The sequence below is a fragment of the Passer domesticus genome, chromosome Z (genome assembly GCF_036417665.1).
Source record: "Passer domesticus isolate bPasDom1 chromosome Z, bPasDom1.hap1, whole genome shotgun sequence".
NCBI classification, from domain to species: domain Eukaryota; kingdom Metazoa; phylum Chordata; class Aves; order Passeriformes; family Passeridae; genus Passer; species Passer domesticus.
The window spans coordinates 32,071,806-32,143,894 of record NC_087512.1 but is presented as its reverse complement, the minus strand read 5'-3'; the positions used below and the strand labels follow the sequence as shown (position 1 = coordinate 32,143,894).

Genomic DNA, 72,089 nt, shown 5'->3' with positions numbered 1-72,089 from the left:
TTATATATGATATTCATTCCTTCACTTCCCACGGTATAATTAAAATTATCCATGGATTTATGATCAACACATTTTACCAGGAATTCAATGATTCTTGCATGTTTGAAAAATTTTACTGTCTTCTAATCCAAACTGCTAAAAAAGAAAAGGCATATAATATAAGAATAAAAGAAATGCATTAGGAACACAAAGTTTTATATAATAAACACTTTATAAAAGGAAAAGAGAAAATTATTTTTTTAATATAGGCTTTCCCTATGGAATATTGTCTTTTAGAATATTTCAATATCCTTTTTAATTGAGTAGTTTAGAAAGACCTGGAAACAGATTTTTTAAAAAAGTTCTATGTAAAACTGATTTATTGAGATTAGTTGCCCAAATGGTTTACACTTGTGCAAAATGTCCGCGGCAGCAGTAGCTAAAGAAAGCTATTAGAAAGTAGCATTTTAGTCTTCCTAATACTCAAGGGACATACTTTGTGATAGCTAGGCTCTCTACTGATAAACAGGAAACCTCTAACAGGTAATACAGCAGCTATTCTTGAAACAACAATGAAGGGTTGTTTAACATCAGAAATGTTTTAATTGTGAAGCAAGGACTGATCCTGGAAGCCTGGAAGCCTCCAGGAAGCCTGGAGGAAGCCACTCAGGACCCTCAAGCTGTTTAAAAGGTTAAAGCATAAAAAGAAATTACCCATTGCTGGGGAAATGAATAGCAGTTTGGGAACAGGAAAAACCCTGGGATACAATGCTGCTGCTCCTACAGAAATCATGCTTTCCCAAGCTGAGAACAGCTTTTCTACATTTCACCTACATGATCTTAGCTTTGTGGAATACAGGAATACAAGCTTGAATGACTAGAGAGCTAATTCTTAAATTTGTCTCAAGTTCAGGAAAGCAAAGCTCATGACATGTCTCAGAACCTATAGGAATTTCATATGGTTTGAGCAGTCTCTTCTTCTGGCATGACAATATGCCTAACAGGTAACATGCAGAAGGTGAAGCACCCGGTGTCTGAGTCATACTGCCAGTGTCAGCTTGCAGACCTCAGGAACTGCACTGTGCGTGGCAAAAATGTGTAGGACTCCCAGCCTCTGGCTTTCTGACACCTGAATTAGCTCACACCAAAAATAAAGAAATCTCAGCCATAAGCACTACAACAGGCTGAGTTCTGAAGCATGATCTGAAATTTTGCCAGTCAACAAAGGAGAAATTAAGTTCTGAGCAACAGCGCAACGCTGGTATTTTTGTACTAAACTCATAATTTCTTTTTGAGTTACAGAGCATCTTTTGAAAAGACATATTGTATTGATTTAGGAGTTTCAGATGGAACAGAAATAGTTCCACTGTTAATACAGTGCATTATTTTTAGTTGGCATTCACCTCCATCAGCTTCCTTCTCTTGATCTCTTTACACTTTCTTTTCTGCTAAAATCCATAAATCTTTCCTATGTAGATACTTTGAAAATGAGATCAAGTCACAGGCTAACCTCCTGTTAGACTATTTGATGGATTGATACCTTAAATCTTCCACAGGAGAAGGATCTTAAATCTTACCCTTCACAGTCCATTATTCAGATTTCAGACCATCTCACTAGACCTTTTCCAATTTTATATATTGCTTTTAAATATGTCTTTCAGACACAGTAATAGTCTCACTGATGCCATAAAGTGTAAGAGCATTTTCCTCCTTCTAATATTCTTCAGCTGCTCTGTTCTCAGACTGTATTTGAGAGGTGTTTCTCTAGCTTCTTCTTAAATCAAAGGTCGCCTTTTTTAAAAAAAAGGTGGAAATTTTAGGAAAGCATGCCATCCTTGGATGAAATTTTTCCATGCATCTTTTCAACTGAGTTTGTCTATTCAATAGAGGCTATACTAATTGTATGGTGTGTTTTTAAAATCAGAATATGTGAACTGAGCCAAAAATGTTCTTGGCCTGGTTCTCTGAACAGTGAAGATATCATCCTACTCTGCAGCGCTGTTTTAAGTATTAAAAAACCTGGTCCTCAGTCAATGGAGGACCAGAGTTTTACTCTGAAGCACTTTCCTCTCAAACAGGATATAAATATTTCTTCAAAGATTGCTGTTCAAACAAACGTGAAAAACAAAATACTGCATGTCAGTAAGCATACCTGGTGCAATCTTTCCCTCAAACAAATTTTCTAAGTGCTAAGAGAAACACAGGGCTTTAGAGTACAAAACACTGGGCCAGCAATTTTACACACTGCACTTTGTTGAAACAGTGTGGGAAACAGATTGCACTCCCTTTTCGTTTGAAAATGAAAGGAGATGAAAACCAATTCCATTTTGCCTGGGAAAGGTAGAGGTAAAAGGATGTGACAGTGGTTGTATCTGCCTATATCTGTTGGACAAAAGCTTCTTGCTGTATATATTGCATAGTGCAAGAGGCAGTGCCTCACTGTATACCTATAACTATGCTGAACCAAACACAAGTGGTTTTTTGAAGCCATGAGGGAAAAAAAAGCGAGGCCATCCATATGGAAACATAACAAAAAGTGCTTTTTGAATTTTACCTCATAGTGGTTTATAGATATGGACTCATATCACCAGACTGAAGCTCTGGAGATGGAACTACTTGTCCAAGGTCTGAAAAAAAGTTTAAGACAGAACTGGTTGCATAAGCATTCAAGCATCTGTACCTTCCTTTGAGAGCTATAAGTGAGAATGTAAATTACCCAGATTTAAACCCTTGAGATAAGACCATTGGTCTGGGATATCTGAAAAGCATCTAACACATTTTGACAAAATAATCATTATAGTTGGGTTTTCTAGTGAACACCTAAAAATATATGACAGTACAGCATGCAAAGCATTTCTCAAGAACAGTGAATAATTCAGTGAAATCACAGAAAAACAGGTCTGAATCTTTATTGCAAAATTTCTGAACCAATCTCTACATCTCTCAAGATTTTATGTATGGTGACTGAACTTCCCCTACTCCAGAATCAAACCCACCAAAGTATATTTCAATGCTATTTATCATTAGGTCTGCTCACACATTTTCTCTTGATTGGTTCTGTTGAAAAAGACTTTTTTTCCTTAAATGGAAATATTTTGTTCTGTGAAGTTTTGCGGCAGAATCAGCAGGGCTTCATTTACCTGTTTTGTAAAGTAGGATTCAAAGTCACCTTGTTCCCAGCTATGTGCCAGATTGCAGATCAAATCAGCCTGGCAAATGAGTCAGAAAGGATTCCAGACACCTGTCGTGATGTTTGTTCTTCTCCACAAGGTTTTGCAGGATTGGTGAATTTTGAAACAGTCTGCTTCCTGACTGTCTTGGAAATGGAATTCTCCATATAGATCTTGAAAAAAAGAGGACACGTGATGACTGGATAAAAATATACAGCAATTTGCTGCTGCAGAAGGAAGAACCCAGCATTTTCCGCTAAACACAAAGATGTGGAATGCCTTCAATAATACCTGTAGGTAGTGTGCATGTACCAAACATATACTGACATCTAACTGCCTAGCAGTATCATCTTTCCAGAAAAGACTTCACTTCCCCGAAGTCCTTTCTGACATAGGCTAGGTCTTTGTCAATATCCATGACACCTTGGATCAAACTCTGTGCTAGGAGGCTATGAAAGGTTTCAGAGCATCTGTTTTCAGATGTACCATTTTAACCTGCATTAACTGGCATTTTCTGTTTTGGGGCATTTTTTAGTGGGGTGGTTTTTTTTTTTTTTGGTTTTTTTTTTTTTTTTTTTTTTTTTTTGTTTTGTTTTGTTTGGTTTGATGTTTTTTTAAAAGGAAAAAACCCTTTTATCCACCAAATCTAAACTTCAAAACTTTAAAGCATCATCCTGTTTTCTCATTTTCTCATTTGGTATTTGGTTCTAAACATTGAAAACCTTTGTGGGAGTATTTCTACATTCTATTTGTAGTACAATGTCAAGTAAAATATTATTTCCTCTTCAGGCCATAAAGACCATGTCATCAGTGGTCCTTCATTAACAAGAAAGTGAAGTCCAGAGCTATGCTTGATAAAACTGATGCCTTCCTACTTTCCATACAAAGCTGTGTTAAATACTTTATCATTCCTTAAGAAGAAACAAGTCTTTTCAAGGTTATTAGTCATGTATGAATTTTTTCCAAGAACTGTAATTAAATTCATTTTGATACCTGCTCAGAACAATTCAGAGTGCGGCGATTTCACATTGTCCCAGCCTCCTTTTTCAACAATATTGTGATCAAATAGCAAATATTTTGAATCAGCCTTGGAATTAGTCTTCCTATGGGGAAAATTAAATCTTACAATGCTTTTCTTTCTACAACTGAACACAGATTTTACATCATTGGAACAATTCTCTATAATCAGATTGAAGCATCATTCTTGCATTTTGCAGGACATCTTTCTCAATTATTTCATTATTTAGTTTTTATGGAATAATATTTTCCTTTATTTCCAATACTTTAAATTTCTCCAAGGGTTAATTAGGATCAGGACTTAATATGATGTTGCGGTTAGGGTTGAGGCATAACAAACCTAAATTTTCTCTCAGTCATAACTTCAGACTTTTCTACTTTAGTCCTGAATTTACATTAAAACAGTAATAATGGCAAGTTAATTGCATTTGAAATTCTGAGGGTTTTCTATACAAAAATAATATGTACATATAAACTCCAAAAGAAAAGACATTGACACAGGTATGCCTCTAAGTTGCAAATTAGTTTTACTAATCTGAACTCCTGTTTTACCAACTACCCCCAGGAAGGAAATTGGAAAAAAAAAAGATATCAGATAGCACATATACAGATTACACTAGGAGTTACAGTGAAAATATAATAAAAAGTAGTGCTTTAAGTGGCAAAATAATTGATAACAGAGAACAGTGGATGTCAAAGACATCCACCTTAACTTTTATTTCATTTATTCTGTTAATTGATGAACTTAAAGCAATAAGTAGTGGAATGTGAGTGATATTTACAAATGTTAAGATTTAATCTTGTAAAAAAAGAACACCAAAACTAGACAAGAAATGAGAAAAGGTAAAAATTTTGTCAGAGAAAAAGAAAATTATGTCTAATTTGGAAAAGATGCAAGCTACTCTCGGGGAAGAAAAAACCTGAAACAAGTATCAGAAGAAGGATTCAGCTAAAATTCCTCATAGTGACTCCAGATAGCAAATTATAAGGAAACCTGCATAGAAACACAGCAACAAAAAAAAAATGGCAGTGTAAATTTAGGCTGTACATGTAGAGGCACAATGCTGTGGCCTAGGGAAAAGATTGCTCTAGTCTGTGCAGCATGAGAGAGACCACACCACACATACAGCTTATGGGAACAAGAACCTTGTGCCAAGGAATTTCAGCAAGCTGGAGGCAGTTCACAGAAAGCAACAGAAATAAACATGTGGTTGTAGGGATTATTTTATGAGGAAAGTTCAAATCACATAAATACCTTGATTTGACTTTGTAGTTACTAGGAAGGAATATGATTACATGCTTCAAACATTTCAGAACTGTTATCATCAAGGAAGAAGATAAATAGGATGCATAGAAGATCTGGCTCTACCACTACATTCAAAATGTACATATGCTTGAAAACAACTTCTGTATTGTCTTCCAGATGAACTCTTATATCAAATTTTTCTTAAAAATGGATGTATCACTACAGAGATCAAACCGACAAAAAAAAAAAAAAAAGTTTTTTATAAAACTAAAAAACTCTTTGAACTTAAAATGTTGTTTTAATTTTATGTCCCTTTTAGCTTGGTTTATAGAAGACATTAGGAGAAAAGCTAGCTCTTTCATAGAAGATGAGTATTTCAATTTTTCCTGATGATGTAGTCGTCTTTTGTGCAAAATACAAATAAAACCTCATTGACAGCAGGTCTGAAACTCAGATGTGCCAGCTCCTAGAGGAGAAGTTGAAATTATGAATTATATGACTGAAGGGGGAACTACCTAGAGGGAAAGAAATGGAAATTAGAGGTAGAATGGATCTGAATCCATTCAGGATTTTGAAATCTTAATGGTAGGCTGAATAATAGGCTTCAAGAATAAAAATAACTTCCTTTTTATTCATTTGGGAGACAGCGTTTGGTCCCCTTTCTAAGGCTGGAGAGAAAACTTGAAATAGTATATTCACAAAAAATTAAAATGAAATTTCTTGCTATCTCAAAATTAATTCTCCATTCTGTTCAACCTAAACCACTAACTGAATAAGGGCTGGATTTATAAACAGTTTTATTGTGGCAAAGTTTGCATTTTTCAAATAAGACAGCTATTAAAAGAAACATGAAACAAGAATAGTTTTCTGCCTTAGAATTCATTAGGCTGCAAATACTTCCTGTGCAGATCTGTTTATTCAACTGATATCCACAGCTTACTGATGCTCATAAAGTCCAAGTCAATTTTAAATTTGATAGTGTTAAATTATTAATGGAAGTGTTCACTCATGTGCACATTTAATTGATTCATATGAAGTTAATGGGCATTCTGAACTTAGCTTCACCACTGGGGACTTAGAGCTGGTAAAATTAGTCTTTCTTATAGTGGAAAGATGTTCGATCTGGGTATGAGTAAAGCAACAATCCACATTAAATCAATAGCCAGAGTCATCTTGGTAGGACTCCTAATAAACATAGTTGAGCCAAAATCTTCAAGTTTACTGGGAAGGGCAAGAATTTTGGCCTGCCTTCTTGATTTAAGGGACTTTGTGATGTGCATCTCATTTGTGCACTTACTACACATTTCCAGATGCAATTTAAGACACAAACACAGAATTTAAGATGTTAATACCTTTCTGCTAAGATGTTGTCAATACCTTCTGCCAAGTAGAAAGCATAAATGTGATGAATATGTAGTTCCATGGTGCTGTGGGATACTGGACTAATTCCATGTTTACCTAAATATAGATCTATTTGATGAGTTTCAGGCAATACATTTTTAAGCTGCTGACTTTTATTTCAGGACAACTTATTCAAGTCAAACTATCAAACTTTCATGGAATTCAAAAGTAGTTTTTGTTAAAAGTAGCTAAACTGTATTATAATACTGGCAATAAAATCAATATTAATCTATTTCTGTTGACAAAGGAAGTTGATTCACCATCTAAGAGAATCACATTGAAAAAGAATTGACTGTTGCCACACAAACTTTTGAAAGCATTGGGCTACATACTTCTGTAGGGGAAACATAAATAAGAGCCTCACATGCAGAAATATCTCCAAAGAGCAATAAGAAAAATTCAAGGATATTTCTATGCAAGGTTTTTTGACACAATTTGGTAGTTCTGTTTCCACTTTTCTGGGCAAGAAAATTGTGTTTTGTCTATGTACACTGATACTGTTCATGATTCAGTTTAATGCTTCTGTGAGGTGTTTGCCCAAAATATTTGTGTTCTTCCACAACAATCTGGAAGCTTTTCCCATGTAATAAGCATGGGAATCCCCTGCAGCTATTTTGCTACATAACTTGCAGAGTGAAGTGAGTATAAATTGATGGTTTACTCCTAATGCAATTACAGACATTCCAGCTCTTGTCAGACTAGATTTGGCCCTTCTAAACATTTAGACAATTGTGAAAGTATTTATTCCACCAGTTTTTTGTCACAAAGATATTGTCATATTTTGACAAGAAAAGCTTAAAAAAGTCACAATACTGCTTCTCCTTCTCAGAGAAGGTAGCAATTAGATTAGGTAATAGTTCCAAGGGCTTTTTCCTATGCCTAAAGAGAACAAAGCTTTGAAAGTTAAAACACTTGTGTGTATTTATATGCTTATACCCTGAGGATGCAATATACTGTAATCATTCTTTTTTCAACAGCCATTGATTCTTCTGCACTGGTCAATACTTACTTAATTCCACAGCCTATTATACAGATTTCTTGGTTCTTGCATTCTATTTGGTATAATCCATTAAATGTGATTCAGCCAACCATTTGTCTGAATGTCCTTGAACTTCAATGTGAATCAAATGATCATTTCCTAAACAATCATGCATTTCCAACAAAAACAAAATAAAACAAAAAACCCAAACCAAAAAAAAAAAAAGAGCAGATTTTGGTAAGCATGAAACACTTTTATTGTTAAATTATAATGATATTAAAAATGGGAAGTAAATAGCTGGAAATTTTCTTGCATGACAGGTTTGCATTTACAATAGCAAAAACCCTCATCAGAGGACAATAGAAATGGATTTGATTTGTAAAATGAGGGTTTGCCTCTCCTCTTTTGCAAGACTGTTTGTTCCAAGCCTATCAACCTTCTGGATTTATGCTGCTTGCGGTCTCTCACTAGAGTTTGATTCTTCTTACCAGGTCTATGTTATTTAGAAGTCACAGTAAACACATGTGAGAAGAAGACAGTACAGCAGATAGAAAAGAGTAAATAAGTCACACTATGTGGCACTAATATTTAGCATACTGTATGTCCTTTATTGTCATACAAGTCATTCTGGAAAAATTACTGGGACAATTTGGACAAATAAACCCCAGCAAGTGTGCAGATTTTGGCTGAAATAAGGTTAGTCTTCAAGCATTTTTAATGGATTCTGTTCATGCTAAGATCTTACTGCTATATTTTCATTTTAAATGTGAGCTATTTCTATACATTTCTGCTGTCTTATTCATAGAACCACAAAGTGTGTATTTTCTGCTTATGGGGTCTGTGAGAAAGCATGGAGACAGTTAGGCCACATTTAACTTTTTCTACTCATTTGAAGAGAAAAAAATGAATCTTTTAGTTAATCCATACCCAACTCCAGACACACGCTATGAAAAACTGAATAATGTGTCTGAACTTCTTGATCAGATGGCACAAATTGTGCTTCACAACGATACCGTGTACATTTATATAGCCCCAATTAGAAGGATACTTTCTGATGCATTTATCTCCCTGTTTCTGGGATAGTCTAATGGCTCCCTAGGAGAAAATAAAAAGAAGAGGCTTTTGTTTCTTGCTTTTTATTGACAGGCAACAGTGTAACTCCAGCAGAAGCAGAAAGAAAATCCAGCCTTTGCCTATAGTCTGAGTCATGACCAGTTGACAATTCATGGAATGAGGATATGACTAAAAATATTAACAGGACCTAGGAAGAGTATTCATACAGAACAGATAGAGTATTACAAGTGAATTTACCCTTTGGTTTCCTGATCTCAGTCTTCCATCTTTGAATTACACATTTATCATCTTCAGTGAGAACACTACAGTATGTTAGCACACAGCTCAGGGGAGCACATGCTAGCAATATTCAGGATTGATCTTCAGGGAAAGAACTAGGAAGTGCTATCTTTACTCAGTAAGATGAAACAGCTTCCCTAATCCTTAAAAATAGCAGGGGAAGAAAGGCCATTTGTAGGTTTTGGGGGTTTTTTGGTTTGTTTTGGGGGGTTTTTTGGTTTGTTTTTGTGGGCTTTTTTGGTTGGTTGGTTGGCTGGCTTGTTTTTTGTTTGTTTTTTTTGTTCTCCCCTACTCCAGCATAATTTGAAGACATCTGACAAGTTGACAAAGAAATCACAAATGTTAGACATCTTAAGCAGGTGCCATGATATACAGCAGAAGTGAATGAACCATGACTGAATGATTAATATTTTTCCCTACTCCTGTCACAATGCATATTTTTCCTTCTTTTTAAAGACTGACTGAAAAGTTGGCCTAGATTACAAAAAACCTTAAAAACAAGTACTGGCATGTAAAAAAGGAAACCTAACTGATATTCTGACTAATAAACCCACCATATTTTGACTGAACCCTGGTATGGCCACTATTTCAATTATACCTTCATCAGAGGATATTGCTACAAGATGATCTCTGTCAAGATTAAGAAGAAGACAACTGAAAGTTGAATTGTCTGTCAGGTGGTGTCATAACATGGTGATGACAGAGGAATTTTAGAGGCAGTGAAAACAATGAACTCTGGATACTCAGAAAAGACCATTTGGCAAACTTTCATTTGGAGAGATTCAGTGTCTGCAGAGAGTTGTCTCTGTGCAGGCTCAAAGGATAACCAGAAGGAATTAGTTCCTGATTCAGACAGGCATTTAAGGACATGAATAGTCCCATTGAAATCAATGAGATTACTCACTCACTTGAAGTTAACCACATACTTAGGTATCTTTCTGAAGTGAATGCCTAATGGATGCCTACACTTGCAGAACAGTTGTAGGAAACTGGTTTGCCAGAGACTGGCTACAAATCAGCTTTGTAATGTTTGCTTGGGAACTCTGTCAAGAACTTTCCCATGAATAGGCACCTTTTTCTATCCTGCTGAACTGCCAGGACAGCTAGGGGCAAGTAAGCAAAACAAATTAAATAGTCCTTTGCCCTATTCTTTAAGAAGATTATGCTGCGGCACAGAGTAAACTCTTCCCACTTTGCCTAGTGTGTCAAGAAAGCCAGTTGTTTTCCAGACTAGATTTTCTTGTATTTGTATCTTAATGAGTGAGCTTATTAGCGCAGCAAATGCTCCTCCTAAGAAGCACATCTAAAATGAAATTAAAGTGCTGATGGATTTGTAAGATTTGCAAAATATTATCCATTTTTTTGGTTTTTTTTTCCAGAAAGACAAAAATACTCCAATACCATTGTTCCAAAAGTTTGAAAGGAATTCTTCTATCAGTGTGAAGAATGGGCATTGTCAGTTGAAAATAAAATGAAGCTACAGGAGAAGATGATACTATTTGTCTTATCTAAATTCAATTGGTTCAATGAAAGGGAGAAACCAGTGTCCATGCTTTCAGGTTATGAAAATTAGAAACTCAAAAAAATAAATGAATCATTAATTTTAAATAACTTTAAACAATTTAAAAATGCAAACAGTAGCTGCTTAATATTACTACAACAATGAACTTGAATGTAGAACAAAAGTCCTCTAATTTCCAAGATGAGGTTAACTGTCCAAAAATTCTACACACAGAGCATAAATACATAGAAAAAAGCATGAACATATATACAGTATCATTTTTTCCCTTACAGGTTGAAAGCCATCAGCCATGTTTGAAGATGAGATACCTATAGCAGAGAACAGTATTTTGTCAGAATAAAAAGGCAGTCCTAGATAAAGTTATGTGACTTAGGTACTCTGGGCGTTATTCCAATCTGCACTTTGAATTTCCCTCACTATCAAGGAAAAGTGACAAACCTTTGTAACTTATATAAAAATCTTCATATAAAAAAACATAGAGAATTCTTTTTTTGTTTGTTTGTTTTAAAATTTAATTTTAATTTCTTTGTGGAAGAGGCTAGACTTTCTGATCTGCTATTTTAATGTTTTGACACAATAAAGACCCATTTTGTATACAAGCTGCTGATAAAATACAGAATACAGACTGGTGCTGAATTATGGAATTGTAAACCTTTAAACTTCATCTTTCACCAGTTTTTGGCTAGTAAAATTCTGTTTACTATACTGATTAACACAAATCAGCAGCTGGTAAAGGCTGAAGTACAGTTCTGAGACGGCAAGGTGGGTTGAGTAGTGGCCGGCTCTTTCTGTGCCAGGATTCCTTCCCTGAGTGTTAGAGGTAGAGAAGGTAGAGAAAAAGCTTTTTTCCCAGGCTCTTTCTGAGGTGAAAAAGGGAAGTAGCCTGGGACAAGAGGTAGAAGAGACAAGTAAGACCATTTTAAGTGGTTTGTCAAATTATCCCCATATGTCTAGAAAAAGCGTGTGAAAAAGTGTATTGTGAGTGTACAAATCCATGAGATCTGCAGTGGAGACAGATGAGACAAGATTGTTTTGCCAGTTCTTTCAGGACTGATCCTGCTTTGTGATTTGGGTTCCTAACAAGCATCTGGAACCTACATGATACCAGGATCTACTGATATTGGCTGTGTCATTAATCCTTTCTCTCCTCTCTCTCCAGCTCCTAATCTTTCTCACTAAACAGTCCCCTTCAATATCATACAAATGCCAACTTCACACATAAATAACCTGGTGCTGATGGAAATGTGTGTTCCTTTTCCAGGCCTGGTTGTGAGAAAACCCTGTAAAGCAAACTGTAGTTTTTATCTGAGAACATGGCTTCTGTTCAATAACACGTCAAGTTTGTCAAAATTGTCTGACTGAAGCCCTTTATTATCACACAGTGGTGAAATGATTTGCCTGAAGGGGCAACAGAGCATTAATAAATGTAATGAATTGTACATTGTTCATGACTGTCTTTAATGGTACAGTCTTCTGTGTACTGTACATTCCAGATACCACCTCAGGTCCTTCTAATTAACATTCAACAGTATAGAGGCATAAAACTCAGTTTGGGATTTGCAGCACAAATCAGCCATTCCCAGTATGCCTCACTGAAAGCATTTCCAAGGCTAGGTCATATGCCACCAAGTCTTAAAACATGTCAATATGTTCTGTTTACCTTGTCAGTGGTTCATCAGCCTGATGTCATGGCAAAACTAGCAATTCAGGCTTTAAATACTCATGTTATAATGTCAGGATTAGCATTCACTTAGAAATGTAGAGGGAACTAAACTTGTTTCTTTCACTGCCCTAATTGCCATGGTAAAGGATCTGAAATGTTGCCTTGTTAATTCCTATACTAATTTTTAGCTCTTTGAAAAAAAATATAGGAAATCTGTCTTTCTAAATAATTCCAATATCTTCAAGAAATAACAAGAAAGCTTTAAAAGCCTTGCTAGAATTTTGTTGGCCCAAATTAAAAAGGTAAGGGAGCCTCCCACCTGCCTTATAATTTACTGTATCCTGGATTAATTGCATTATGGAAAAGAGAACCACAAAAATCAATGAATTCATATTGTGCAGAAATGTGAGGAAACCTTGGACCAGGATTGATTTCCTTAGCAAACTGCTTCAAGTTGATTTCCTACCATGGAAATTCAAATGCATACTAAAATATTTCATGCATTCTTATCCAAAGGTACAGAAATACCAGCATCTTAACAGAAAGTCCAACTCCAGGCATGGTGTTAGCATTATTCAGTAAATGTCTTGGTGGTTCAAATTGCTAAACACTTAAAAGCACAGACAGAAAAAGGTAAGGTATTTGATTTCATAAACCATAGATTAGTGCAAACATAAGTTTTTTACCTTACCATTGCTCAGGGTAGAAAAGAGCCACCCAGACAACCAAACCCCACCCCCCAACTGAACCCCCAAAATGTGCAGCCACCAAATATTTGCCCATAAGGAAGTTTCCACAAATACAGTTTCAAATTCCCTGTTGTTTATAAGATTCACCTCTGGAAACCAATCTGATTGTAATTGTCTTCCAGGACCTTTGCTAGTGCATAGTTAACTGGGATCAATGGCATAGACTGTTTATTCAAATACTCTATCCATATTCAGTCACTCCCTTATCTGTGTGCTTCACTTCACACACAAGAAACTGCACTCCCTGGTTAGCTTATATTCCCTCTCTGACATAAAAGAATGGCAAAAAATTGTCCTTCAGCAAATCCAGGGGAACGTTCTAAATTTTAATCCATTTCAGAGCAAAAAAGTATCATGGTAATATTTTCATAATATTTTTGATAGTAACTTTCTCTTTTAGATGTAAAGGGTCATCAATAAATCAGTCTTCCTTTTAAAAACTGACTCACCCTACAGCTTTCATCAATGGCCAGAATAACTCAAGCTACTGTAAGACAAGAGGAATGGTAAGACTGAAAACCCCAGGCTTACATGATTAAAAAAAACTAAAAAAAAAACCAAACCAAACCAAACCAAAACAAAACAAAACAAAAAAACCCCAAAAAAACCAAAAAAACCCACCACTATCTGAACGTGTTTCTCAACTCCATCTTTCCTGATGATGGTGTGCTGAAGAGCAACCAGTTCTATGTGAAGATTAAACAAGTTGGTAGCTTCCCATGTAGCCTTGTGACTCATTCTGAAAATCTCTGTGCAGATATCAGCATGTGAATACCAGAAAGAAAGTGACCCAGCAATGACTCTGGGTAGCTTCATGTACTGAAGCAAATATTTACATTAATTCAGACAACGAGGAGGTGGGGTGGCACAATGAAAGCCATATTTGTCCTAAGAGTTATGTCACTGTTCCAAACACAGCCTCTCTGTGCAAAAAGCGAGGAGCATTTTAATTACCCTTCTCCTCCCCCTCATCAAAATATTTTTAGGATTACTTGACTGTGCAAACTGTGATAGCCAGTTGTCAGGAACAAAGGGCACTGTATTTCTGAAAGAAAGAAATGGTCTGAGCAATCGAAATTCTCAGAGATGCACAAAAGGTTAAGAAGTTCTCCCTATTTTGATCACTTGTGATATCAGCTGGGCGGTTAATAACTTTGCCCAAATAATTGGATCGTAAAGTATATACATATTGTGAAAGGCCTCTCACATTCACTGGAAAAGCCTGCCTTTAGAAAAAAGTGGGTCTCAGCAAACAAATAGGGGAAAAATAAATATGAACTATGCTTAAATAGCTTTTTAAATTCATGCACTACTTTAATATAACCGTAGCAGTTTTTCTTCAAACATTTGAACAGTTCCCAGGAAATCAGTATGTCTTAAGGACAGAATAAGCAATCTGAAAGCCAGACTCCCAAATGTCAGGTTCATATTTTTTTTTTCCCTTGGTATAACAAACACTTTTAGACAGAACTCAGTAAAATGAAAATGCGGAGAAAGTATTCAGATTTGTTCTCTATGTATAAAACATTTAGGCTGCCTCCTGCAAGCCTGGCCATAGGGTCAGATCTGTCTGTAACATTGAGATCCCCTATCACTTCGATGCACACAGCACTGGGTGTATTGATAATTATTTTTTTTATTGTCTCTCCTTTCCTTTCTTTTCTAGAAAAATGTTTTTGATTTGCCTTTTTTTCTTTTCCTTTTTTTTTTTGGTGGTTTGTTTTGTCTTTTTTCCCCTAAAAAGGCAGCACCATCACTTTATTCCAAGTTCTTCTTTATGCTGTATTACTTAATTCTGATTTGGCTGATAAGATATATGCTACTGTTTAGACATCCACTCAGTAAGATGATGGGAACACTTCAGACAGTAAACCTTGAACAAAGAATTAACCAAGTGATTTTCTACAACTTATCTCACAGGTAGCATTTATTGTTCTCTTTCTGTAGTACTGGCTCTTGGTAATTTATTTGGAATGCAAATAAAATAGTATTTTTAGAGCTGAAAAGAGATTTTCTTTCTTAAAATGAAATTAGTAGCAATGGCCCTATTACCAAAAATATATAGTTAAAGTTATAATTTCTAAATCTTAAAAATCTATTTGTAATTCAGTATTTAATGCATTGTTTTAATGCTTTTACAACTTTAAATAGTTCTGAAAAAGCATCACTACCTGAAAAAAGTAAACATTTTATTCTTTACGGATAAAGCATGCATTGAAGATAAACACTCTCCAACAACATTGAAGAAAAATACAGGGTACTACAATACAGATCTAACACAAAAATATCAGAACTGTAACACAAAAACATTTTTGCTTTTGTTGTGTACTTTGTTCTTTGAGTTCATAATTCATAACCCATAATTTACTGTATTCTCACAATAACACTTTCCTTCAAAAAAAATCAAAGCAGAATCCTTTTTATATCTGAAAGGTTTCCATGTTGTTACAGTTTTCCAGAAGATGAGAAATGGAATCATTGTATAAAAGGATTTACAAGTATTATAATGTTATATCTTAGCCATAAATTTTGGACCCAGCAATGCTGACAAATTTGCTGAGGATAAGTGTTCACAGCTAAAAGCATGATTTCAAATCTTTGGGCTCAAGCTTGCTGCTCTCTCTTTTCTCTTTGTATGCATGCCAAAAAATGGGGGAAAAAATTTCAAAACTGCTCATGAATACCACCTTGGTTTTTGCAGCCAGCTTTTGGAAAAAGAGAAGAGAAGAGAAGAGAAGAGAAGAGAAGAGAAGAGAAGGAGAAGAGAAGAGGAAGAGAAGAGAAGAGAAGAGAAGAGAAGAGAAGGAGAAGAGAAGAGAAGAGAAGAGAAGAGAAGAGAAGAGAAGAGAAGAGAAGAGAAGAGAAGAGAAGAGAAGAGAAGAGAAGAGAAGAGAAGAGAAGAGAAGAGAAGAGAAAGAGAAAGAGAAGAGAAGAGAAGAGAAGAGAAGAGAAGAGAAGAGAAGAGAAGAGAAGAGAAGAGAAGAAGTTCTGGAAGGAAGGAAGGGAAAGGAAAGGAAAGGAAAAGGAAAGGAAAGGAAAGGAAAGGGAAAGGAAAGGAAAGGAAAGGAAAGGAAAGGAAAGGAAAGGAAAGGAAAGGAAAGGAAAGGAAAGGAAAGGAAAGGAAAGGGAAAGGAAAAGGAAAGGAAAGGAAAGGAAAGGAAAGGAAAAGGAAAGGAAAGGAAAAGGAAAGGAAAGGAAAGGAAAGGAAAGGAAAGGAAAGGAAAGGAAAGGAAAGGAAAGGAAAGGAAAGGAAAGGAAAGGAAAGGAAAGGAAAGGAAAGGAAAGGAAAGGAAAGGAAAGGAAGAAGAAAAGAGCACAAGGAAAAAAAAAATCTACAAACCAAGAACAACTCTTCCCTCTCTGCCTTAAAGAAAAATTGTCTTAGTGGTATTTATTACTAGGTATTTGTATCACGTGGTTCCCTAACAATAACTAAAAAAACATATCAAACATCCTTCTCTTGAGATCCAGCTAACATAACCAAGCAAGATTGTAAGGGAATACCAGTTTGGAAGACCAGACATATTTGCTGGAAGAGTAGGCTTTTAAAAGGACTTCATAAAGATTGCTTACCCAATTGGTGGTATGCTACAGCACAGAAAATTCCATGGTGGGGGGAAAGAAATTGTTTTATCTTCACTCCATACATACTTAGTAGGGAAACTTAATCTCTGGCCAATGGGAAGGTCAAGTGCAGGCAGCATTAATCTCTTTTTAATTTATGTAAGGGAAAGGCTTCTGTTTGTTTCAGGGTAGAATGCTCTAAAACTGTTTCTATAGTAAATTCATAGGTATTCTGAGAAAGACAAACTTGCTGTAAGTGCATTTAAAGCAAAACAAAGCATCCTTTGCTGTAAGGTGATTGATGCTCACTACTGAACCCATGTTTGTTTGATATACGCTAATTTTTCATATCAAAGACACATCTTTTAGACTTCGTTCAGAAGTGTTGGCAAGATGAAAAATACTAGCACCAGCTTTTTCGACAGCTTAGTAACTGCGTAAGATTATTAAACAAAACCTCCACAGTTTCTCAGTTGATTACATAAGATTATATAAGATGCAGCTACCAGACTATTTCAGACTCCACTTCACTTCACCCATCTTGACTAACCAGATCTCTTTTTCAAAGAGAAATTCAGATAAAGATATTTAGACTTAAAATTATTCAACAGCACTTCCAGCATTTTACCACTCCCTTCAAAAGTCAGGGTTTACTTTAAGAAGAAACACCAGATTTCTGTGTTTTCTAAGAATCTTGTTTCTATTATAGAACAATGGTAGTTCACCTTCTTTAGGCAGAAATACTTTATTGTCATTGGTCTCCTAGTGCAATGTCTCTGGCCTCCTGATGGACGACTCAAGAGTTCCTGCTTGGTTCTTCATGAGCCAGTCCAACCTTGAGATCAATACTAGACTTGGCAGGAAAATTTCAAAGAATTTTGATTGTTCTTTTGAAAGTGCTTCAAAATGTCATAACAAGACTGGCTTGGCAGAATCTTTGAAGTCCCAGTTTTCAGATGTTTCAGATTTCCCCCCTCCCCCCACCTCTTTCAATAGCTTTTTGTGGACCACAGCACACCCATTTACTAGCTGGTTCCTGTTAGTAGAAAACAATCATCCTAAAACAGAAAGTGTAATAAATTTACCTTATTTTTGAGTGTCCCTTATTGTCTCTGAATTACACTTACAGCTTACACAGCAGCATGTCTTTCAAAGACAAAACTTCAGTCAGACGTATAGAAACAGGAATGGACTGGGTGTTGCTTGTCACCTGTGATTTTATGAAGTGTCTTGAAACTGTTTGTCATTCCTGAAAGCAAGCTAAGTCTCAAAGGAGCTAAGGTGATGAAAAATGACACAGAATAAATGAATAATATTTACTATTTATCCATGTTTGTTTTTTTTTTTAATTCTGTTGCTTTTGTCCATTTGAAACAGACATGGGTTTGTGCTTTCAGATACTCTTCCCCATTCCACTCAATAATTTTATTTTTTTAGTTCTGCAAATAGATCAAAAGTTAAAAGGAAGTCCATTCTGGAAGAGGGCACCTAGATTCCTTTATGCCATGCAAGGATTTTGCAAGACCAAGGTCAGTCAGGTATAGAGGAAGGTAGAAAAAAAATGCAAACGGTTTAAAAACAAAATTAACAAGCCAGTAGGAATAGTTGTTTAATGAGCATTGGATTTTCCATTGTCTAAACAGCCAAGTTGTAGTTCACTTCAAAGTTACTTGATTAATTTTAGATGTTCAAATTTCATGGTCTATCTTTATGTGGCAAGCCAAGAGTATATAATTATCTTTTGACTATGAAACCCTGTTAATTCCAATTAAAAAATACAAGTCTCTCTAAATATTTGATGCTTTTATGTTTCAGAAATCAAAACCAAGTTGTTCATGTTCTTGGATATCAGAAACACAACATCTTGAAACACTTGTTCCTTCTAGCAGTCTTCTGACATCTTTGTTTTGGCACTACTTTTCCCTACTTCCAGTCAAGAGATATAGAGGAATAAAAGCTTCTAATCACATGCAGCTCTTGCTTTCTGCTTCTAATAGTAAGGTTTTTGTTTCTCTATCTTGTATTCCCATTTAAATGGACTTTTAAATCATAATGTGATAAATCTATCGCTGATTAAGTTACTCTTTATCCAGTGTTACAGTTGGGAGTGAGTAGGTGACAGACACAGCCTGTATTTTCCTTCAAGCAATTTCAGCATAGTTTGATATTTGAGAAGCTATGTTAAGAATATTCTTTGATTTTCTTCATAGTGAAAAAATTTTATCTACTTGTTGGTCTACTGCCCAAAATCTCAGCTGGAAAAGGAAAGACTGTACATTGCACATTCACATTTCATTTAGAGTGTATACTTCCTGATGTTCAACTTCCACACCAAGCAATAAAGGTAGAAAAACTTTCAAGAGTCACAGCTTTATATCAGGGAATTCTGTTTAGTTCTATATCCTAGATTAAAATAACTAAAAATAACACAATCTATTTTGAATTCCCAATCAATATTCTACTTAAATTCATCCTGGGAAGAATTTTTGCCAAGTTCTTTATCATAATGACCAAAGCAAAGTATACATCTTGTTTTTGAATTCTGAGAGACATAGAGAAGTGTCTGTACTGTAGTGAGAAGTGATGAAATTAGTCACAAAGCACAAATTACCACTTTTAATTTCTTGACTTTTTACCTTTCCTTTACACTTCATGTTGCTCAAGACTGGACAAGATGGATCCCTGGAAATGTGTCTTGGATGAACAGAACCTTATTGGACTACCTCAGAATGAACCAAATCCACATACATCAACTGCTGCATGTACTTGTATTCCTTTAGAACGTGTACAATAGTTTTTAAATGCAAGCCTGCCGTACACTTAGTAAACATTACTTTAGTGAGGGAATTTTATGCCTTCACTGGCAACAGGAACACTGCCAAACTTGGTGAAACAGAACCCTTTAAAATGATGTATAAGTATCAATACCTCTTTTACTGTTTGTTTGCTAGAAATATAGATCCATCATCTGTTACAGTCTCTAGCTCAATTTTAGTTCTTTTACTCTAATTTTCTTCTTACTGAACAAGGATAAAATCTTGGGGGATTTCTTATGATTCTGAAGCACTTAAAAGAAAAATCTACCTCCTAATCTTTACAAAAGCAGGAACCAGGGCAGCCTCAAAAACAGAGACTCTACATGCAACAGTTACTGTTTTACTTCTCAGCTACTTCCAATATAACTGATTAGCTGCAACTCTCAATTGTACTAGTAGGCACAAAAAAGTTAAGGCAAACTCTTACTTGTAAAACAGGAAAGGAAAAGACAGCAGGGTAACCCTGCTAAATTAAAAAAAAAAAACAAAAAACCCACAAACAAAAAAACCAAAACCAAACCAACCAACCAACCAACCAAAAAATACAAAAAACCCCAACCCCCCCCCCCCCCAAAAAACCCACCAAACCCCCCCCCCCCCAAAACACAGAAGCAGAATTTGGCAAGAGACAAGAGAACATTGCAAAATGAAAGAAACCCTGCACAGAAAAGTTTAGAATACTTTATATTTCAAATGAAGACAGCTTAACAGAATCAAATTTCACAGCTTAGAAAATGAAAATTATTTTGTAGAGGTATTTTCAAGATTCAGATTTAAGGCTTAATAAAAACAGTGTCTTTGGAAAGGCCAGACATGGTAGTCAAGAAAATTTATAACAACATATATTTATCAGAAGATGTTTTATTAACAACAAATACAAAATTGTTACTCATTCTCTGATGTTTCATTTTAAAGATGAAGCTTTTCCTTGATCACTTTTATAGACTTGTAAATAAAGCAATGTAAAAAAATCAAAACAAAAAAAATTTGTGACAATAAATTAAGAAAATGTGAGGAAAAGGAGGATGAGACAAGCCCAATCCATCAAGGAGGAAATGCATTAGAAGCAATAGAAAAGTTATGCCATAGAATTGAAGTATCATATTATATTCTCCTTCCAAGAAGACTTTGGGGGTTTTGCACATGAAATAAAATAGCAGCAAAGAAAAAGGATAAGTACAAGTGCATTTGTGTTCCACTGGAACTTATTAACCAAAACAGTAGTACTCATCAGAATCAATTTTGGGATGCTTATGCAGAGACTGTGAGTCCTCCGTGACAGAAGAATCACTGAATTTGTCCATATCTGAAGGGGTTTGGTGACCAGGGACATCATCTACTAAGGTGTCCAAATAACTCCCCACTGATATTCCATCCAGTCCATCACTACAGTCTTGTAAACTGTTACAGCTGCCATGGAGGGATGTCTCCTGACTTTCGAGCAAGCTGCACAGGCTTCCACTCAAACTGCTGCCTCTGCTGGCAATGGCTTTCTCTTCAATCATCCACTTGATTGATTCAATACTTTCATTGATGAGTAGGAGCTGGCGCATAAGCTTCACATCAGTGGCTCGGAGATTAACCTACAAGGCAAAAGTGATTTTAAAAATTACTCTTTTCATAATCAAGCCAAAGAGCTTGAATGGGCTAAAATAAAACACACACACACACACACACACACACACACACACACACACACACAAAATCTCCAACTTTCCTATCTAGGACAAATCTATTTCAGTAACTAGTAAAAAACCCCACAAGCAAACAAACAAAAAGCCCCAAAAGTATACCTATACTAATACTTTCAGTTAAGGTCAAGTGGGAACCTAGTCAGCCCCCCTAAGCACTCCATTAACAGGACTGATAGTCAATGGTACACTGGTACAACGCTGTTTAGATGAGAAACACAGCTGCTATGACAGCTCCTGGGGATAGCATTTCACTTTCAGAGAAGCAAGACACAAAGCCATTCCTATTTACCATTACTCTATGCTACTTACAGCTACAGATATCTAGGCACTCACCCCAAGTTATCCTTACTATGGCTACTTGGGCAACATAAAATTTTCAGATGCACATAATTTGGAAAAAGACTTGTGGATATTTAACTTTTACTCACACTACTCCTGAGTGGACAGTAAAATCTGCTATATGAATGTCTGAGAGTTTAAATATTTAACTTACTGAAACTGTAACTTTCAGTTATTTAAACCTATATTAGAAGAAGGTGATGAAGTTCAGAGTCGACCACGTATTATAGTCATGGAGCAAGCATTTGCCACAGCTAACTAAATAAAAAGTGGACATTAAGAACAAACTCCTATTTTCTCACTTAGTTGTGGTGGTTGATGCAAACACATGGAAGTATTAATAGTAATGCACAGTGGAATATTACAGTGTTGCATTTCACAGACATATCCATCCTAATGGATGGTAAATGCCCTAAGAGGCAAACTATATAAACCATTTTTAAGTCACTTCAGCTGACAAATAAAGGTGAGATCTAAGGCTTATATTCATTGCTTTCTTCTCTTCATCTGAAACATCACAGACACTGGAAAAAATAATTTGTGACCCTGTTTTATGTGCCATATTGAAAATTTGAAAGTCTTCACTTAACTGAAAAATAAAGAAAAAAACCAAGTAAGATCTATCACACTTAACTGAAAAATAAAGAAAAAACCAAGTAAGATCTATCACATCAGACAATAGATATTTTATACAATTCTCCAAGTACACAACTGTACAGAAAAATAGCACCTGTATTGTTCATACACAATGGACTGGAACAGAATGACTATTCTCAGGAAGCAAAGACTGTATCTTGTTTTGCCAAGAGTATAATCTGAACATGATCCTTTCCATAGTCAAATGCCATCTTCTCAGTATCTCAAATTTCCCTGACCTGCTACAATTGTTCAAAAATTATTTTAATGTATTTTTATTCTCTTAGATACTGAAGAAGATTGTAGTGGATCCAGCTAGGACTCTTCCTAGCAGCTTGTTACGGTTTCGTTCTCTGTATCTGTGACTAAATCATGTCAGTAGCATTCCAGTGTTTCAGCTCTTGCTGAGCAGGGAGTGCAATCAAGATCTTTTCTATTTTTTCACTCTGCACCCTCAGCAGGTAGACTAGGACTGAGAAAGATGTGTGGAGTGGACAGAGATGGGACAGTTGACCAGAACTCATCAAACAGTTATTTCTTGCCATACAATGTTGTGCCCAGCAATAAAACCTGTGCATTTAATCTTTCTATAGAGCTGTTTCTTGGGGGCTGGCTTGGTCTACTGGTGGCAGATGTGTCACTGACTTTGCATCACTTGTTAATTTAATTTATTTCCTTAATTTTTAAACTGTCATTATTACAATCTAAGTTTTTTTTCACTTTTGTTTTTCCAATTCTCTCCCTGATCCCACTCGAAGAGGAGAGAAGAGTGAGTGAGCAGCTGGTTATTTACTGGTCAGGGACAACCCAATGCAAAGACATTTCAAGCTTTGCCAGTAACAGACGCCTATGTAAACATCATATGTATTCCAGCTTCCTTCCCCAGTCCCCAGAATGATTTCTGAATTATTCCCAATCTAGTATCACAAGATTTAATACAGCTAACCTGGTACTGTGCAAAACACCTCTACCTACCATTCATAGTTGTAACAATCCTGGCCATCTATCATTGTTTGAGAAGTGAGGTTATGAAAACAGATTGACCATTTTGTAGTCTCCTGCCCAAGCCAATTCCTCCACTCTAACCAATAAATCACTATAAACCATTTGCTCGGCAACTAGGCTGTCATGAAAGCAGTAAATTACCCAACTACTCAAATGCAAGACTTCAGCAACTTGCTGAATATAAACATGCTCAGAGGGTGATTAAGGAAATGTTTAATAGAACCAGCACCAACATGACTCAAATAAAACAGTCCCTTTTAGACATCTCATATACTTCAGATTCAGTTCACAGGAAATAATTTTTTTTCTCTAAACACACCAACATCTTCAGCATTTTTGTGGAATAGCCTTACTGGAAGCAATTCTTTGCATTCCTGAGTACTAGAATCGTCCTCCTCCTAGCTACCACATCGTTCCAAATCTCCCATACTAAGAGTGTGCTTTTCCTAAAACAAATAAAAAATAGTTTAACAAGTGTCATCTTTCTTTAATATGGTTTACCTCATCATCTGTTCAATAACATGAAATGTCAAAATGACATTTTTTGCCCCTCATGTGCTTTAGCACAGACATAATCATACGAGCTTTCACTCACTTTTACTCACTTAATGCAACCCATTTATCTTGGAAGTTGTTGGAGTATACAAGTTGGAGTGTTTTTGGAGTAAACAAGTCAGTCCAAGATCGTTCAGCTAACAGTACTAAACACAGTAAAATCTCACCATACTTGACAGCTGCATTTGTTATGCAGAGTAACAGGTGCATTTCAGGAACAATCTAAACAGCATATCATAGCTAATACAGGCTTTTCAGAACAATTTTTATAGCTGTCCCTTGAGTTAAAGCTGGAGCATAAGACCACCATAGGGAAGGTTTCTGTTATTATGGATCAGTCCTCAGCAAAAACTTATGGTGTATAAAAAAAACTACAAGAGAGTAAAAACTAATTTCCTGTTACAGGTCAACTTTTATATATTTTTGCTTAGTCTTGCTCTATATATTTGCAATAGTGCTGATCACAGGAAGGTTACTAAATGTTCAACATTAAGAGCTAGTCACAGCAAAAAAAAAAAAAAGAAATTAAAGTGACAGCATCTTTCAAGTAACACATTCTGGTAGCATAAGTGCACAGAATAGCATTCAGAAAGAACCAGAACTTTAATCTGGAAGGAACAGCTGGACTAAACAACTGTCTGCGTCTCCCTCTCATACTTGTTGTTCTAACAAAATATTTCTTCCTTTCTTTTGGTCTCCTGTAATAATAATAACGACACTCTCATAATTTGTTCAAGAGAATTTATATATGTACAAACATAAGGGCTTTTGTGTACATATATATGCAGAGAGACACACAAACATTCATGCTATTTTTTAATATAATTCAGCATTTTTGAGACAGATTGACTAGGTTATTGCTTTTAGAATAAAAATCTTAGTGACCAGGACTGCTAACAAAGACAATTATCACTTTCTGCCAGTCACCCAAAGTAGCACATTGATCACTTGGCTTTTGGATCAGTCATGTAGTCATGATTTAGGCAAAACAGCCTTGCATTTTGCTGCTGCATGTTCTGCAGACACCGCTTCCAGTCAGTTCCAAACACAGTGCGTTCCAAACCTTCCCCTCCAGAAAAGGCAAACCTAAAATGACTGTTAAATATACCCTTCCAAGCTGTGAAAGCTGTTTGAAACTCTACATTCCTTCTGCAGATTACTTTCTTTTAAATTCCTGGATTCACATGCTGCTTCTTCTAATTACGGGAACTCTGCAGGGATATTAACGGCAACCATAAAACATGGTTTGAGGAAAAGATATCCCTAAGTTTATTTAAATAATTTTAGTTTCATTTCTTCTCAAAACCTATGTTCTGTGCTGTAAAGAGTCTACTAGTAAAAGGAAATGAAGGAACCTAAATAATAAAGTGGTTTTTTCAGGATAAGTCTTTTAGCCAGAGCACAGTGAAGTAAATCCTCACAACAGACAAAACCTTATATTTACAACTTATGGATCCAGGGAGCTATTTAAGTCAGTCAGATCAGAAGCTCTGCTCTGCACAGAATTTCAAAATGAATCTAGGGTTAGCTGCTCTGGAATCTGTGTTCTAAAACATCTTGAGTTTAGACACAAATTCCATGATAACTGAAGTGGATGGAAACAGTAGAAGAGTACAGTACTCCTAGGAAAGCCCCTCAGAGGTTCAGGCCTGGGAAGTCTTGCAGAAGGTAACAAACTTGAGGAGAGGTTAGATGAAATTAACTGCAGCCAATTCCATCTGGTGCTAAGCACTACCACACACATCTCTATCATACATTTTACAAACAGAATTTCAAACCAGTAGAACTTTTCCACACTAAATAGGTGTGCATAACACTATGGTTCACTGTATTAATTAATGTTTCCATTTCCTAGGATGTGTCAGAGATAGGTTTCTGCTTTCCTGTTCAATTTCTTCTATTTCCCTTACCATTCAGGATGAAGAGCTTGTCAGCTATGTCTACCTCACCTTTAAGTTATGAAAGGGAGATTACTTCAGCTTTTCATAAAATAGTAAATTCTATCAATTAATTCCAGATGCAATTTTAAAAAAATCTAACAATCAATGTCCAAATAATAATTTGTTTTGCATTCTGAGATGTCTCTTCTGAAAAAAAACTAACCTTATTCCATTTTTTCCTGGTGTTACTTTTACTATTACAAACACTGAATAACAAGTGTTAAAGTAACTAAAGAAATTAATTTAAGAGGCAAAAGATGAGAGTGAGGAAAATAAAACAGTGGTTGGCAATTACTCAAGTCTTATCAAGATACAAATATAGTAAGAAGATATACAAGGATAAAAAACTGGTCAATAAAACCTCATTGACTAATTCTGTGAGACCATAACAAGCTCAAATACCATAAGAAACTTATTCAAAATCCAAAATTCAGAGTATGTCAATTCAAGTGTTACTTAACTGGAATCACCAAGTTAATATGTTTACAACAGGGGTAAGTCTGGAGACATGCACAGGATTTGCTTGTAAGACACCATCTCAAAGCATGAATCATGCCATTTGAAGGTGAGCAAGCTGAAAGTGATACTACAACAGCTTCTCAACATCAGTAAGCCAAACAGATCTTCTTTTTTTCCCATTTAACATGTCTAAAATAAAATCATAAATAATGTCTGCTCCTTTAACACACAGGATGATTAATAGGCTGTGCAGGAGCTACATCCTACTTAAATTAAAACATATGCATGTGCATGTCTTTTAAACTTCTTGCCTGCTTCTAAATGGTCCCACTGATTCAAAGTGTTTGCATTAGTTTCTTCATATAATTATGCTGCTTTAGGTAATGGTATTTCAGAATCAAGATGAAAAAAAATTAGAATATTTAGGCTAACTTCTGATTTTGAACTTCTCCTCAATCTTCAGTGCTTCCTGTTAAAAATGAAGGGAGTTTTACGTGACAGAGAGTAAGAAGACAAGTTTACTGTCATCAACTGGAGGAACTTCTATGGACTGGAGGAACAGTAACTAATTGTGGGAATGTGCCACATGCACTCCACAGCAAAGCCAACTAACTGTGGTAAATTCAGACACTACAATAATTCAAGATAACCCAACCAACCGGACTGAAACTTTATGTAAGTTCTCTCAAAACAATGGAGATGTGGACCAAATCCTGGAAAAGGAAGAGACTCTTGGAGTAAAGGTGCTGCAATGTTCATCATTATGCCTTCTGTCTCTGACTGTGATTTACCTCACACTGAGCTAGTTAAATTTCAGTCAACATGATAAATGTAGATCAACAGCTTTTTCTGCATCTTGTTTCTTTTAGCATGGACTTGTGGTATTGCTGTATCATTTTCCCATTTATTTTCTTCTGATTTTTAGGCTTGTGGTAAACTTCAGACAATGAGGGAGCACATAAAAAAGCTACATATATATAAAAAAGCTAAATTTTTGTGATCTATTGTTGATTTGCAGTTATGGTTCACTGATCTACCTTTCTGCAAAGTGAGTAAGTTACACTTTCTCAGCTGTACTTCCATAAATTAGTCACAATAAAAATATTGTGGCAGACCACAGAAGGTTTGATCACTTAATTTTTGACTTCTTTTGCAAGAGATTGTTTATAATCTTGCATCTCTTGAAGATTCCAAATTTGTTGAAACCCTCATATCAGATTTTTTCTGTAGCATTCATTACAATTGTTGAACTCCCAGCTGCTCATAAAATGAGTAGTCATTGAGTTTTCAGTTTCTGTCTGCACCCTTAGCAACTTTAAACTAGAGGCTCTACTACTAGGCTAGAGGCTGTAGCCTAGTCATTGTCCTGCTTCAAGTTCCTGCATTCCCACTGCAATCCTTCACCAAATCCTCGCAATAAATGTTTCCACAGGTCTGTCTGTAAAATTTGGCAGCCATAACACAGCTCTGAGGATGGCCAGTTTTAATTAGGAAGGAGAAAGAGAAACCTTGTGATTCCACATCAGCCACAAAAATATTTTACTGTAAGGAGAGCTTACCAATCCATTAGCTAAAGCAAGGAAGTGGGCAGGTCAGGTCTGAGCTGCCACTAGAATAATGTAAGAGAATACACCAGAATAATTAGGAAGCAGAGCAACTTCATGAGAGAGCAAGTTGGTTCAGTAGGCAATGAGAGCAAATAACTCAATGAGCAGGTTTCAAGGATATGTCTTGCAAATATATGAACAAAATATTATGCTAATATGGCCATCATCTGATACAAGAAATTACAGTATTGGCAATTTACATTTCTCTATTTTAATACTTTAATTTTATGCATACTAATTGTTTCCCTTATACTCAACAGGAAAATGCATACCACCAAGCTGTGCAATTGTTTAGTCATATTATCTCTGAAAAAATAGAAAAGGTGAATCTCAAGGCCTTTTTTCACTGCCTTGAAATATGCATGGTCCTTGTCTGGGGAGTATGTGTGGGCAGCCTGCCAAGAGCATTAATACCTTTGATAATAACATACCAAAGATTAGGATGAATCATGTATTCAGTAGGATATATTTTTTCTTTTAACATTAGAGTGTTTGAGGTATCTTGCATCCTTAAGTGTAATAAAAAAAAATTCCCAGGGAGGAAAGTATATTTTTATTTGTTTGCTTTAGTTTTTTGGCCATGTCTTAATTTTTCTGTGAAAAAGATGAAGCTATTTAAGTATCTCCTAAGTAGATATGACAATGACTGTCAAAAGAAAACACGACATAAAACTGAGAGCAAGCAGACAAAAAAAAAAGTTAATTAGTTAGGTTCTTATTTCATTACCTCTTGTCCAAACAAAACAAATGTTAAATAAGCTATTTAAATAAATGGAAGTAGCACAGAATTCAAAGAGAGAAACATCCTGTCACAGAAGGATAAAAAATATAAAAGGAAAATCCTGACTCTTTTAAAGTTTAATTGAACTAAAATGAATGAAAGCAGTGAGAAAATGTAGGGTTTTGTGAAGAGGAAAAACTTCTAATGCGGCTGGAAGGTTTTACTGAATGTTTCCAAATATCTCAAATAACTGTCAAAAAAGCATCATCTGACCTTAGAAATGTATCTACTGTGACAAAGGTGAACATGTCCACAACAATCCATAATATGGACCCACATTTGTTGACAGACAAGATAACTCCATCGGAAACATTCAGGTCAATATGAAGCTGTAACATTTGGCTGTGGGTGTCAGAAAGTGTTACAACAGATGGACGATCACAGCATCATTACGAAGTGTTCTGGACACCAGCCACAATGCAGGACTGCATGTGTGTTCTGTCCAACATGAGATAGCACTAAGGCTCAAGAACATATGTAATTATTTTTTTTGTTCACTGGATTTCACTCTCTGCCTTATTTATGTCTGTCCTGACCAAAACACAGTCTTAGAAACACTAAGCAAAAAAATGAAAAAATATAATAACCACTCAATACCTGTTCATCCATTCAAAATGAATAACTTTTAATACTGGCACTGTGGAAATATACTCAAAAGCATATAACTGAAATAAAAGAAGATAATAGGGTTTGCTTACAGGTATATGCAAAGTTTGAAAATATTGCCTTTATAGAGATAACAGCAAAGTTTGAAAACATTTTAAAACATAAAAAAAAAAAAAGAAAGAAAACAACAACCAAACCTATAAAAAACAACTGAGACCAACAATAGTAATAATGGGAGAAATCTGAAATCTCTTGGAATTCAAGTCTGCTTTCACAATACCACTGGAGAGACACATACAATTAAATAAAAAAAATCTTTGCCTGAATCTCTCGGGAATTCAAAATGGAATTCTGTTTGAAACAATTCTGTGCTCCTGGAGATGGAGTATAGCCTTTTGAAAGCATATTTTTAATCTAACAATCAAATCTGTAGTAAAGGCAACCTGTAGTCCTATTTACTGAATGTTTATCTGGATAATAAATACTGAAGGTTTTTCTGGAGAATAAAAAAGAAGTTCAAGACAGCCTTGGTATTATAAATTATCATATGTGCTCCTAAAAATGCTTTAGTAGTCCTAGAAACTGATTTGCTGATAACTGAGATTTTTCCCCTATTAAAACATTATGAGCGTTAAGTTTCTATGCTAAATTTTTGAATAAAAATTGGTTAGTATCATAAAAAGGTGTTTTGTTTTCTTTTGTTTATGTTCACTTTGTGACCTATTTGAAATTCCATGTCTTTCAAATTCAGCTTAATTTTTCCTCATCCAAATCTCCTCAGTGCTGTAACCACCCTTCTCCTAAAACATGGTCCCCACACAGTCTTTACATCTCTCTGAAAGTATTAGCAAGTTTGAGGTCTTTAGATAACATTAAATTGCCTACATTGAGTCTTTTGAACAAATACACCCTTTTAAACCTCCAGGTATCTACAAAAAAATTAAGTAATTTAGTTCTTTCTCATCCACTAAGAAGGTATCAAACAGCTAGCAGCTAACCTGCATCTGGGATCTGTACAATAAAAATCAAGGAGCAAACAGGCTACAACCATTTCTAGCAAGCTGAAATACTGAAATTGGCCAGCACAATGAGCTGAGCAGGCTGTTGAAAACTACACCAGCTGCAACTTTTGAGCCCTGTTGGCTCAAAAACCCGCAGATCCCTTTGTTTCCTACAGAACAGACCACAGCAATTCATTCCAGAGGTCACAAGGTGTGATTATCAATGAATATCAACAATTAAACAAACATACATCTTATGCTTCCAGACAAGGATGTAAGAGTAGTAAGAGTAACCAGTCATGAACTATAAACTACAAGGTAAGACCAGGCACCCTAGGTAACATTTTCTTTCTACATTATTTGATCCCTTCTCTGATCAATAACTATTATGACATCACATAGTGCAGTCCTCAGCTTCTCCTAAACAACTCTAGCTCACGCCATATACTTTTATATACTCTTTTTATACTTAAACCTGTTCTTAGCAAAGATTTCTACATAGAAGAGCACTGGGGCATTGTGGTGTGATTCTAGTTCAGCAAAGAATATTAATCGTAGCTGTCAATGATGTATGAGTAGCTTTAGAAAGAATCAAGGTCATTGCTTACATTTCTCATTTCTTCTTCTACAAGGAAGTACCAGCTATTAAGCTAGTTAGGAAGGAAAAATAAGGTGAAAGACTGTAAACCATGGCTAGGAAAAGACAAATATGGCCTTTCTGAATAATTAAAGGTAACCTGGGAAAAGAGAGAACTAGTCAAGGAAAACACAGCAGATTTGGACTAGAGAAGTTTGGTTGTGTTTGAAAAGAGATAGTAACAGCTCTTCTGAAGTAATTTTGTTATTAAACTTCACCAGAGTATAAATTAATAAAAATGAAGGAAAGAAATTACAAAATATTAAAGACCATAGAGTTGCTTTGGTTGCATTTTCCTTCTTGTCTGAAATGGGTGGACTGCTCTGCACTGGTGAATGTCTAAGTAGCTCTATGAAGTTATCATCACATATGGCTACCTCATCTGGCTACCGGGAAAACAGCAACCTGCCTCAGTCACAGCAACCAGTGTCAAGTGGTAACAAAGGCAGATGTAAATTCCACAGGCCTTTGAACAACATCACTATTACTTTGGTATGCTAATAGTAATTCTCTTTTGCAAAGAGACTTTCTCCTCTCTCTGCTGTAGCAGGATTTACAGTTTTCTCCTACAAACCCTGTAACACTAGAACCCTGCCACACCACTTGAAATAAAAGTATTTCAGCACACTGCACAGTTCTGCCAAGACATGTGGACAAGCCATTAACAGTCACAGTAGTTGAAATAGCCCTGTGAAGGCAAAATGTAGTTGAAGTCACAGAACAGGAAAAGTCCTGTAAAAATTATTCTGCCTTCATATTTGCTCCTCTCATAGCTGTATAGTTGCAAGAAGACTAGAAAAATAGCCTAAAGTTTACAACGACTCCTTGAATGACCTCTCCAAGTTGTCATGTTTTTATGCAAGCCCATCAAAATCTCATTAGTCAGAAAACCTTCCTGCCCATGAAAACGATTTTTCAACACTAAAAACCAACCAAAACCCCCTACATTGTCATTGGGTTTTTTTTAAGCACTTTGTTCTAAACATGCATTTGCCTTCACCTACCAAAGAAAATGGTCTGTATTAGGTACCAAACTCTGTTCCAGCCTTTCCGTATGGCTGGAACAGGTCTTCTCCAGGCACACTTATAAAGGTACGTATTAGTTTCACTACAGGAAGAACACTAGATATTCACAATCAGAGAATCATGGGAGAGTTAGAGATGGAAAGAACCCCTAATCTAATGCCACATCACTGCTAAGGCAAGTTCAACAGGATCCAGTCCAGGCAGGTTTTAAAAATTTCAAGAGAGGCAGACTCTACAACCTCTCTGTGCAGCCTGTTCCAATGCTCAGTAACCCTCAAAGTAAAAAAGCTTTTCCCTGTGTTTGGATAGAACCTCCTGTGTTTCAGTTTGTGCTCATTGTCTCTTGTCCTGACACTGGGCTCCAGTGAAGAGTCTGGTCCCATCTTCTTCACAGCCACGCTTGAGATATTTGTACACATTGGTAAGATCCCTGTTCATTTGTCTCTTCTCCAGACTAAACAGACCCAGTTTCTACAGGCTTTCCTCCCTAAGAGAGATGATGCCCCACATCCTACTCATCGTTATAGCCCTCTGCTGGACAAGCTCTCCAGTAGTTCCTTGTCTTAAACTGGAAAGCCCAAAATGGATCCCCACACAGCACACCAGATATGGCCTTACCAGGGCTAAGTAGAGGCCTGTCTACATAATTTTCACTAGTTTTCTAAAGAAGTGGCTAAACAATACAGATCCTATTCCTCCTTCCACAGAAATGCTTCATACCTTCCTCCCTGGTGTCAGGACTGTTTTTTCCTAGTCATTTATAATTACTGGAAGAATCAAGGTCTGAGTCTGAAGTTTTTAAATTAAAAAGTCTTTTAAACTGATGTTAAAAAAGTAATGACCAATGCAGTGCAACTATCTCAAATACAACACTTTAATCCAATGGAAATCCTGTAGGAAAAAAAAAAAGCAAAATACAAAGCAACCAAGCTGTTCTATTTTTTTCTACCTTGGGTAAAAATGTGTGAGCTTGGAAACACTTGTTGCATTATAGTTCTTAGTTGCGTTTCCTTCTGTACCTATAAAGAGACACGGTTCATAGCTAAACCGCAATGCTTCTTCTGGAAGCATTTGAGTCACGAATACAGCTGATATCTAACAGCAAACAACAAATGTAACAAAATCACAAATTATGCCAGTGAAGTGTTTATAGAATCTGAAAACCCCAGTAGTTAAATAGCAATTTACTACTGCTTTCACTTTACTTTTACTAATGCTTTCATTTCATCTGGCACTGTACCCACCAGGACCATACAACATTGAGAGGAGTTTATTGTACAGCATGGCAAATGAAACATTCAGATAACTGCTCTGGCAGTTTACTTAGTTTGTGTTCACAGTTAACTAAGAAATGTGCCATACCATTCTCTTGACAAACTGTAAGTGTTAAGAACGGCTAGGTTGGTGGGGATAGACAAGGACTGGATTGCTGAGAGCAGGATTGCATTGGTATGCCAGTATGCTTTTTTCCATGTTTATGGAAGCTGTAGGTGAGTTGCATATCCTAACAAAATGGAGTAGCTGACTTTATATACTTACATACCTGATATATATATACTCTCTAGTATCCTTCCTTATTTTCTTCCACAGAAGAAGAGAAACCTCCTTGAGAGCTACTTCAAACAGGGGGATCCTTATTTTATTCCACACACTCACCTAAAGGCAGGTACCACAGGGACTCAGCACTGAAACACAGAACAAGTGACCTATGAAATAAATGACCATCCCAAAATTCTTCTAGACTTGAAAACTATTTTGAATTATGTTGTTTATGTCTTTCAAAGATGTAATACAAGATGGCTTATGGGCCCTCTGGATGTGTTTTGGTCACTGATTTTTGTCACCCTCCAGGTTAGAGCTGCTTCCAGTTACTTACCACAAACATTTCCATCATGGGAAAAAACCTTATAATTAGTTGCCACATTTATGGCAGTAAGGCTGGATAGCAAAGGCTATGAGTCTGTCTTCACAACAAAAAAGTTTCCCTTTTATTTTGAGACTGTCTGGTAATTTTATGATTAGAGCTCTTCATCTTTACAAACAGTAAACTGAGAACCATCTTTTAGAACTGCTAATATATAGTAAGCATAACTTCCATGTTTATAATGCAAGTTAAATCCATCAGATAAATTGCACTTAATTTAACTGAATTTCAATTGCTTTTCAACAGCTCAGATCCTCTGTCATTTCACTCCTGTAACTTCATCTTCATTTGCTTCAGATTCCAGTAACCAGCCTCCCTTCCAAGACATGGACAGAAATGAAACACATTTCTGTGGAAAATAAACACATCCACTGTGGAAAGTTTTCTAGGTTTTGACCTTGAGGGTAGAGAACAAATAATCTAGTAACCTTTAAAACCTGAATTTAAAATCCATTCTTTTACTATTTACTGATAGCAAAAAGAAAGTATTGAAGAGTAAAAACGCACTTGTTGGTGATCACCTCTGCTTAATATATATATTTGGTATTGTGTATTTCAAGTTTTTCCTGCTCATACACAAAAGATCATTTTAATTTGTTGTTGCCATAAGTAACCACATAAATGAAAGCATGCACACAAAATTACAATGATCAAAGGGCTGGAAAATCTGCCATAGGAGGAAAGACTTAAGGAGGTCTTTTCTCCCTAGAGAAGTCTTGGGGATAGGAGTATATCTTCACAGCATTCCAGTATGTGGGCTGATACAAGCAGGACCAGGAGAAGTTTCATCTTAATATGAGCTCAACTTTTTTCAGAGAAGGCAATCAATCATGAGAATGATTGAAGGCAATCAACCTCCCCAGTTACATGGCTGAGGTTTTCAAGATGGACAGGGTTGCCGGGGGTCGGCTGTTACTTGTCTCTGCCCCAGCACGGGAAAAAGTGGTTCTGGGTAGGCCGCGCTCTCGAAGAAGGAGTCTGGACTCTTGCTTTAGGTCTTCCGTTGAGTTTATTATTTCTTATCTACAAAGATTTTCTGTCTGTCCAGCCGAGGTCTGATCAGCAAGACAGCCAAAGGCACTCTCCCCCGCCCACGAGGCGGTTGCCTCTTTTATAGTGAAAACTACGTATTAGATATTTACCTTTAATTCCCAATACTTTCTGCCCTTGTACTCTCTCTATGAACCAATCCACACATGCCAACATCATCCTGAACATGGATGCCAAGGAGAAGAAAGAAGAAGGACAGGGCACGCCCAAATTCCTCCATCTTGGGACTCCTGATCCATGCACAGAATTCTAGACCCCCCTGTACAACACATAAAACCCCCCTGTAGAGTGCATTCTAACTTAAGTTCTAACAAGTGAATAACATCCCCTCACCATTCAGACCTGAAATTCTCTCATCTCCTCACCTTCAGGTGTCATTTCTTTAAAAGGATCAAAGTCAAGCCACCAGGTACTTTTGGCAACATTCCAGGGCCTCCGAGCCCCCCAAGGGTTGTCTCGGTAGCTCTGGACATCCGGAGTGATGTACTGAGCTCCCACATCGGGTGACTGACAATGCCACGCAGACTCCCTTTTCTTCTAAAGGTGAAACCAGATGGTCTTCTGAAGTCCCATTATGAAAAAGCCCTTCCACCCCAGGCTACTCTAGGAAAGCCATGCTGTTATAATGATTTCATCAAAAAAGGTTATAATCTATTTGCTAAAAGTTATCATAAACTGCACAACTCTGTGCAGAAGTGGTTTAGTATTCATGTAGTTTCATTACAAATTGTCAGGAATCAGATTTCAAAAACCAACTTCAATGGTTCTTCTACTCTTGAAAAAGTAATCAGGAAGGAATAATGAAATTATAATACATATTCCCTGAAAGAAAGCTGGCAAAAGTCCCACAGTACATGGGCAGTCTAACTGGAAGTCTTGACTTCGGTGTCCCTGATGCTGCTGTGATGACTCGCACCAGACAGATGCATGTATACTGAAGTGTCTCACATTGATGCTGCTTGCCTAGCTATCAGCAAGGTTTTGTGGACTCTTGGCCATGCAGCAGCTAAAGCTGAGTAAGAATAGACATAAACTCTTAGTACAACATGAAGATGTTCTACAATTCAAATCCTTCTGCCAGGCACTCAGTGAGATTTGCCAGTCTAAACATATGTTTAAATATGCATTAATTTAAATAACCTTGGTCAACTCATCCTACCAGAGATGATCTGAAAAGATGGAACACATGGCAAAGTACTGGCACTATAATTAAGCTGCACTTTTTCCCTAAGGATTTAATCCCTAAGGACTAATCTACAACACCATTTTAACATGAGTCACTGTTATGATCACTGCCCAATCTGCATTATATGCCAAAAATTACAAACTCCTCTACTACATCATGCAAATTGGAGGATATGGAGAGAACTTGCTAGCAAGATACAGGATTTATCCCTTTTTCAGTGAACTTCAGGAGGACCTGGGGAAACAGTTAATTTCTATTTCTGTATGCCTTCTTTTTGTCTAAGAGCCTCACTTCAGGGATTCACTGAGTAACAGCTCATTAAGAAACAAAGGTTAATCAAACTCACCTGCACAGTAATATTATATTTAAGATTTTATCTTCAGTCAAGTTTTTAAGCAAAAATTACAATTAATCTAATTGAAAACCAGCATCTGATACACAGCTTTGCACTGCTGACGAGACACACTGAAGCCAGTTCTTGGCTTCAGTTAAGACAACTGAAGTTATCATGCAAAATAGTAAATGTGGCAGCCTGCACCTACAGTATATGTTAAAGAGATATTTCAAGTCACAGTTGTAGACTTTTTACAATCAGTCCTTCAAAGAAACTAATAAATGCAGATCCTTCACACCTGTGGATCTAATAAATCTGAGCAAATACTAAGTTTGTCTGACTCTTTAGAGCTGGTAGAATAGGGTTACAACAGCTCTGTTCTCCAACCTGAACCTTCATTAATGTGCTAGGGATGGTTAAAAAAACCCAACAGCCCAAAACCAATAAAAAAAGCATAAAGAAAAGAAGACAAACCAAACCATCGAAAACACCAATAAGGATTGCCATTGTAATGATCACATTTGCCTTAAATCTAGTTTCATTTTGTCAGGGATCAATGTGAATTGCCTTAAAAAAATAGCTATACTAAAATTGAACTAGGAGAACAAAGCAGAAGAAAACTAATGAGTTAGCATGAGGAATATTTCTCTAATATTTCTCTATCTTAAATGGTTTTAGCATGCTCAGCTCCTTGAAAATAGGATTATTTATCCTTCAGTCTAAAAACTGCTACACTCAGTATACCCACCTGGATGATCAGACGCACTAACAAAATTTGATTCTTAACAGTGTTCACTGGAAGGAATCTTATTAGAAGTCCCAGCATTGCCATCCACCCCTCACTTCCAAGACACAGCTTATCTTTTCTGCCTTAAATAGTTTTATGTAAAACATTTTTAAAATTTTTGTATGTAATGCAGGCTATACTGTGTTTAAATTTCTAGCTTGCAAATAGGATCTGAAGAGTTGATTTCAGAAACTTTTGAATTAAAAGGGAAAGAAACCCACCCAATCTCTTTCTTTGAGCGTTAAAGAAAATCTCCCTTTGAGTAACCCCAGAACTTGTGAAGGAGAAATGAGGTTTTACAAGCAGTATCATTTCAGGCTGCAGAATGAGACTCACAGATTATTTACTGCAGTGAAGGTGCATGTGTTGAATGGTGTCCTCAGGAGCATGGTATACTACAAAAAAGGCTGCAGCTATAAAGGTTTATGTTCAACTCCCCAGCGGAGCATTTCACCTAAAATACCATAGGAAGAAAGATTTTAACAGTGACAAATTTCATACTGAATCAAAGGTCAGCTAGTAGGAGGTATTCATTCCATCCAAGTTTGACCAGAGCACAGTGTTTTGACTCACGCTGGCAATTACATCTTGCTTGTTCTCTAAGTTATGGCCTTATAACTCAAAGGTTTTCAGGATCCAGTGTAGTCTCCCATCATGGCCTTCATGGGAAAATGGAGGACAAGAAAAGGTAAGTAAACCTGGCCAAGCAGATTCGTATTTCAAGGAATACAAGTAAAAAGAACCATTTTGAACTGCAAAAGAATCTGAAGGACCAAGGGAAAGCCTCAAGTCCTTCACCCAGACAGTTGCCACATACACTCCACCTATTTGTGAGGTACTGCAGCTCACAGTCAAACCCAACATTTCAAAGTCAAACATTGTCTTTTTTTATACACCACTAGAAAAAAAGGACCTGAATAACCTTGAGTTTTATATGTTTATATAAAAGTTGAGAGTTTGCACAAGTCTGGAATCAGCAAGTAACAAAAGCATAGGTCTATCCAAAATTCAGTGAGTAAACTGTAGAAGCTGCCATTATTGTATAACTCAAAAAAGGAATGTGAACGCATGACACTTGGTTTTCTAGTTGTTTCCATTTTTTGCATGTTTACTACTGCAGCAGCTATAGACTACTTTTCTACCTGTCCAAGACCACCTATGCCTTGCAGCAAAGCCAAAGAATGCATTAGAAAGAGGTGTGAAATAAGAAAATAGATGGTTTAGCTCCATTTTAGAAATTATATGCAGTAAAAAAGAGGAAAGAAACATAGAAAGGAACCACAATTTTTATCCAATGTTGTTTTTAAATTTATAAAATATGTCCACTAAGAAAACTGCAGAGGGGAAAGTGACAGATTAAGAAGCTGAAGAAACCCTTAAGGTTGAGGAAAATCCTGAAGATGCCAGAGACTAGAGAAAAAAAAAATCCAGGAAGGTAGTTCACTTTCACAATCTGATTACAGAAGACAGCTGACAGCTAGGAAAAGTATAGACAGGCTACCAATACTTCACAGTTAATCATTGTACTGGTGGTTTAATGGTCATATACAAACCAGAAATGGTAAGAGCATTGTAATTTAACTCCTCTTACTCAGCATGAGACATTAGTTCAGATAAGAAGTCAGTCAGTCATTGAAGTGACAAAAACCGGAGAGGGCCTAATACATGTTCGTACCTATGGCAGGGAGAGAAAAGAGAGAAACTAGATGCAGAGAGGAAGAAGAGGCAAAAGAAAGAGTGTGACATGAAATTTGCAAGTGTGAAGTAAGTGAAGAGACCAGCTTGAAAGGAAAAGGTGATACGGGCAATTCACTCAGGTCCCCCTCCCTTAATAGGCCTAATTGTCTTTACATGAACAGTCATGTTCTGTTAAAAACTCTGGCTACCTTATTTGCTTCCTTTGCAGTCTGACATTCCATACAAGCTAAGCTACCTGCAAGTCACTGTATAACCATCATGCAAGATTAAAATTAAAAATATAAGCATGAGATAAGCAGACAGTGTCTTACTCAACACTAAAACTGAAATTCCCAGTGATTGTTACGTCAAATCAAAGAATCACAAAATAGTTTCAGTTGGAAGCGACATTAAAGATCTTCTAGTTTCAACCTCCCTGACACGGCCAGGGGCACCTTCTAAATGACAAGCAATGTCTCTGAGGCAGTGCCCCTGTCCCAGTGCCCCACTATCCTCTGAGTAAACAACCCCTTCCCAATATCCCTGCATCTACCCTCTTCCAGTTCAAGGCGCTCCCCCTCATCCTCTCACTCCATGCTGCTGTCAAAAGTCCCTCTCCCCAGCTTTCTTGTTCGGCCCAGTCTAGGTACTGAAAGGTGGCTAAAAGATCTCCACAGAATACACTGAAAATTTGATTTGTGGAGATCTCTTAAATAACATGAAGCCATACAATAGCAGATATGATTTGTAAATTACACCTCAAGATTAAGATTATCAAAATATCCATTCTTTTCCCCTTTTGCCCAACACACTTAGTATTTAAAAACCCTTAAAAACCCACACAGCTATGTAACTATATGTAGCACTGCAGAGGGACTTGTGGTATGGCAGTGAACTTGTTCACATAGAATGATATTGATTTATTGGCTGTAAATGGCTGAGTTCCAAGATTGTTGCATAAAGTTATCTCAACACATTGCCAAAAAAAATCCCCATCCCAACCCGATCAAATTTAATCCCATTTTAAAATAAGCTTAGTGACAGGAGCTATGGAAAGAATTGCTACTAAAAAGTGTCTTTTAGGACTTTACATAACACCCACTAATAAAAATGGAAGCTATCAATGCTCACATATCCGAGGTGCCCTGCATTGTGAAGATCATATCTGCTAAGTGTTCACTAATCCGTCACTTGTTTGCAAAGAGTTTCCTTTTGGTTTGTTTTAGGAAAAAAAATAAGCCAGTTTTATGGCATCATTTTACAGCAGAATAAATTTATTGAGATGGTGACATACAAAGTAGGACAAGCACCTGCACTAAGATAGTAAACAAGTTAGAGGATCTGAACTACATACAGCATAGTCCTATCACAGATCACTGACAGAAGAAAATATACCATTCAACCAAAGTAGAAATAGTTGTTTTTTCAAGAATTACTCTTCATCATTTGCAGCCTGTTTGAAACTAATTAAGTCTCTGAAGACTAAAGTCCAGCAATCAAGTTCCTGAATTCCAGGCCAAATTTCCAACCTGAAATTATTCTGTGTGTCTTTAGGTGTTAGTCATGACCAGGAAACAGGTGCAATGCAATTACAACAACGGGATAGCGCATAATTTCTTTTATTGGTACTCCAGCTTTCAGTACTTCTAACGAGCTGACAGGAACAGAAGCCAACTACGAGTCCCTGACGAACTGCCCCGCTGCGAGGAAAAGAGCCGACAACTGCCTCGCTCTACGCCCCGCCGACGAGCGGCCTCTTGCTCTCCCATCCGGCAGCAGCAGAGCGCTCGCTGCCGCCCGGCCCCACCGGGGAGGGATGGGCGGCAGCTGCTGCTCCGAGGGCAGGCAGCACCTCCTTCCCGCGGTGGGCCGGCCGGCAGGGCCGCCGGCGCTGCCGAGCGGGAGATGGCGGTGCGGAAGGTCTGCGGCCGGCGCCCGGCTACTCACCATCTCCTGCCTCAGGAGCTGAAGTTTCGTCTCCAGACGGGCCAAGGCGGCAGCGCGGCGGCGGCGCGGCCCGGGGGCCACGGCGGCGGGGCGGGCCGGGAGCTCCTCCCCGCGCAGGGGCCGCGCCAGGCTCTCGGGCACTTTGCGCCCCAGCTTCTGCTCGACGTCGCGGAGGTCAGGCGGGGCGCTGGGCTCCATGGCTCGCCCTGCAGGGACCCGACGAGGCAGCGACGGCGCTACCCGCGGCCGCCCGGCTGCTGCCGGGGCGCGGAGGCGCGGAGAACCGCGGCAGCTCCGGGGACGGCGGATGCGCCGCGCGGGGGACCCGCGGCGGGCATGGGCATCTCCCGGGCGCACCGGCCCTTGGCGCCCGCTCCCCGGCCGCCGGGGAAAGGCAACAGAAGCCGGGCGGGGGCGATGGAGAAGAACGGCCCCCCCGCTTCGTGTGCGAGACCGCGACGCGCCCCAGGAGCTGCGGCCGGCACAGCGCGACCCGAGTCATCCCGCGTCCCGCCCGGCTGCAACTTTAAAGCCGCGGGCAGGTGGAAGAGGCGCGGCGCGGCCCTCCCACCGCCGAGCCCGTGCGCTGAGGCGCCGCACGCCCGCGGCCCCGGCGCGCCCCCGCACGGCGGGGACCGCGCCGCCCGGCCCGCTGGGCTCGGGAACGCCGCGTCCGTCGGGGACGGGCGGGGAGAGGGAGAGGAGAGGCGAAAGGAAAGGCGAAGAGCGAAAAAATCAAAAAGAGAAAAAAAACTAAAAAAAAGAGAGATAAAAACAAGGAGGGAAGGGAAGGGATAGAAAAATGAATAGAAAAATAAAAAGGGAAAGAAAGTGAAAAAAAAAGAGGAAAAAAGTCATCCCTCTTCACAAGGGATAGGACTGTATACAGCGTGAATGGTGTTCCACTCATCAAACAGATTTTGTTGCAGGCAAGTGCGTTCCTCGTAATATTTCTATTTTATTTTTTGTCCCTCGTTTTTAAGAAGCAAAGCTTGCAAGCTGAGTCAGTTGCTCCAACTGATAGCAAGGCACAGCAAGTCTGTGCATTTAGTAGTGCTGGATTGTGTCCTGTTGCTCCTTCTCCCACGATGCTCCTTGTCCCATGACACTGAAAAACATTTCAGGCACTAAAGTATGAATAGCCACATCTGTGGAGCTACAGCTGACACATGTCAAGGGGGTTGAGAAAGCAAGGCCAGCCACTCTTAAGTGTCAGGGCCTCTATAACAACTAGAATCACAAAGTGTGGTGTGGTGAATATGGGAGAAAAAATATTTTTACAGCAAACCAAATGCTTTTGGTGAAATAATTTAATTTGTGCTTTAAAAATCTAAAATTTATTATCAGGGACCTTTGCAAGGGTTTAGTGTAGTCAAGTAAAAAAAATCTGCAGATGTATCTGATATCTTAAAGATGCATTGATTTTAGACCAGGACCCTTATTTTATCACTATAACCATCTGGAAATACTTTGTGAGACACATATTTATTTATTTCATGTTTGTCATATATGTCATATATGTTTGGTTCATATGACAAAAACACCATTAATATTCTTCTCAGAAAATAAAGCCAAACCCAGCCGCTTACAAATATGGATCTTCCTTCTTACTGCCACCACCTCCAAATATTTCCTGAATTTCTATTTTGATGTATTGATATTTACAGACTAGCTTCTATATAATCTCATGTTAATACTGATTTATGTCATTCTGTAAATTAGTTGGGATCACACTGAAATTCCTCTCTGAGCTATGAACACTTTGTTAAGTAAAATTTTAAGTTTTCATGGCGGTTGTTACAACATTTAACTGTACAACTCCTTTGTTCTACAAGAAGCATCCTATAAAAAAGTCATGATTCAACTGTATTTAGACTTTCTGTTTGAAGAAACCTAAGAAAAATTCTGAAATACTATTTTTTCTGTAAATATTTCAGATGACCTGAATGATCAAGCTTTTAAAAATGAAAATGGAAGACAAATAATATAAAGAATTTATGCTAGTTTGAAAAAAGGTTTTCAGTGATAAAAATTTCCACAAATCCTATGCAAAATAATCTAAAAATAAGGAAAATAAGTTCTTTTAAATAAGGACTTACAAACAACATTTATAAAGTATGCTATGTAATATACTCTATGCATTCATGAATTTATGCTTTCCCATCTTATGGCCTGATTCTTACCTCCCACTGGCCTTGCATTAGTATAGCAGCTAGCAAGTCACTAGGTATACTTTTGAATTACAGAGATTAAAAGATATGCCTCTGTTGCAGTCACCTTGTTAAATCTTCAAGGTTACCAATTTTGCTAAACTATTAAGTGTTTCAAGGAAACAGGTTCCTCTTTAAGTAAACAAAACCAGCAAACAGTATGTAAATTCCATTTTTTTTCCCATGGGACAGATCTTCTGTCTTCGTTTTAGAATAATGAAGTGTCCTAACTTATAAGGGGTCCATAAAGATCATCTAATCCAATGCCCTGCTATTTGCAGAACTACCTAAACCTAAACCCTATGATTAAAAGCATCATCCAGGCACTCCTTGGACTCTGACAGGTTTGGTGCTGTGACCAGTTCCTTGGGAAACTTTTGCCACGGACCATCCACTTTCTTGCTAAAGAACACTTCCCTAATGTTCAGTATGAATTTCCCCTGATGAGTCTTCATTCCATTTCCTCATGTCCCGTTACTGGTCACCAAAGTAACAGAGTAACCTCCTCCACTGCCCACTGTGAGGAAGCTGTAGTCTCTGATAAGGACAACCCTCAACCTTCCCTTTTACATAGTGATCTCAGCAGCTCTTAAATGCCTTATCCTCGAGGTCTTTCAGCACCTTGATCACCCTCCTCTGGACACACTCTAATAGTTTGATAGCCTTGTACCTAGGCACCCACAGCTGCACACAGGTCTTGAGATGGGCTGCACCAGTGCACTGTAGAGCAGAATAATTGCCTTCCTTGACCAAGTGATGGTGCTGTGCTTGATGCACCCCAGGACACATCTATCTCTTTTGACTGCCAGGGCATATTGTTGACTTATATCCAGCTTGTCATTGGATAGATGTCTTTCTTTGGTGCTTCTCTTCAGTCTCTCATCCACCAATTACATATAACCAGGATTTCTTTTTCCCAGGTTGAGAATCTGACACTTGTTAAATTTCATGCAGTTGGTGATTGCCGTCTCTAATTTATCCACATCTTTCTGTAAATTCTCTCTGTCCTTGAAGGATTTAGTAGTTCCTCCTACTTTAGTATAACTGGCAAACTTCCTTAATATACATTTAGTTCCCACATCCAGATAATTTATAAAAACACTAAAGTGCACTGGACTAAAATGGAGCCCTGGGGAGCCCCACTGGTGATTGGCTGCCAGCCTGATATGACCCCATTTACTATAATTCTTTGAGTCAACCAATTGCTCACCCAGTGTATAATGAACTCGAGTAGCTGTGTGCTGGACATTTCATCCAGAAGGATGCTGTGAGAGACAGTATCAAAAGCTTTGTTAACATCAAAGAACCCACATTACTGCCTTTCTTTAGACAACTAGATGGGTGACTTTTTCATAAAAGGAAATTAATTTAGTGAAGCAGGACTTTCCCTTCATAAACCAGTGCTGGTTATGACGAATGATTATATTGTGTCTCAGGTATTTTTCACTAACTCTCAGAATAAATTTATTCATAATTTTGCCAGTCACTAAAGTGAGACTTACAAGTCTGTAATTACCAGAACCTTCCTTCCTTCCTACACTTGAAAATAAGAACATTTGCTATGCTTCCAGTTAACTGGGACCTCTCCAGACTCCAAACACTGTTGTAAAAGTAATGGGGAGACTTTCTGCCATACCATTAGCCAGGTTTTTCAGTACAATGGGGTAGGTCCCATTAGACCACATAAATTTATATGCATCCAGCTGGAGCAGCAAGTCTCAAGCTCAGAGTTAGCTGGGAGTTTATAATTTCCATAATCACAGCCTTCCAAAAGAGAGTTTAGGACTCACTGTTGTTAAAGATACAGGAAAAAAGGCAATAAACACCTCTGCTTTGTCTGCAGCCTGGTTTTGAGGTGACTGACCTAACCAAGTAATGGACCAATATTATCTCTGGTTCTTCTTTTCAAGTTAACATATTTAAAAAGAAGGCCTTTTGTTTTGCTTCAAAGTGTTGCTCAGTTTGGACTTTAGCTGGGCTTTGGTCACATGAATTTACTCCCTATGAGTAGTATCTCTGTAGTCTTCCTCCATTTCTCTGTATTCTTCAGCCCTGTGCTGTCCACTCTTTGAGTGAGATTTAGAGCTTTTTGAATATCTTACTTTGAATCTCTAAGTAAGGTAATTTAGATTAGTGTTTGCTAGCTTGTTTTTTTTTCTTTCTTTCTATTTGTTTTAAGTTCAGATAGAGATATTCACTAATTTTAATGCCTTGTTACATACTCCTATCAATCATTCAATTCCTTCTGTAGCCAGAAGTCTTGGTATTTCAGTTCAGCAAAATATGAATGCTTGTATGTATAAGAGACCATACTGTTCAGTCTCTTCTTAGATAGGCTTTCTATTTTCACATGATATCATATGTGTCTCCCACAGGTTTTAAAACCAAAGGAATAAAAGCTTCCTCATGTTACTCTACTGAGCACAGCCTTAGACTTGCCTTAGGTCAAACCATGATTTTACATATGAAATTGGAGAGTGGATGTTATGTTAAAAGTTTTGAAAGTAAAGTGAAATGATTTCACTGTTTTTTGGGGTTTTTTTTTGATGCCTTCAACATATGAGGTCTGGAACACAGTGCTGTATTTGTCTAGGAAAGTGAAAATACTGTTAAAACATCCTATAGTGCCATCATGCAGCACACCTGCATTTCCAAAGATCACATTGTCAACTTGATTTTATGAGCTTCAGATATGTAGTCTAATCAGGCAACTACTTTCAAGCCTGTAAGTTGAGTGCTTTATTTTAATGGTAGTTCTCCATAAGATTTATTTCTTTAATGATTGCTTAAGCTAATCACATGAGAAATCAGAGGACAAAAGTCATGAAGCAGGACAACATTGGGCAGCTTGAGAAGGAAGGGGCTTAGAGGCTTGTTTTCAGTTTATTGCTTTTTTTTGCTTTCCATAAAAGATGATGCTTATTGAAGAGTGCTAGACTTCAAAATGAAAAAAAACCCAACGAAACAAATGCAAATCTATTTAAAGTGATGTTATATTTAAGGGATGAGACAGAGCAGCTCAAATTATTTATAGGATTTATTTTAATAATAATGTATCTCTTTATAATACATTTTTTGTATTGAATATAGTCCTTAAAATGTCTTAAAGGACCAAAAGTGTTGTAATAGGATTCTGAAATGTTTGAATTTTCCCAAAACCCAGGTGCAAAGCTATATAAGCACCTATAGTCAGGCCTTCTCTCAGCTAGAATTAAACCAAGATGAATTTGGCTCAGTGATGTGGGAAATACTGACCCAGTCCAGAGACTACTCAAGGTTTTCAGTGGACTGATTGGACAATCAGACAGATCTCAACTTTTGGCCAACACAAAATGCTCCACCACACTGAGCTGAATGCTCAGATACTGTAATTTCTAGCTCCCCTTTATAAAAGTAATGCTGGAAAAATATGTCAAAAGGCAGACAGCAGGTGCCTTAGGCCTATAGAAGTTTTCTATTTCCTTAATCTGTCAGGCAGCTTTCAATAGTACAGCAAGAAATTGCTTGATATTTTACCTGGAGTTATGTGAATACACTGTGAATATTTAAGGATTTTAAAAGAAAATAATTTTGTGCAGGACAGCCAGTTTTTTGGGAGTTATTTCTCATATTATGGTAATGTACTACTCATAATACCTGTGGAGTTTGGGCTACAGAAATGGGACCTTTGACTTGTCTTCAAAGGCTGTAGGAGCATTAAGAGAGTTCCAAGTACATGACAGCATAGGGTGTGGTAGACAGGAGTCCTGCCTTTCCTGCTTTCAGCCAGTTACCTCACATTGGCAATAGTCTTTGTCAGATGCTTCTAGGAAGCAATCATTATTTGTTTATTCAAACCAACACCCAGAGGAGGGTGAGGTGCTTTGAGAGGGATGTTCATTGGTCATGCTTCAATGTCACATTGCTTGACTCCTAGTTGGGGAGAGTAAAGCTGAGCTTCCTAATTAGTTCCCTTAGGAGGAATGAAGATACTCTAGAACTAAAGCAAGTGAGTATGGCCAGGATGATTAAAAGGAGGTATTGATAATCATCATCAAGATGACTATTCCTCAAATCCACTGAAAAAATGAAGCCTGGTGCATGTTTGTAGAATTGGAGAAATTTGGGTCATAATAACCAAAGTCAGAACTTTCATCTGGGGCATTGTGTAGGGAATTCACCCCAAAGCAGGCTTTCTCCAAATTTAAGGCTATATACAGCTGTAAGAAAAAGAACTGTGAAAGTCTGAAATAACTGTCAAAGGTACCTTGCACTGACAGACTGTTACCACCCCAGCAGCCTCAGGAGGAATACCACTGCTATGCATTGTCCTGTGTCCAAAATGTGATGAGCAGTGGAACATGAACATGGAACATGGAACATCGTGGTGAGAAAGTAGCAGGGCATTTTTACTTCTGTCGGTTTTGACACACTCTCTCAGTGACATCTAAAAGCTATTAATGCCATTCTGGAACTCCTTGCCGTGATGTGGGAGACAAGAGCAGAAAAAGGAATGCAGGAAAAACATTCAGAAACACTGATTATTATTTTTTTTTGGTTTTGTTTAAAGGGAGGAGATGAGACTGCTGCATTTGCTGTTTCACAAACTTGTACAAGAAACCAGATTAATCAGTACCAAAGACATATTCCGTTTTTCAATGTGTTCAGAGCAACTGCTTATTCACTGACTCTAGAAGCATTAATCACTGCATACAGAAGACACAGAAGCGTATCTAAAGCATTATTATTCTTTCTCTGTTGCTTTACCTATGTACAGACATTATTTCCTTGGCCATTACTGCCCCTGGGAAGAGACTGTAAATACCACTTATACAATCCAGATTTTACTTTAAAAATACATGAAACAATGTACTGCACCTACAGGTCAAGTTTAGTGTAAGGACCTTAAAGGCTGTGGTACACATTCATCTCAGAGTTACAGTGGTATTGATTTTTTATAAGGTAGTAAGCAACACTGGAGACTGTGTGTAGAATTCTATTCAACAGCCAAGAGCATGCAGCCACCTCAACAACATCCAAGTTCAGTGGTTTAATATTTTTTCCCAATTGTGAACTTCATGATATTTTCCTGCAGAAAGATCCTCATTGCAAAATAGTTTGAAATCTACTGACAGTAGCTTTTACAGACAAGTTGGTAAAGGAAGCCTAAGAAACAAGCCACACATCTCCCAAGGATTTCAAGCCACTGACTGAAAAACTGTTTCATTGAGCTGTAATCCCAATGTACCAACAGAACATTGTCCTTTAGCTATTGTGAAATTAATAACGTGTGTCATTTTTTAGACAACATAAGCAAGAGAATCTGCAACAATCTAAACTTAAAAGTTTTTCCTCTTGGGTCAAAAAATTTTCACCCATCCAATGTTTTTGTGCCAAATCCCTCCCACCAGGCCCAAACATTGGGCTATATCACATTTACATAAAAAACCCCCAAAATAAACTTCTAGAATCAGTCAGATCTGACACATTAGGAAGAATAAAAAACTACTGTGAATCATGCTCATCCTTTGCAGTTCTGACACATTACAGGAAGAAATGTGAGAGTTGCCTAGTCATATTTATAAATCCTTTGACTGTCTGCCCTTCTAATATCACAGATACATCATAACATAAAGCTTTAATATGGGGATGAGTTTTGCTATGAAATGTAATGTTATTTTATTATGACATCACTTCTAAAGGTCACCACTTTTCTGGAGCCATTTTCATGTTTACTGCTGACAGAGGTGGACCTACACACAAGCACTGGTAGTTTTATTCTGTTAAAAGTCTCAGCCTGAGTGATAAAATAGCATCCAGAGTGGAAAGATTAAGTGAAAGATATTTTACATATTAATTAGAGAAAATTTATGGGATGATTTTTAGTCTGTTATATATTGACGTAGAAATGTTACGTAAGGACAATTTCTTGCCCTGAAGAGGGGAAGAAACCTTGGGGGAAAAAAGGTGTGTCAACATAACACAGTCAATACTGAATTAGTGTTCAGAAGACCGTAGTTCTCTTTCCTCTTTCCGAGGCTCCCAGAAAAATCACTTCAAGCTGTTATATATCTTGTTCCTATCCATAGAGTGAATGTAACTTGGTCTCTCAGTTAGAAACTTTTAAACCTTATTTTGCTTCTCTAGATGTAGAAGTATGAAGTATTTTGTTATTATCAGAAGTTTTCACTACTTCAGTTTCTGGTACGTTGCTTCCAAAATATAATATGTTTACCTCTAGAGGGAAGGATTTTCTTTGTGACTGAAAGCACATTGCCTTTATGACCCAAAACACCAGGGTCTTTCTTCTCAATGTTCATTTATCCTCATGATAGCATCAAAAGTATGCCACCAAAGTACCAAAAATATTCTTCAATGCAGCAGCAGTTTGTATTTAGATTTTATGAGTACAACTTTCAGTCCTTCTAGCAAGATAAACTCAAATAGTAAAATAAGCATGTTTTTCTAAAATTTCTTTAGCAACTTGTAAAGAAAAGGAACAGGTGAATTGGTTGACAGTACAAGAGGGTGGTCTCAGAAACTACACACTGTTGCATTCACAAAACAGAAATTATTTTGGAAAACTTGTCCTGAGCACACAGGAACATGCTAAACTTACACCTTATATGTCATTTTCCAATTCTTTTTCCCCTTCTGTGTCAGCAGCACTACCTACTCAAATGCAACTTTACTCAGTTGAGTCTTGGCCATGGTCAGTGCTGTGTCCTGGCTAAGTTGAGTGAATGGGTCATGGTTGGGTGAAATTGCTGTAGCAGTTTTTATTGTCTCAGGAATGCAATGAATCTTTGTGGGGGCCAAGGACAGAGATTTCTAGACAGTCTGCTTTTTTACTGTTTTCTGTTACATGCTTTAAACTTCCTGTTATTTGCCAAAGTACATCTTTGCCTGTTGAATCTTCAGCTTTGCCTGGTAGAGCCTGAGGATGCTGATCAGTGGCACAGCCCTATCTTGCTTTCTCAGTAAGGTGTCTGCCAACATTGGTGAATTCTTCATGGATTGCACTGGTGGGGGAAAGCAGCTATTCTATAATGATTTTATAATTTTGTTTGAAAAGATTCCTTGCAACTGGTTCAACCATTGAGCATCTTTCTGTCTCTGCTATGAGTTGTTGGATTTGATGATCCTGGAGGTCTTTTCCAGCCCAAACAATTCCATGATTCTACAATTTTGTAGTGTGAAAAACAGTTCCTTTGGTTGAACTTTGCTTTTTAAATTACTAGGTATCTAAGTGATCATGGTTGTTAGAGCAACTTCATTTCTTCCTACTATGTATATAAGCAGGATTTCTCTGTAAAAAGATTTGGGAAGGTAAGTAATGGGATAAATATATTTTTGCAAATTAATCCTTCAATTTTTTCTTACCATTTCCAAGACTAACACACATGACAAAATGCTAAACTCTTGTAGCATATGATGAAAACATTCTTAAGCACATGGTTCATAACACTGGAACTCAGTGGCTTTAAACCTTGGTTCAGGTCTTTGGAGAAAATGTGTATTTTCTGCTATAACAACTGCAATTAAAGGGCAAACACAAGGCAGCAGGAGTATTCAGTTAAGATTTAGGCCTGCTACCTCTTTCCTTTTTGGCAAAATTATCCTGTCCTGCTAACAGTATCCACTCCAATAGCAGACCCACAAATTAGGTACTCAGAAGTTTGAAAGTGTTGCAAGTAAGAGTTCAACTCTTTGAAGCACAGCTCAAACTGTCTTACTTTGTATCTTCAGTATTACATTTAATTATGTGATCACAGGCTTTAATTTCAACCACATCTTGCTCTTACACAGTCAGCTGCTTTCTTTGTTACATTCAATTACCTCCTGACTCGACATAATTTCTCTCACCCATGTCTTTCAGTTCCTCCCTTTTTTCAGTTTTGTTGTTTTAGACTTACTTTTCTTTCTCTGCTAGTCCTGAGCTTATGAATAACTGTCTAATTTACATGCTGTCACTGAAGTGGCAGCTGAAGTCCAATGATGTCAGACTATAAAATGGTTTGGTTTGGAAAAGACCTTAAAGAATACCTAGTTCACTCCTCCTACCTTGGGGAGGGACACCTTCCACTGAATAAGTTCCACTGAATAGGTTGCCAAAAAATTGTAAGAAATAATTTCTTCTCTTTCTCCTCTTTCATTTACGGTTCAGTCAGGTGTTAATTTCCCAATTATAACTCCAAGCCATTAAGAACATCGTGTAAGACCAAGAAGCCATTTCTTTTCCATCTCTCTTTGCTTGAACCTAAATCCTTTCTAGTTCATTCTCTACCTGCTGAATTCTTCAGAATCTCCTTTACTTTTTATTGCATAACACCTTTCCCACCCCTCTTCTGTTTGCCTGTTTCTCTTCCACTCAGACTCTTCCAGTCTTTTTAATCTACAACTGACTTCTAGGGTTTTGCTTTGTGTTTTATTTGGTGTGTGTTTTTTTGACGGGAGGTAGGGATGACTGGAGGGGTGCTTTCTTATTATCTGGGGTTTTTTTTTGTTTTGTTTTGTTTTGTTTGTTTTTATTGGAGGGCTCAGTAAAAGTAAACAAGAATAGTTTTCTGCCAAAACACCTAATATAGCATTAGGCTCTAGCAGAGGTCAGTTAGGTCCAGTTTACTCAGTAAGCTATAGATTCCACACCCTACCCTTGAGCATTTAAAATGGAAGCATCTTTTCATATTGAAATGAAATTAAGTCTGTTGGTTTGTAAAATAACAGCAATTAAATAAAGTTAAATAATAGAAATTAAGAGGAAAGCCTGTGAAGTGACAGCATTAGTGTGAGGGAGATTGGTTATTGCTACAGCAATAACACATACAATTGTGCTAATCTAACCAATAAACAAAGAGTAGTGTAAGATTCTCTTTATTAGATTAATTCATAAGGAACATATGACTTGTAAAGCAATTAAAATTTATTTTTGTTCAGCCTAGATGGCCAGTTTAAACTTTCTGGCTTTGTAAGCCAATTGTAGTGCGTTACTACAATATCTGGAGCCATGAAGACATTCAGGATCCTGAAATTTTTCCGTCTTATGAAACTGAGTGAAGTGAAGGTGTCCATTTTAATTTTCAGCAAAATGTCAGGGGACAAACTGCTCATTCCTATTTTTGTTGTTCCAGCAGTACAGATGTAAGGTATTCTACACATCTGTCATGTTAAGGCATGAAAGACAGGATTGTTCTTAATTGCATATTTATCATCAGCATTCTGCATATTTCTAGACTTCAATTAAAAAAAAATTAAAATCAGGTTAGCTATATTCCTAACAGCAGAAGCTGGTCACGTATGCAAGAAAAGAAAAAGAGTCACACCCATGAAGGGCAAAACTACATCACCAGAACTCAGCACAGTTCCAACAGGAGCTAAGGTGTATTGTTCTCAGGATCCATTAACTCAGTCTCTAGAGAAGGTGCTTTCCAGTTCTTTGTGTATGAATGAACTATTTAGACCCATGCACTAAAACTCCTAGCACAGTTAAAATACTGTGTAGCTTGACACAGACACCCATTAAGCCTGATTAAATTATTTTAAGGTTGCTTCCCATGACACATAGTTCCATATAAAAACTTGTGCACACCATAAATTAGGTATTGTGGGGACAATACCTAATTTATTTTTCTTCTCGTCAGTTCTCCCTACTACCCCAGGAAGCTGCTGATCATTTGTGCACTACTGCCTTCTGCCACTTAACCCTTCCTCTGGAGGAGGGCCTCCATGCAGTTCAGCTCAACAGATCTCTGAGCTTATTGTGGATCTTCCATTCTCACAACATTTGGTTGCTCTTGTGAGGCCATGGCTCCCAGATAATAGCTGAAAACTTTGAGAGTCAGTTCTGTTCATGTTTAACTTTACTAGGAAGAATTTCAATTTTCTTGAACATTGTAAAGAAACAGATTTATAGGTCCAGTTTCCAGCACAAGTGTTCCTGTGTCCAACCACTGTGCGAGGGTTGAGGGATAGGTGGTGGAAGAAAGATTTAAAAGGGTGAAAATCTTTTGACATCACAAGAAATTTCTACAGTTTCTAAAGGTGTACTTACTTTCCAGTCTCAAAAAAAATCTGTTGAATGTAAGTTGTTTTTAATTCAAGTAAAATGGACCTTCATTTTTGTGTTAAAATTGTAAGTGAATGAGGCTGTTTAATTTTTGAGACAAGATACTGTATTCTTTTATTTGTTAATTCCTCTGAATTTTAGTCTTTTATAAATTCACTTTTTGAATTCATAGACTCCTAGAATGTTTAGGATTCAAAGTGACCTGGAAGAACCTCTAGTTCCAACTCCCCTGCCACAGGCAGGGACACTTTAGAACAGGCTGCTCAATGCCCCATCCCATCTGGCCTTAAAGTAGATTTCTTTCAGTATGTAAGCTAAATAATTGCTTGGATGTGCAGATTTCATACTGTGTATTAACTGCTACTAATGGTGTATTGGCTTGCCGCTAAGGCAAAACTTATTTTTCAAGACAATAGCAGAAGGGTTCTGTCTTCTGAGCAGCAGTCCTTTTGTTTGTAGCTTATTAATAGCTCTTCAGCCAGTTATGAGTTTTGCAAGTAGTGTCTCCAAGGGAAATGACAGTAACTCAGACCCAGATCTGACATGAATCTTCTGGGCTCTCCTAGAAAGATACAACACTCATTATTCGAAGCACAGAGCTTCTCATTGTCCCCAGGCAGACAGTGGAAAAGCACGGGAGGTCAGGAAGTGAATGCAAAGCAGGTCATGATTGCTGTCCTACTTTTTATCTCGCTGTTGAAAGATTCACTTTTTACATCTTAAAGGTGTTGCTCATACAACCTCTCCCCTCTTTTTTTCATTGGCACACCACTTGATGCCATCTAGTCTTTGCTTTTTAGGGAGAGGGAGCAGATGTTTATTCACTACAATAGCAGCTGTTCAGTCAGGCTCAGGACCTGTCACAAACACAGTAAGGTCTGTGTTTGGCCTTGCACTGATTAAAAAATCTGTAGTGTCACAAGATAAATGTCAATGAAAGTGGCACTGAAGGCTGATCTTATTTATTATGGGAAGTGAACAGTATTATCAAAGCTGTTAGCTGTAGAAGAGTCATTTATTACAGACAACCTTGATATCATTGAAAGGAATAATATGAAGAGAACACAGTAAAATATTGCCAGGAATGACTCTTCACCCTCCCCAAGACAATTATTTTAAGTGCTATAAGGAGAGGAAATAGCTCATTATTTTAAGTGTCTTGAATTGCTTTCCATCCCTCCCCATTCTGCCAGGAAAATATTTAACATGGAATAAATACAGTGACATCAATTGTCTGTCTGTTGCGAACATTTAACAATAACTTCACTAACGTTTATGGGTAGGTAGCAAGGTGTAAAAAACACTAAAATTTCTAGGCTGATTTATTTCCTTCCTAGATTGGTGAAGCACACCAAAACTCTAGCCTATTCCCAACTTGGTTGCATACAATTTTCATCTGAATACTTTCAGTTTTCCCTCATGAAGTATAAACAAACTAATGACAGTCACCAGTGTCCATTAAGGTCAAGCAAAATATCATTCTCTGTCAGTGGTGCTCTTTGGTTTTACAGGAAGTGAGGATCTATTCCAAATATAAGTAAGTATGCAGCACACCTCCAACCTCATCAGCTTCATCCCTCCCAGTGGCTCTGCTCCATCCAGCCAGCAAGTTCAAGCAGGATAGTCTGTGGATCTGTTCCAGTAACCCCATAACTTCCAGTAACCAATTTTGCAAGGTTCATCTGAACCTTGGTCCTTAACTGATCCCTAGTCCCAATGGTCAGCCCAAAACTAGTCTCAGCCATTCTGTCTGCCATCTAGTATATGGGTCTAGCAGTGTTATTTGCTCTGAAGCCAAAGAAACAAAATGTAAATTTAACATATGGGATGTTTTCAGCTGGTAAGCCTGATTCTGACTGCCAAAACAGCAGATCAGGCCTTGATGGTTTGAAACCTAATCTCATGGTAGACCATGCCGTTAGCTTAGCCCTAGGCTCTTATAATTTGATTCATTTATTTGATTTAATATTTTCCCTTTGGACAGTCAGTCTTAATCCATATTAGCAAATCAGGTCCTCACATATTCTATACCCTAGCACATTGCTCTCTACAAAGCACACATGTAGTCTTGAAAACTTTTCTCTTCAGAAAACTAATTCTTGCTGTGTGTCTTCCCTACTGAAACAAGTATTAATCCCAATGCTATCGATAAGTTAACCAATTGATTTTCTATAGAATGAGGTAAAACATGGATGAAGACTTCCAAACCAGTTATAATATTGTGCACAAGTGCTGAAGTTTGCATTAAGTCTCTAGTACAGCTCAAGCCAGCAATCCTCATTTTCAGGGGTCCCCTACCAGTGTCCACCCCCATACCTCTGAGCTGATTATTGAAGGATCTCCTAACACCAGCCTTTCATATGGCTGATCTCCTTAACATCTTAACATTTGTTTCTCTGATAACCTGTATCTAGGAAGGTGGTGTCTGAGAGCACTAATTTTATGTGGAGGGACACCATGTTTAGTCATAGATGAAGAATGTGTCAGCCCAAATTCTACTTAGGAATTTAAATTATTTTTCTCCTTTGTATGTAAGCTACCCTCTGCACTTCCTGAAAAGAGGTCCAGGCATATGGTTGATGCCAATAAATGCCCTGGAGCAGGGAAATGTGAAGGTTATACAGGCTGGCTTTATGTGTGGTTTAGACATAAGGAAAGTGTTTTGTCTTAAACAAAAATAGCATATTCCTTATACAATAATAAAGCAATTTAAAAAAACTAAATCTTTAGGGAAGTATCTATTCACTTAATACTTGGTGATGTCAAGCAAATAGTCAAGAAAGCATTTGGCTTTTGAGGCACCAAAGTGTTACTCTGAAATTCTGTTTTATTTTTAAAAACAGTCTTTGATCTATAGACCTTTCTCACTGAATTAAGTGCAAATCCAGAACAAAATGTGGTACCTCACTGATTAGTTTTATGGTGTCACAGATGTCTTACCAGATCCTGGCTCCTAGGGAGGGAGCTAAGCTGCAGTCATGATCTACAGCGGTATCTTGGTCTCGCTCCCCCAGGTGCTGGAGGAGCCGTGTCTACACATGCCGTCTGTCACACACTCATCTCTCGGGGACTGTCACCAGTGCATCCCACAGGTTGCTCCAAGTGAAATTCCAGTGTCACCAACATCTGCTTGTAGATGATGAAATTTTCCTTTTTCTCTTCAGACTCTGCATACCTGGAACATCAACACAGCGTTATTTGAGAATTACTGGGCTCCATTTTCTCCTCCATCTGGAAAAGCAGCACGCGGTGATTGAGAAACCAGAAACTCTGCCCAGAAGTACCTGAGCACAGGGGCTGAAGTTGATCTGCTTGTTAATGGCTGTACAAAAGGATTCAGAGGGCTTGGAGAGTTCTAGGCTGTGTCCCTGAAAACAGTCTTAGACAAAATAGCTGTGCAGGCTGCTACATCCAGCTCCTGGGGGAGGACCCCTGAACATCCAGTGCTGTGCTACCTGTCTGCCTTCTCCTGGGGTTGTAGGAGAGGCTATTGCCAGCAAAAAGGGTGATAAGAAGAGGCTGTTTTTTAGTTTGGATTTGTGTTTTTTGAGAAATTTAATGGATAGCAAAGAATATTATTTATTGCATAAGACACATGGATGTGAAACACTAAACAGGATTATTTGCTATCCTGAAAGGAAGGCTGTGCTAGAATCATATTGCAAGAGCTACTTCAACATGGACCAAGAAAGGTCCATGCAAGAGGGAAAAAAAGCTATAGCTGTTCAAATACAGGCAAGTATTTCCACAACGGAGTACTCATTCATCCTGTTTTAAACATAATAAAAAAACTTGATTAAAACAAAAAATACTCCGTACCCTTTTTGGCTTCCCATCCCTCAAGCTTTCTTAATAGTCTTTTCTTTTTTTAGCTTTTTCCTTTCTTTTTGTTTTTGTTCTTTTTTGGTTTGGGTTTTTTTTTTGTTTTGGTTTTGTTTTGTTTTGTTTTGTTTTGTTTTGTTTTTTGTTTTGTTTTGTTTTTTGTTTGGTGGGGTTCTTTTTTTTGGTATATTTTTTCATTGGTTGGCAAAAGATTTAATGTTGTACTTTAAATGGAAATTTTTAAGTCAAAACTTTGGATGAAAATATTTTTTTCCGAAGACAAAGTTTCCTCTCAAATAGGTGAAGCACATCCACATTCAGAGGGTCTGCTTTCAGTAAGGTGGGATGCCAGCTATCCCAAGTCCTTTGAAGATATAGATTGTGAACAGACATCGTGCACAAAGATAAATTTCTGCCCGAAGGAAATTTACTCCCAGAAGTAATTACTGTCTTCCTCTCCCCCTGTTTAGGGAGTCCTCCTTACCTGTCCATCTCTCCATTACTGACATGACCAGAAACTTTGCATGCAATTCCAACGTGCAGGCTGGGGACAGGTTTGAAATGCAAACCCCTGCTGTTCCTGTTGCCTGACCCACTAGCCTCAGTGCTGCTGAGCTGTACCTGGATAAAGGCTGAGAGATGAGGCAGAACAAGAGGGATCTTTTCATAAAAGCAGTAAAGCTTTAAAAAAACCCTCAAAAAACAGTAAAAGCAGGTGAACCACTGGTCACCAGTCAGGTCTAGGAAGCCCCTGTAGACTTACATGTCTCAAGCAAATGTCAAAGCTAAGGCTTCTTCTCCATGGGATGTAAAATTATACAATCATAGAAAATACAACCCCTGAGGATGATACAGAACATTACCCTAAGATGTTAAGATTCACAGAATTCATTCCAGATATCCACTATTGGTTGATTACCAAGAACAATGTTTGAACTCTTCTTTCCATGTCATTATCCTTCATTGTCTGTCATTTTGCCTTATCTTCAGTAGCTAAGAAAATAGTCTTATTTTTCCTGTCACTTCACTAACACCTGTAGGATAAGAGCCATGATTAACATTTTTGACTATTTTCCTCTGTCAAAAATAGTTTTGGGGGTAATTTTGAACAGAATATGCATTTTCTGTGTGTGGGAACTGAAGTATGAAGTACTCTTTTCTCTGACCCCAAATCTCCACTGCTAGAAAAGGTAACGAAAATTCACCTTATTTTAGACAACACATATGCTTTGTGGTCATATTAAATGAAATTTCTTATTAGTTGTTAGCAAGGGTGATATTTTCCCCATTTAAATTAAAAAGTAATTTTGATTATAGGCATAATTGGTCAATCGGTCAGTACTATTTAATTTTATTTTGTTATTTGTATTTAACTGTGCTGCTCATACTGAGAAGTAGTCCTATATATTGATTTGTATAAGGTGCTACAATAACACAAAATTCCACTTGGAGGCCTTGGATGCCATGTTATGGTTTGGAGGGTTTTCTGGTTTAGAGTTTTTGGGGCTTTTTTTGTAGTATATTATCTGTTCTAGAGAGAAATATTGTCTTCCTGCAAACTACAAGCTTAATGCCCTGAGTCCATTTCAGCTACAACAGAACTTTCAGTTTCGATACAAACACTTTATCAATCTTCTCTCTTCTCCCTCGAGGTTTTTTTATTTTGAGAAATTTTCTTCAACATAAGGCCTTTTATCTATACCAGTAGTTTTCTCTGAAACTTTCTGAACTGAAGCAAAATAAAACTTAACATCAGTGGTAAACAGACAGGTTGAATGGTCAGCTTAAAAATTCTCTTAGGCAGTCATCCTATCCCCAGGTCAGCCTCAAATTAAGGTTGGTAGATTCTGCAGCATTGCTTATGTCTTTCTTTGCAGATTTTTTAGCTTCAAGCAAGAACCATGGGTCCCTCTTGTAGTGAACCAGGGGCAGGGACTTAGCAAGATACCAGTCTTATTTCTTGAAGAGCTGTTATGAATTATAAAATCTAAATCCATTCTTGGCTGATCGCCAAAGGTCTTGAAGTCATTTTCTATGTGCATGAAAACTTAACATACTGTAAAATTACTGTTTAGATCCTGTCCTTTGCCCCCAGCAGCTGAGGGGTGAAGAGGGAACAGAAATGCACATAATTGGAATTGGAAATGCCTTACCTAAGCATACTCTGGGTATTAAGGGTGGGTTTGGGAGGATGACACAAAACAATGCACAATATATTCTATGTTTAATAATCTATACAGAAATCAACCCAAGGTTTATTTTTGTTGAAATTGTGCTTATTTAATTCTCTCCAGTAAGCACCAAGAAGCAAATATTATGATGTGATTTCTCTTTCACTTTACCTGGACAAAGCATTTACTACAGCCAGCATTTTCATTCTGAACTGGAGGTTAAATGAGATATTGAGTTAAAATTTAGTTTCTATAGAGGAGATCCATACATTTTGTTCCAAATTAACATTTTGAATCTAAACATCTCAGTTTTACTCAGGCTCCATTGCTATATTATTCTTTTGATAGTCAAATATTTAGCTGGTAGGCATGTTTTGAACACTAAAAGTATTAAAGTGGCAATCAGAATAACTTTGGCAATAAATCTTGTTTTGTCTAATTCCCTGTAAATAAAGCTATTATTAATAAGGGTTGCTTAACCCTTCCACACATGGATGAGGTGAGAGTTCTGGAAATGTTTCTCTAAGTTACAAAAGTAGTTCAGGTTTGTGCCCAAAGAAAATTTCTACAAAAGTTTTGATTTTACTACCCACCGTTAAGAGGAAGTTAAGTGAACAGCCTAATCACCTAGCAACTTTCACTAAATTCTTTAATCTGCCTTTGAAAGTCTTTTCTTTCATGTAGAAATACCAATGTGTAAGGAAAAATTTTGCCCCAGATGCTGCCTTTATTATGGGAAGCCAACTCACAGAATCTTTTAAACTTCCAGGATATACAGTGTATTTATTGAATGAAAAATGCCTTATCTTAGGGACAACTGCCTTTGCTGTTTTCACTCGAGTATCCCTTTGGTGGCATTGGGTTTGCTCTTGCCAGCTTGTTTGCAATACTTGTATTCCTTCCTGGAAAAGTTTGGATGTGGGAATAGAAATTCTTCTTACTGAAATCTAGGGAAGGAGAGGAGATATCATTGCTGTGTTGTTTTTCTCCCTCTCATCTTTCTTCAAATTTAAAGTTCACAAAGCATTTTACAGGTTATTATTGTGCCTCTGTGTGTTCTCTTCCAGTACTGTCCTAAGGTAGATGACCGTCCACTTAGTGCATTTTTGTGCATCAGATTTCTCTTGAAAGACCTAAATAAGGCCGATTCAATCTTCATAATTCTCTACAGGAACTAGTCCTGTAGCCCTGGTACATCTTTCAGTAATACATCCCTACCTCATCTCTCACTAATTCTCTTCCCAGTTCACACACTTCCTCTTTCAATTCCTAATTTTTCAGGCTTTAGCACATGGCATTTTATGAAGCCCTCAAAGTCAATATAATCCCTAAATAAAATATTTGGTTTGTCTTACCAAAGAAAGGTATTAAGCTGGTTAGTGTGGTCTAACTTTGATAAATGTGCCATGTTAGATCCAAATTGTATTTCCATGGTTTGTTTTGAAGACCATCAGCTATTGAGTTTAATTTAATAAGTTTGCCATTGCACAGAACATTTTTACTTTCTATCCATCACAAAATACTTCTACTCCCAATTGCACAATATGCCAGGTGACCTGATAAAATTATTCAGAAACCGTATGGATGGACTTAAAATTTCGTAAATAATTTTTAGGCTCTTGGATGAAAATTACCTTCTGTTTTGATACAGATGTATTGTTTAGTTCCTGTCTTGTTAGGTAGTTTCTATCTGTCATGCCATTAGCTTTTAACTCTGTTCAAGAAGCATGGTTCATCTTACAAAAAACAGAGATAGAGTATCATTGACATAGGAAAATGTATCTTTATCTTGCTAATCTTGACTCTGCATTTACTGCATTTTCATTTACATAGTTTAAGAACGTTTTCAATATTTCCTTTCCAAGCTCAAATGCAGCTTTAGCAGCCTTATTTTTGTCTCTAAAATTCATGAACTTAGTTGCTCTTCTGTCTTAACACCTCTATTAATTTAATTTTGTCCAGAGAGAACCCAAATTATTGTTTCACTCTTTGAATTCACTACTAATCTACTAATTGGTTTTCTGTAAGAGAAATAAATTTTGAAAACAAAACTGAGGGAGCTAAGAAGGCAAATTAATGTAAAATTCATTAATATCTCCTGTTGTAGGGGATGTCTAAAAGGCCTAAATTTTTTGCGTGTTTGACTGCTTTTTGTGCTTTTGTTTTGTGATACAGTCACTACAATATAAGTCAAAAGAATAATAATATAGTATATAATAATACAATAATATAGTATATAATAATACAAATGATTATTTGTGGAAAGAGGATCGATCAGCAATTACATCCCTGGGGTTTTTTTTCCCCCTTAGCATCATTATCAGTTCTTATTCAGTAATCTCCAAATTTTATATAAATTTCACAATTCTAAGTTCCTGCCTGACAAATCTTTTGAGAGCTACACTTGTATCCAAATCTGAGATTCCTTTCACTTTTTCCTTAATTGTGCCACCTTTTTTGCTATTTATGTCACAGTTCCTTTTGGCATGGTCATCAGTTCACCATGAATTTAGCTCTATGTTCTCATCATTTCCAGGTATACCATTTTCAGATATACTTTACACTTGTTTTATAAAACTCTTGTGTGTATAAACCTTCAGGAGAAGAAGAGGGAGGAAAAGTCATGGGCGAAAGTGACATCATGTGCTTCATAATTGCTGCACCTAGGATTTCTCAGTTAGTATTTTTTTTCCTGCATTTTCCATTCCTCACTTCTAGTGACCTTTCCTACTTGTTTTTGTCTCCATATAAAAAGATAAAGTCTACAATTATGACACAATATATTTTCTGGTTTTTATTTATTTTTCTTAATTTTTTCATATGCTGGCCATCTCAGATTTCAAATCCAAGCTATTTTTTCCCCATCATATTTGTTCAGGAAGAAGAACCAGTCAGCTTCAATGAATGGCAGGAATTTCTCCACACCCAGACATAGTTCAAGTACTGCAAATAGTGACCAAAGGAAGAACTTATGAGACTATTATCAAGAATGGGTCAAACACGCAGTTCTCCCCTTTTCTTCCTCCTCTAATTCCTGGGTGTACTGTCCCTTTTGTTTTATCTCTGCCATGGAAATTGACTTTGCTTCTTTCACTTAGATGTGGCAGCTGTAACTAGCAGGCAGTAGTCTTAATCTCTGACCTTCAAGACTTGTGCCCTCCTCAAAGCATGAGTGTATGCTTTTATTTTAAGGATTGAGCAGCTTTAATGGCTAACATCCTCTTCTCAAAATCTGATTTTGCCTTGACATTTTCCTTCTCCTGTCAAGCTTCTGTGTGGTTTTTTTCATCCATTGAAGTAAAAGCACTTCAGAAAGCAAACTCTATTTTTTCTCCGATTATAAATGAGCGAAATGAGTCACAGAGGTAAAAATGTGCAAGCTAAGAACATTCATCAGGTCAGTAACAGCTAAGAATAAAAACCAGGTCTCTTGACCCTCAGTCCAAACTGTGTTGGATCACCCTACTTTAATCCACTGAAATCAGTAAAGTGGATGACTTCTTAAGTTGCTAGTCAGCATGAGAAGGAAAAGGCATTTACATTAGAGCATAAGCTGCTGCTTGCATATGTGAAATACTTAGTGGCTAGACTGTAAGTTTGAGAACAAGAGCACAACAAAAATTTCCTGTTTCTGATTAACTGTGCCATAGGTACTGAAGGTGGATTTTTTCTTTCTAAGTATCAGTTATGTGTGCAAATTTTTGTTGCTCTCCATAACTCATGCTTGGTAAAGTGGGTTGCGATGATAACCCGTCTTCCACTTGCCTAGCCAAGAGTACTTGTCTTCCTGCTTGCATCATTCTCAATGTATCTCCTTGCACACCTGTTAAGGTGTGTCTTGTGCACACCTGGTACCCACTGAAACCCCTGAGGTTAGCGTGGCATGTGACCCTTACTTCTGTCTAGTAACTTAATGTGTAGGAGGGCTGCCTCAGACTGAAGGAGCTCAGCCCAAGTCACTTGCCATTTCTGTGAAGCTGGGCTTAGACAGAAGAGAGACAAAGGACATCTTGATGTAACATTCAGTTAAAGTTGAGTGCATTCAATAGTCTGAAACCAGGAACATCCCTGTTGTCAGTTAATGACTGCTAAATTAGATTCAATAACACATCACAGGAAGACAATCTGATGATTTATTGGTAACTAGTTAAGATGAGAGAGAAGAGGTGAGGCTTGAAGCCAGATTCCTCAATCTCTACCTCAGGCTGTAAAGGCAGGTGTCAGTTTGTTGCTCTCCTGTTGGCTTATGTTGAATTAATTCAACAGCCACAGCTTAAGGCTATTTTTCCAAGTCTCTTTTACAGCTTAATGCCTAGGGCCTTCTTTCAAAGTACAACAGTGGGTTTAAATTCCAGCATGAGACAACTGAAGCAAAGTCTTTCGTTGCTGGAGAGAATGCTCTGCAATGGGGATAGTGGGAGAGAGGAATTGAGTGAGTGTCAAAAATAGAAATAAAAATTAAGCAAAGGCTTCTGCCAGCTGTCCTTTCAACTGGATGCTCTTGCAGGCAGCTGTGTTTGAACACCTGTTTGAAGTTTCCAAATACTGGGGCAGTTTGACAATTAAAATCTTTTGACAGATCCACTTAAAAGCAGCAATTAGTTCAGAACTAGATTTTGTGAATAAAGTTGGATTTCAAACATACCCTTCTCCTCAGAATTCCATTGTCACTTTCTGTCTGGCATGATGACTATTTTGAACACAGTCTACTCACCTAGCCAAGGTGTTTACTTGTATTTTGCATTCTCCTTCTGTCCTGTTCTAGACTTGACATTTTCACAAGAGTATTTAATAAAAGAATTCTGCCTATAAAGGTTAGATGAAGTCAGATCACACTGGCTATTGGCAAGTTAACTAATGTTTGCCAGATTTTACAGAAACATGCATGGGAAAGTCTTGCAAGTTACCCTTGAAAGGTTCTGTTAAAATCAACATAGAATTAGCATTGCAAAGAGGTCTTATTGATGCCTAGGTGTGATGAAAGGGGAAGTGAAATCTGAAGCAAACATACTGAGACAGCTGACAGTTTATGCTCTTTATTTTAAAGCAGGTGGATGACCACCACTTATGAAATAAAGCAAAAAGATCCCCAGTTTTAGTCAGATGCAAAAAAAGTGCCATCTCTTCAAACAACAGACTGGCTTGGTGTTGGTATGCCATCATAATCATCTGAGTAGTGCTGATACTGGTCAGTAAGAAGAGGCTGGTGCAAGTCGTCTTTATTTTTCTTGACACGTACGATACATGCAGCAGCAGCAAAGATAATTGCAACAAGAACCAGTGCAGTCACTATTGCAATAGTTATCATTTCTGTGACACCCAGAGCCCGACCTAAAAGAAGAAAAACAAAAGGCGAAGAGATTGAAAGCAAAGTCAAGTAATATGGACAAATACCTGAAGTTCAGACTGGAACTCAGCATTTGTCATTGTTCACTGAGTTGGGCAGTAGAAGTAATTCAAATTTCGTTTGATAGTTCTTGTTCAAAAATGTAAGAAGATTTAGTCTATCTTGCCTCACTATAAAATCTGTTCTGGAACTTTCTTCTGCCACCTTGTTTGTGAGGATTTGTATTCTGTCTAGTGAGTTAATGAATCTATTTTACATAGAAATGAGGACATTCTGAAAGGTTAAGATCCAAATGAGAACTTCCCCTAAAATCAGGGTGGGTACTGGGAACTTCATGGTGACCAGCGTCTATACCAAATCCTAAGCAAACATCTGGAAAGTAAGGCAGGAAAGGAGACAAATCTTTTACAAAGACAGCAAATATTGGTGAAATTTGAATAAATTTCAAGAGACAAAGATATGAAGAAAAAAAAGGAGAAGAAGTATCTAGGCTGCAGAGTTTACCTGGCCACTCAACTTCATAGCTGTATCCCAGGTTTTCTGGTGCAGTAACAAACATTTCATTATTGGTTACTGGAGGCCAGAAAGGAACCATGTTGTACTGTCGGTTATGCCCAATAGGAGCATTCTCCAGCGGGTACGTTGAGATATCTGTATTTGAAAGTCAAATCACATTTCTGTAACTAAATTCAAAATAAATTGAACTACTTAATTATTTTTTCCAACTCAGGGTTTTGAGTACCCCAGAATTCTGCAGTTGTTACAGAAGGATTTGTTTCCTGGTGTGGCAGATATAAAGTAGTGTCTCTATGCTGTCCAAAAACACGGCCACTAATGTTATCTCTAGTTTTGAACAGAAATCACCAGTAAATTAAAAAAAAAAGTCTGTGTTGGGCTTTTTGTTTCTTCTCACTTGGAAAAGGAGAAATATGTCAAAGACTTTTTTCTACATTCTTGCTTTGCCTGACTGTAGCAGTGATGAACAGAAGGGCAGTTGATGTAAATTGCAGTGGATTTTTTTTGCAACATTATGCTAAATCACAAAGACGTCAGATGAAATAAAAATCAAAACACAACAGAAAATTCACAAACCAAACCAAATCAAACCAGTAACAACAACAACAAAACCCAAAACATAATAGAAACAAAATACTTTGTGGTAAGATGATCCCAAACTTTGTGATAGATTATGTAAGAACCACAAGGGGATACAATTGCTCTCTGAGAGCTCATGTGAGAAAATTTAATGAGGCGGGTTGTGGAAGCAGCACAAAGAAGTCTCAGTTGTGCAGCAACAGCTGTTTTCTGTAGAAGAAGGAAGAGGAGTAGAGATTATCCTAGAGAATAAAGTTGCTGCATTGTGTGGAGGAATACAGTTGCTGCATGGTGCATAGACGTAAGGGTTGGATTGAATTCTCCCCTAGTCCACTGATGTAAGTCTCCTTCCTTTTTTTTTTTTTCCCTTCATTCCTTTCAAATCCTTCCTTCTGTTGTTCCTTTCTTCCTCTTTTTCACTTTCTCTTGTATTACCTTTTTCTGTTCTTTTTGGAATTAAAAAAACAAGGGCAGAAATGGTAACTATCCTTTAGGAGTATATGGAGATGGTTATTGAATGCTGGTAGTATATAACAAAGGGGTGAAAATGAATGTGTATGGCATCTGTCCTTCCTTTGACAAGAAGAAAATAGATATTTACTCCACACAACGGTGGAATGTCCTTCAGGGGTTACAATGTCCTTTCTCTATGGAGACAGTTTATTCCCACATGCTGTTCTCTTGAATTGTGCCTGCTGTGTCTGACCAGGTCCCTGCACAGAGAGTGGTCTGCAATTGGATGTCAATAGGGTGAGGAAGAGAGCTTGCTTGTTGCTACTTTGTCATTGTTAATAATACTAACTCTTGAAATTCCAATCCTCTCTCCTAAATTTAGGGGCATCTTGCTGTCCCACAAGAAGGAGTTGAGTTTTTGTGACTACAAAGACTGACAACCAGCCATCCTGTCCATGAGAACATCTTACCTGCAGAATGCCGTCTCAGCCACTCATCAAAAAGAGCATCTGTAAATGTGTGCAGGAGGACAAAAATGGGGTCATTTGGTGATAAATGAGTTTGCCCTCCTGTCCCATTCAGAAATAGATGAGCCAAGTTATGAAGACTTCGAACTGCTGGGTCATATTTTCCTGAAGGATCACTGTACCCTGAATATACAAACAAAGAAGAAAACAAAATTCCAGTGAAGATTTTTTTTTGGAAGCTGCAGTCTCAGATTAATACTTTCTTTTTCTTTTTCTTTTTCTTTTTCTTTTTCTTTTTCTTTTTCTTTTTCTTTTTCTTTTTCTTTTTCTTTTTCTTTTTCTTTTTCTTTTTCTTTTTCTTTTTCTTTTTCTTTTTCTTTTTCTTTTTCTTTTTCTTTTTCTTTTTCTTTTTCTTTTTCTTTTTCTTTTTCTTTTTCTTTTTTTCTTTTTCTTTTTTTCTCTGAAATGCTTTCATGTTATTGGGTTGTTTTGCTTAAAACAAAAGGGTAGCTAATTCTGTACCTACTGATATTTGGGAAATGTTCCTGGAATGCATAATTTTCAGATTAAAATAGACTTTATGAAAGAACGCTGGGAATGTGGATTGCAAAGCTGCTGGGTTCTACCACAAAAATGGCCAAATAACATCATAGCATGAAACTAGAGGTATATATTTAGCCCCTATATATCTTTCACATACTAAAATAGTTGCATGAGTTTTCTAACTGCTTACTAAAGCAGGTGTATCTTGATATTTATTCTAATGAGCTAGCTGTTAGGTTTCCATACATCACTTCTAGGCATACTGGGAACACATATTGGAAAGCCTCACATGCTCTGATGTTTATTTTTTCAGTGAAGATAGAGTGTAGCTTTTTTTGTGGCCAAAACCTCATAATCCTTAAGTCAGATGGTAGGATATGAAGCATCATGAAAACTCCTCCTGTGTTCAAACTTTGGACAATTGATTCAGGGAGGGCTACATACAGTTGATTTTTTAAAGCCATGTTTGGACACCTAGGTATTGATAGACAGCACTTTGAACTGTCACTTTGTAATTTTTCCTCTTAAAACACTCTGGATTATTAAGGTATAGAAGAGGTTGTTAGGATGCTGTCTGAACACTATAAATCAAATCTTTAGGCTCTTTTTTCTGTTGTGTGTGTGCATGTGTTGGAGGGTTTAGTTTTAAATGTGCAGAGCTTATAGAAGAACAGTTTTATATCCCAGAGAGTAGGGCTAGCATGTCTAGCAGTAAATCCTGTACCCAGAGTTCAATTACTATTTCAATACTATTGCACTAAGTACTACAACAGCTTTCAATTTATTTTGTTTGTTTTTTTTTTCTTTGTTTTAATTCAGATACAAGAATAACTATTAAAAGCTCTTATTTGCTTCATTTAGGGATTCAGCAGCATCAATCCACTGTCAAGGACTGTGTTTTCAACAAAGGCAACTTACTAAGTATGTGCCAAGGACCTGAAGTTATTTTTCACTTAGTATACCAGCAGTAGACTCTTGACACCTTTATGGATTTTACATAATTTACATTTTATAATAATTTACGTAGAGCTTGTTTCCTCTTAACACTGAGCTAATACTTAATGCTAAGAACAATGTATTCTTCTTATCCAACAGCCTGTCTCAAAACTCATACTTCCAACAGGAAAAAGTGGCAAGTCTGCTCCCTGACTTATTTGGAGTTGCTCCAGGTCTTTTTATTTGCCGTGTTTACCTTCTACTGTGTTACGGAAACTGTCTGTTGAATTGGAATAAAAAGGAGGAGTGTCAAATACACCAACTTCCAAACACTGAGCAACGTCCTCAGGCTCTGGGAGACGCTGTACCATAGGTCGTGCTACATTTCCAGCAGGATTTCTTCGGATGGGACCACCCTCAGTACCTGGAAATGGAGAGAAGAGAGAAAACAAGGTCCAGAACAGTAGGCCACAGAACAAATTGGTCTCATGACTGAACCATGGAGGAAAAAAAAATCCCTCACAAATAACACTTACACTGAATGAACTGGTCAGTTCCTTATGTCAGGCAAAGAATCCTCATGGGGCCCTGTGTTCTGGATTCTCTGCTCCAGGATGTAAAAAGAAGCTTCTTACTGAAGTTTGTTGTTCTCTATATGATTTAGGAAAATTTTCTACAGACTTTCATGTGATTTCCTGATGAGAACTAGGCCAACATATTGAGGATGTCCTGATAGTGTAGCTGGGAAAAAGATTATGTAAATAACTAACCCGATATTGGGGGATTCCTATTTTTTCCCCATATTTCCATGACGATGCTTCTATGAAGGAACTTACTGGTATTTTAAAAATTACCTTAATTTGGGTAGGCATGTTAGAATATAGTATTACTCACTTAAAACATGGTATGCATAGTTATTATGGGGATTTGTTGGATGTTCTCATTTTAGGAGCAGAATGGCATGAAGGTGATAAGTGGAGTAGTCAGAAGAAAAGTTAAGCTTCAGTTAAGAAATAACGCTGCCAGATGTAATTATTTATGGTGCCAGAGATAAATTGGTACTGCGTAAGAAGGGAAGGCAAAGCATTTAATCTTTCTTCTGCTACAAGCTCCTGATAGTATGTATTATCTCAACAGACTGATGAAACATGTATCAAGAATATTCAAAGACCACTTCAAGACCTTTTGGCTGGAAAAAGTCACTACAATGTAAAGTATTACATTTATTTATTATTAAGAGAATTTTATCTCCAGATATTTTCCATCATTCGTACTTACTGTTACAGATGGTTCCCAAGGTTTCATAATCTTCTACATTTTCACATAGCACTCGCCACTGAGAGAAGATTGAATTCTGGCTTATAAGAGAGACATCAAAATTGCTTCTAGCTCCCATCAAGTCATCTGAGCAGATATCACATGTATTTTGTCCTGTTGCAAAGTTCCAGTAGGGCAGTCCAAAAGTGGGGTCCTGTAGCATGTTCTAATACACATAAATATGGTGTTACTATGTGTTTGACATAGACAGCTATAATATTAACTGCTAGAAGAATGTTAAAAAACAGCTAAATACATCTCAGTAAAAGTCATAATCCTGCCTTACAGAAGAGAAGAACTCTATGTAAAATTAATGTAGAAGCTTTTGGTAGTTTTTCACATTGATACCTTTGTTCAGCAGAACAGATAGCTGTACTGCTGAACTGAATTATGTATCTCCCCCACTAATAAGACAGTACCTCTCCCATGAAACCATATTGTGAGCAGTCAGAAACATAAATTAACACTGAGGCCCCATTTTCGAAATATTTTTAATGGCCTGTCAACAGAACCAGTCTTTGCAGTGCACATAATAACTAGGTCAACTGTGGAACTGAAGGAAATATAAAGAATAGGGGTACTGGCTTTTCCAATTGGCATTGTTTGGTTCTAGTAAGGGTTAGAGTTGAACAGTTCTGGAGTTACTGAGGCAAAATTACTTTGACTAATGATCAAGCCTACTGACATAAATAGGAATATATATTAAATCACAGACAGAACTTCTCAGGGCTTTCACTTAGAGAAATGCCACTGATGACAAATGTGTATCTTGGAAGGGAGTTTGTACCTCAGCCTGATGTAAAGCAATTAAAGCTAGTGGAAACACTGAAGTGGTTTCAGACACTATTTAGTCTTGACCTTGAAAACTTAATTCTTGCTTTTTTAGGAGGGATGATGGCTCATAAAATACTATACCCATTTTTTTGAATAGGTCTGCATAAGAGAAGGAAAAAAAGAGAATCATTGATTTATGGAAGAGGATATAACAAAACACTGATTTCTGTAACTAGTTACTCAAACCAAATGTGATTCTGAATATCTAAGCCATCTCTGTTATCACTTTCTTCAGAATTTCTGCTGCTTTGGCTAATGTTATTCAAGAATAATGGCCATGAGATTAAAAACACCACTGAAAAGAACATTGTTCGTCCAGCAAAATATATCTAGAATACATCTTTTTTTCATGAGATTTTTATGGAAATTTTACATTTTCTATTGCTCTGATTAAAATATTATATTTAAACATCTCTGTAAGAGTGACAGTCTGAAGCCTAAATACACTCTATTAAATTTTGTATACCAAATGAGTTACTGAAATTGAAGCAGAATCACTTCAACATGTAGGGAAAGCTGATGTCATTTTTCCCTATTTTAATATGGAATGAAGTTTTTTAACTGTACAAAACATAGCACGAATACCAGTAAACATTTACAGGAACTTCACCTGCATGTCTCTTTCAAGCTGCAATAGATGGTATCTATGCCATGTGACAAAAGCGGGTCCCTCATGAGAGAAATCAACTCCTCCAAAACTCTGCTGGCCTGCACCAAGGAAAGTCTTCCTGACAGAATAATAATGAGACCACACAAAGTAGTTATAAATGGAGATATTCTCGAACTGAGGTGTGTTGCCATCTGGTCCAAAAATTTCTTCACGTCTTCGTGTGGCAATAACGATGTCAGGATGGACTGTCACCTTGGCTTGGTGCAAGGCATTCACAAAGCGGCTCCTTTCTTCTGCACTTAGGTCCAAAAGATTCCTTCTGACTGTCATAATACAGAAGAAGCAAGTTACCAAAGTAATAGACAGTGAAGTCTGTTCTCAGAGAACTGGTTTATTATGCTCCTAATAATTCTGGGTAAGTCCCTTTTTCTTCAGGTATTCACCCTTTTTTATTGGGGAAGCTCACTGAGCATAAATAGATAATGTTATTTATTTTGAGAAAGTCTGAAATAAATTAAAAGCAAGCTCCAATCCTTGAAATTTTATTACTTTTAGGAATACTGTAACAGATTATTTTTCCGTCCTGCTAGACAAAAGACAAAGACTGTTCTTTGTCATACAAACCTTTCCAAATATTATCCAATATGTTTAAGATTTCCTGTGGTAGAACTCTACAAGAAATAAACACTATAAATGAATTTATAATAATCAGAAACTCTCTGTTTGGCAATATAATGAATAATTAATTTTTTTATTCTTGAACTTTTGTAGGAAAAATGGCAGATTCACCAGTGAATTATTATGAATTCCACACAGTACAGTATCACTTTAAGAATTCCACACAGTACAATATCACTTTAATCTGAGATTCTCTCTTATTTTATCTCTTTAACCTGACATTATTAACAATTGCTACATATTAGTCCTTTTTAGCAGTATATCTCAAATAATGAAAAAATGCCATTGTCCACACATAGAAAGTGAAATAAGCAGGAAAACTGACTTGTTGAAATAGCATTGTTTCAGCATGAAAAACTGAGATCAGATTACCTCAGTCCTTCTTTCACCTGATCTGAGAAAATCTCTGGCTAAGTTTGGACTAAGATAAAGATAGAAGTCCTCACAATTATTATTCATTATTTACTTATTGTCATTATAAAAAACACTGTAAAATTCCATATCTCATTGTCCAAATTAGTGATCCATTATGTTCATACAAGAAGCAACAAATCTTCAACTTGAATCCATATAAAGAATAAAAGTTAATTATGTTTCACTAAAAAAAAAGGATCCAGTGAGGGATATTTTAGTGTCTGGGAAATTTAATAAAGTCTTTCCTGAAACATGAATTTCATCTAAAGATTGTGTGTTCTGAAACATACTTTTCTGTTTTGCAGAACTGAACTGACATGAACTGAAACACATAACTAAATTGATGGGCTTTTAGTTGTGTTTGTTTTTTGTTTGCATGGTTGGTTGGTTTGTTGATTTGTGGTGTGTTTTTTGTGGTGTTTCAAATAGTGAACTATAATTGTCCATCTAATTTTGATTTACATAGGCATCTTTACATTTTCATTTTCAAACTATAT

The 72,089-nt window shown here is 37.2% G+C and overlaps 2 protein-coding genes across 2 annotated transcripts in view; both read right to left on the bottom strand.

Annotated features, from left to right (window-relative positions):
* Positions 1-20,126: 20,126 nt before the first annotated feature.
* LURAP1L (leucine rich adaptor protein 1 like) lies at positions 20,127-41,238 on the bottom strand. The gene is made up of 2 exons (XM_064404586.1): positions 40,651-41,238; positions 20,127-21,042 (listed from the first exon to the last, which is right to left on the bottom strand). The coding sequence occupies exons 1-2, from the start codon at positions 40,846-40,848 to the stop codon at positions 20,668-20,670; spliced, it is 573 nt and encodes a 190-aa protein (XP_064260656.1). The 5' UTR covers positions 40,849-41,238; the 3' UTR covers positions 20,127-20,667.
* Positions 41,239-63,992: 22,754 nt separating this feature from the next.
* TYRP1 (tyrosinase related protein 1) overlaps positions 63,993-72,089 on the bottom strand; it is a 10,056-nt gene continuing 1,959 nt past the window's right edge. The window contains exons 2-7 of the mRNA XM_064403578.1: positions 70,501-70,823; positions 69,018-69,222; positions 67,996-68,163; positions 66,264-66,443; positions 64,750-64,896; positions 63,993-64,229 (exon numbers count right to left, since the gene is read on the bottom strand). Coding sequence (XP_064259648.1) covers positions 64,024-64,229; positions 64,750-64,896; positions 66,264-66,443; positions 67,996-68,163; positions 69,018-69,222; positions 70,501-70,823 — 1,229 coding nt within the window. The 3' untranslated portion in view covers positions 63,993-64,023. The remainder of the gene's footprint in view (positions 64,230-64,749; positions 64,897-66,263; positions 66,444-67,995; positions 68,164-69,017; positions 69,223-70,500; positions 70,824-72,089) is intronic.

Coding starts and splice junctions, on each gene's coding strand:
- LURAP1L (XM_064404586.1), bottom strand. CDS start 40,848: ATGGAGCCCAGCGCCCCGCCTGACCTCCGCGACGTCGAGCAGAAGCTG. Junction 21,043..40,650: donor AGCTCCTGAGGCAGGAGATG/GTGAGTAGCCGG, acceptor TTTGCCTTGTAG/GTTAATCTCCGAGCCACTGA.